Source organism: Ceratotherium simum, chromosome X, assembly GCF_057802395.1.
Source record: "Ceratotherium simum simum isolate JZ-2026a chromosome X, ASM5780239v1, whole genome shotgun sequence".
NCBI lineage: Eukaryota > Metazoa > Chordata > Mammalia > Perissodactyla > Rhinocerotidae > Ceratotherium > Ceratotherium simum.
This window is the reverse complement of record NC_141940.1, coordinates 126,026,455-126,098,543: the sequence shown is the minus strand read 5'-3', so window position 1 is coordinate 126,098,543 and position 72,089 is coordinate 126,026,455. Positions and strand designations below refer to the sequence as shown.

Below are 72,089 nucleotides of genomic sequence, written 5' to 3'. Positions count from 1 at the left end.
CAAATCTGTTGGGAAAAAAACATGGATAACCTACTCAAGCCAAGTCCCAACAGTTTCTAGTAAGAACACATGACACAAGACCTATCCTCTTGTCAAATTTTTAAGTGCGCCATACAGTATTTTTAACTATAAGCATAATGTCATACAGCGGATCTCTAGAGCATTACTGAAACTATATATCTGTTGAACAGCAACCCTCCATTTTTGTCTCCCCCGCCCAGTCCCTGGCAACCACCATTCCACTCATTGTTTCTGTTGAAACTAGGATCTCAAAGAGATCCCTGCACTCCCAGGTACATTGCAGGATTATTCACAATAGAGAGGATGTGCTAACAACATGAATGCCCAATGATGGATGAATAAAGAAAGTGGGCATATACATACAATGGAATACAGAAGGAAATTTCAATATATGTGACAACATGGATGAACATAGACACATTGACGCCAAGTGAAATAAGCCAGTCACAGAAAGATAAATACTGTACAATTCTACTTATATGAGGTATCTAAAATAGCCAGCAACTGCTTTGATCCACAACAAGACACCAGCCAGGTCAAGTATTGTGCTTTAGATCTAAGAATCCCGCTTAGAACCAGTTCTCCATACTACATCCTCTTTTAAACCACGATTACCACACATGTGGATAGACATCCTAGAAGTTCAATTCAACTGAGGGCTTATATTTCCCCAGAGCAACGCAAGGTATAAAGCTCTAGAATGGGTTTGCATAAGATCCTTATAGAGGCTGGGGATGTGAAAAATAGAGCTGTTTTCAGCTCTTACTGCTTGTTAGAAGGATTTCAGTGGAACAAAAGGAGGGACGGATTTAAAAGACAAAGTATAGTGGCTCATTCATTCCGGGCTTTTATTGTGTGACTGTAAGTAAGAGAGATGGATATTTAGTTAAGTTAGAAAAATATTTATCTGCTTCCCTGCAAGGAGGCAGGTAGATAGCACAGGGTTTTGAGAATGCAGATGAGAGTTCTTGTACCAGCTCTCACCATACCTAGATGTGGGGAATCAGGGAATTTGTTTAAATTTCTCCAATGTTAGCATTCTCACAAGCAAAGTAGGCTTAGTACCTATTACCTTATTTTTAAGTACTTATTTTAAGTACCTAGTATCTTATTTTTGTTAAGTTTAAGTACACTGCTTAGACTGTGTAGGGGGAAGAGGGAGAATCTCCCTCTGCCCTTTTCCTTAAGGTTCTTATGGCTGGCCAAATAATTAACAAGACAGGTTAGCAGGAGAAAATAATACCAAGTTTAATAACATGTATACATGGGAGAAAACAGGGACACTGCGTTTCTCAACACAATAGAGAAATTCTCGTCTTAAATACCATGTTCAGCCAATGACAAAGGAGGATTTTGGGGGTGGGGAGAGTCAGTTACAGGAGATTACCACTAAAGCACAGTAAACAAGAGTAAGGTTATTATGCAGATTTAAGGCCTCACCTTCCGCATTGATAAGCCTCTAGAAATGAGGCCATCCCCTTCTCTTCTCAAAACAGAGAGGGAGATACCTTTACAAATGGAGATTTCCCTTATAAATGTAAATGATTGTCTGGCAACTCCTCGCAGGGTCATCCAGAGAATGTGGCCCGAGAGACAGAACTTCTGATAAGAGGGGCTTGTTGGTGCCTTTCCTATTGTAATCTCCATCCTACATTATCTTTATAGCCATCATGATAGATCTGTTCCAGGAAGGAGCCACCATGCCAAATTCTTTAGGCAGTTAGTGGGGGAGGTCAAATGTCCCTAGAGAAAACAACCAAGGTAAAGAGATAGATTTTAGGGTGGCCAAATCTTGATCTCCCACAACTGTAATGAGAACAAAATGCAGTAACTATGTACATTGTCCAGAAGAATGCCTTGCCGCGAGTAGTACATTGTGTACTTGCATTTACTAAAGCAATATCCCATATGGTTCCAAAGTCTTTGTAATTCTGTTGTTTTTAATTAAAAAATGTAGAAAACATTGAAAACGCTATTAGATAAGATGACGTATAAACATAAGGCTCCTGACACTTAAAGAAACTTTTGAATAGAAAACTCCCCTGCTTTGTAGCTTTCATAATTGATTCCAAGACTTCCAGAAGCAAGATGAGAAGGAGAGAGGGAGGGAGGGAAGGTGGCAGAGAGACAAAGAGAGAGACTGAGACTGAGATGCAGAGATGGTTAATAACATGTTTAATATGAGAAAGTCAAAATGAAATAAATCCACTCAAGTGATAAATATTTTATTTCCTTCCTCTCAAAGATGCAGGCAAAGTTGATTTCAGCGTCATTCATTCAACAAAAGATTCCTATAATAATCCAGGAAATCATCATCTCATATCCACACAAATTACTCTTCTATTATATACCTTGCTCTGATAAATGTGGGGGTGTCACCTAATTGAATACGGGAGTGGAAAATTTCAACCAACAGAGCAAGTGGCCATCACACCAAGTGTTCTCAACCTAAGGGACACTTCTTCCCTCCATGTACCCACACAGGTCATGGGGAGACATGTTACAGCCTTTACAGTATAAGGTTAATAGTAGGAAGGAATGGGAATGGAGCTGGTCTTTGACAAAATACCATTGTGGGAGATCAAGATTTGGCCACCCTGAAAAATATCTCTTTACCTTGATTGTTTTCTGTGACAGACATTTGACCTCCGCCACTAACAGCCTAAAGAATTTGACATGGAAGATCTGTTCCAGGAAGGAGTTACTATCTGATGGCTGTAATATAATGTGAAATAGATGTTACAATAGGAAAGGTGCCAACAAGCCCATCTTATCAAAAATTCTGCCTCTCTGGCCACATTCTCTAGATGGCCCTGCAAGGAGTTGCCAGACAAACATTTACATTTATAAGGAAAATCTCCATTTGTATAGGTATCTCCCTCTCTGTATTGAGATTCTTCCTCTTCCCCCACACCATCAATCCTCATTATTCACAGATTCCGCATTTGCAAACTCAGTAAGTTTATTTGCATCTCCAAAATAGATACTCAGGGCACTTCAGTCATATATAGATGTATGCAGAACGGCAAAGCATTTGAGTTGCCCCACGTGCACGTTCCCAGCTGAGGTCAAACAAGACCATGCCCTGCCTTCTTGTTTCAGCTTCATACTGTACCTATTTGTGATCTATCTAGTGCCACGCTTTTCACATTTTTGTGCTTTTGGTTGATGATTTAACTTTAAAATGGACCCCAAGCATAGTGCTAAAGTGCTTTCTAGCATTCCCAAGTGCAAGAAAGTTGTGATGTGCTTAATAGAAAATACTTGTGTTAGATGAGCTTCCTTCAGGCATGAGTTCTTGTGTTGTTGTCCATGAGTTTGATGTTAATGAATCAAGAATACATATTAAATAAGATGTCTTTCAACGGAAACACATAACAGTTAGATATTGATCAGTTGATGAAAATGTTGTGACCAGAGGCTCCAAGGAACCTAGTCCTGTATTTCCATGTATTTCCCCCAGGGGCTAAGGTTCAGAACCTGCCAATTCACTGTCTGCAGGGACTTTATGGAGCATAGCTACTCTGAATAATGAGAATCAACTCTGCATAATGTTTCTCCCACCACCATGCATGGCAACACTCATATTACTGACAGAATATTCAACTCATCTTTTTGGGTTCCTTTGGATAGGCAACAAGATTGGAATACCAGGGCATGGTAGAAGGGAAAGGAGAAATTACAGTTTGGGATTATGACTGCTCAGCTTCTACCTTCATGGTGCCCCTGATGTGCCTTTGGAGCTTGTATTTGATGTGGGGAAACTCATGGTCACCGATTAAATTTGTCTTTAAATTCCTCAGCAGTGCAATTGACATCTGTGACATACAAAATGTTAGGATTCTGGCAAGTTATATCACCCTAACACCTGCTTTCCACACTCATTCAGCTCACTAGCTTATTCAGAATTTCTTATGGATTCTAATGGACATCGGAGATATTGTGATTTATAATAAGAAATGACATGATATGATATTATGGGATCTTCTAAATTTCTGGCCCAGAGCTCCTAAAACCCTTGGAATTTCCAATTGATAAAAGGGATAAAGGTGAAAGGAGCATCTTTTGTTATTCATAGCAAGCCCCTTTCAACCACATCGGAATTTATGTTAATGAGGTGAATTTGTAAAACCCCTAAGAATGGGGGCTGGTTGCCAGGGAAACCAATTAGAGGGTTGGAATTTTCAGTCCCACCACCCAGACCTCTGAAGAAGGGAGGGGGCAAAGGGGTTGGAGGTTGAATTCAATCACCAGTGGCTAGTGATTTAATTAATCGTGCCTAAGTAATGAAGCTTCCAAAAAACCCAAAAGGAGAGCTCCCAAGTTAGTGAGCCAGAACTCTTCGACAAGTTGGGAAGGTGGCACATCCCCAACTCCACAAGAACAGCAGCTCCTATGTTCGAGATCCTTCTGGACCTCGCCCTTTCTGTCTCTTCATCTGGCTGTTCACTCATATCGTTTAATATCCTTTGTAATAAACCAGTAAACAGTAAGTAAGCTGGTTTCCTGAGTTCTGTAAGCACTCTAGCAAATTAATTGAAACGGAGAAGGAGGTCTTGGGAACCTATGATTTATAGCCAGTCAGAGGCACACATGACAACCTGGACTTGTGATTGAACTCCTAAGTGGGGAGGTAGGGGTACTCTTTTAGGATTGAGTCCTTAACCTATGGGATCTGACAGTCTATCCAGTTGGATGGAGTCAGGATTGACTTAAATTTGAGAACACCAAGTCAGTGTGTGCTGAGAATGGAAGAATTGCTAGGCAGTGTTGGAAAGCACACACCAGAACAACCCTTCCTGACTTTCCTTGTATGATTTGCAGGCGGAGAAAAACACATCAGTGAGGACAACTGTGAGCAGTTTAGAGAATTGGCTGAGTAAACAGGCATCCCAGAAGAAAATGTTATAAAAGCCATTGATACAGGTAATACGATGACACATCTTTCCAGGAATATAAAATTTACATTTTACAGAAACACACTACAATGAAGAAAATTGGCACTTTGTTCAAATTTCCTGGTATTTTTCTGTCTTTGGTGAACAAGTGACATCAAAACCATCTTGAAAGATCTGTACTCAGCAGCAGAGACGTGTTGGTAAAGGTGGCTCAGTCTCAGACAGACAATTCAAAATGGCACATGTAAGCTAAGAGGCATCATATTGTTCTCCATCATGCTAGAACTTTCTGTTATATCCCTTCATTCTGCATAGCTCTTGACTTGGGTGGGAGGTCTAAGTCTCCTTACAGTAAAATTGGGCAATCAAAGATGGTGCAGCAGCTGAGACCTGGTATGGGACCCTACAGAGGGTCAACCTGGTGCTGGAAGACTACTTGCTTTGAGAGTCAAACGGAGGAGGTACAGTTGTACACTAAAGCACGAGGTCCAAAGAGCATATTTAGTTGCACTATGATTCAGAGAGCAGGAAGCTACCAGGTTTGTCAGTAGGGTTAAGAGTCTTTTTCTTTCAGAGGAACAGCACATGTTAATTAAGTCTCCATGGTGAGTAGCATATTTAGACTGGCATCAGAATGATCTGTACCATGGTAACAGAACTCTTTCAGTGGCACGGTTTAAAAAAAATAAAATCAAGAATCCATTTCCTGGACGGGGACAATAGCACATATAATTAAAACCTATTGCAACAAGATTTATGAACCAAAGCTGTCAATTTCTGATTATTGAGGCACTCGTCACTCAAAGGAGCTGTGGTTTCCTGTGTCAAACCCAGTGTACATCCATCATAAACAGAGTAAAAACAAGATTTAAAGGAACAAATGGAAATCTACTTATAGTACTTAAGTGAAGCCACTTAGAAGGCTTTGTTTGTTATGCAAAACCCTTGGTTTTCTCTTCAAGAAGGTAGTGTTTTGTAACTTGAGCTTGCAGCAAAAGAGACCTAAAGAAAAAAAAAATCTTATTCTAGTGATCCATGTAAAAATGCCTCACTTACGTACAAATAGATGGACACAAGTGGACCAGAACTGAGAGTGGGCCTGGAATTGAATGGTTGGGTTGATGGAGAGGGCAGAGAGAGTCAGTTGAGTAAATCGAAGAAAATCCCTTTGGAGGTGTTTAATATACAAGACTAAAATGAGACAAATAAAAATTTATCCAGAAGAAGTGATAAATGGAATGAAAATGTGAAAAGAAAGTAGAGAAAATGGTCAAGAATTGGACTTGATGTAATCTCGATCAGATCGGAAACAAATTGAGAAAACAAAGGAAGAATGCTCCATAAATATAGTCTTTGAAAGTTATGGGGCTCCTTTGTCTTAAATTGCATTAAGGGAGCATCATAATGTGGAGTTACAATTTTTCCATAAAATAACATGATTATGATGAGAGCCATCCCAGGCTGGGAGACTCAGGTAATGCCTGATGCTTTAAGGCTTCTGAGAGGAAAGAAGGCTCAAAATTGTGCATGAGTCATGAAGCATATATGGTGGCGATGACACCATTATACACAGAGTCATAGGCATTTCTGGTATTAAGAACTTAATCATGCAATTTATAGAATACTAATCAATGGATATAAAATATATGTCCTCAGAGCATCAAATCCTTGTCTCTGTCCATGAGTCATTTATAGGTTGTTGCTTATACATTTATTTCTTTGCTACACTGTATACACTTTGAGTTAAGGTTGATTGAAACACATCAATATCATAACACCAGCACTGAGAAAGATAATGCTTTTCCCCTCAAGAATTGTCCAACAATATTTACTTTCTTTTCATATAAACTCATTTTTTTTTCACTACTAACAGGTAAATTTATGCCAGCATATCTTAACATGGATTCCACAGAAAAAAAATCTTCAAGATGCTCTTCAGAGAAGCGGCCCTTTGTCAAACTCCTTTGGGAAATTCTGTATATCATATCCCTGGATTGGCAGTCATTCACATCTCTAGATCCCAACTCCATTCATAAAAAGAGTTATTACTACATTAGGAGCCAAAGTGTATTCCCACAGCAGCTGGAAGCTTTTATGTCCTGATGTAATTTTATAACGACATGAAATATAGTAGCCTTCAGTATTTCTACAGATCATTTTGTGACTCAAAAAACAGAGATTCACTGATGTCTTATGTTTGTCTAACTTCCTGTAGAATGAACTAAGGTGACAGTTGAAACACAAAGGCTCATGATTGTCTTTCCCTGTATTTTACGCCTCCTCCCCCAATATTCTGCACATTTGAAGTTTGCTCTTAGTTGCTGTGCTTGTTCTGTACAATATATCAAGTTTCTCTGATTTGCCTCATGAGTTCAAGATGTAAGAGCACATGCACTATTTAGAGGTCAACTTACAGATATGCCACTTCACATATTGCCATGACTCCGACGTAAAAAGTACACACAACAAAAGATTTAGCTGCTAAAGTGGCATAGATGGGAGAGGAAGTCACTTCCCCTTGGGAACCTAGAAATGATTCCTACAGGGAATGACAGTGGAGCTGGTCTTGAAGTATTGATGAGGTTGTTCAGATGAAGACACAGGTGAATGCTGAGGAAGAGGATGTGTAAAGCCACACAGATGAGAAAGAACACAACTGTCTGGCCGCATGCCCAGTTGGGTGAGCAATGTGAAAAAAGTTGTGGAGAAACCGAAGAAAAGACACAGAGATGGTGAACAAGACATATAGGTTTATTGGGAGTTACTTACAGGGAGATCCAGTGGCAGCTGGCTGGACAGCAATGTGCACCTGCAGCTGTAGGTGGGGAGGGGGTTGCTTATATAGGCAGGGGACACAAAGGCTATATGCTTGTCAAGGGGCAGTCCCTGGTATGACCAGCATTCTCAGGAACAGTAGCTCATGTGGAGGGGCTCTGTGTCCCTTTAAGATGTGATGTTCTTTAAGTGAGATAACGTAGGATCCGGGCTGGTCAGGTCCTAGATTGTTACAAACCCCAGCAGCTGGGCCTCCTCCCAGAAGGGAGCCAGAAGGACACACGGTTGCAGTTTGCTTGTGGGCTCTAGGTGAGCAAGCAAGGCCCAGGCCCTACAACAACATATTCCCGATGAAGTTGAGTTGTTCCACACGGCTGGTTGTTGCATATATGAACAGGAGATTCAGAAGATGCAGATGGGAAGAAACACCAGCACTGACAGAGAATAGACCTGTGCTGTCCTGTGATTCCACGGAAAGGAAACGTGCACCAGCACACAGAGGAAGACGTTAGATATAGTTTATTACACGAACACTTAGAAAGACTAGAATTGGCCATCAGATGATTCTCAGGAATTCCAGCACTTAGAAGATGCAAAAATAAGAAACAGCAAATGTACACACCCATCTGTCCGCAGTTCTAAACTATTTCCTTTGTTTTTACAGCCATTTTATTTATTTTTTATTTTTATAAATTATTTTCTCTTGGTGTACCTTTTCTATAAGTGGGATGAGTCCTCCTGGCTATTATTTCTGGCTAGACAATAGCTGGAATAAGCTAAAGCCAGACGGACAGCATGTACCAATTCATTTGAGAACTGAAATGACTCAGATCTTCCTGCCTGCCTTATATCTCAATTTCTGCCTCTAACAGTTTGGTGGTATCTCAGTTTCTCAGTTTCCCCATTCTATGAGCAGGGAAGGTTACCTCCCCTCCTATACACCCTTTTAATTCTTATCACACAGGGCTCTTAACAAAGGGAATGAAAACATGGATTATATACTCTGGTGTAGTGAAGAATACACAATTAATTATTGTTTAATTAATAATTTTAGCAATTTTCCGTTGCCTTTAAATTGTCTTTTCTTGAGGGGTTATATTGTGCTATAATTTCAACTAATCCTTGTGAATAGTTGTGTCAAAGCTAAAAATATTTTTAAACAATTTAATCTGTTGTTAACTGTAGCTTACTGTTTGCCATGCCTCCTCATAATGATTTTACACGTCTCAACTTATTTCATTCTTACAATAAATCCATAATAGTGTTATTACCTTTATTTAACCAAAAAAAGCAGATAGATAAATGGTAACTAACATGCTCCACATCAGAACAGTAAGTGGCTGAGCTCCTAAGCTATACTTTAAATTTGAGAACTAAAATGACTCAGATCTTCCTGCCTGCCTTATATTTCAATTTCTGCCTCTAACAATTTGGTGGTGTCTTGGCTTCTCCATAATTAAAGGTATAAAAACAGAGGATGTCAGCCATCCCTTACTATTTGATAGCATTGCCTTTGAATACGTGAGTTTAAAACAGATTTAAGCATGTTAATTTATTAGATTCTAGAGATACAGAAGAAAATGAAAGTTCCTCATATAGTAAGAGCGTTAACGATATTTGAAGGTGACTCTGAAGAGACCAGAGTTCAAGCTTTTATTTTAAACTAAATAAAGTCAAAATTATAAGCCATTTCTTCGTAAATCGTGTTCAAGATCTACATTTTATTACCATGAAATTTAAAAATAATTTTGATAAAAAATAAAATGTATTATTATACTGAAGAACAGAAATAGCAAAATGCTCTTATTACATAAAGTTTGATTGAAAGCAGTACAGTCATTAGCTCTTGCCTATGCACAATTTAAAACTCCCCTGAATGATGTCAAGCTTGGGCAGTTTGCACTGCAAAGCCTCGGCTTGTGCCCTTGGAGATTGCATCTTCCATTAGATAAAAACAATCATTTGCGTGCAATTCTCCCTCTTCTTGATACAATGGTGTCTGGAATTCAATAAATAAATGATGCTACTTGGGAGGGCCGTGAGTGACACCAACAGAACAATTGAAAGTCGTGCTGAGTGTGCCTTCTATGTCCGCATTTACTGATTGCATCTCCAGTTTTTAATTTGTGTCTTCCTTCATTGTTCACTTGACATCCTAGGGCCCCCATCTATTTTTATGTGTTCTGCAAGTTTACTTTTTCCTCTGCCTTGAACTCCATGTTTCTGGCACCTTCTCATTCATGTTTTCTAAGTCTCCCAACGGGCACACTCTCTGAGACAGAGTGGTAAGAAAGGAAAGAACAAAATACTTAAGAAGGAATAAAAAATCGACACTTAATAGTCCACTGTATGGATGCACCGCATTTTCTTTATCCATAAGAGTGGAATTGGTTGTCATGGGTCTGGAGGAAGGGGAAATGGAGAGTGCTTCATGGATGTGAATTTCCCTTTGGGAGGAGGAAATGTTTTGGAACTAGAGGAAGGTGATAGTTGTGCAACATTGTGAATGTGCTAAAGGCCTCCAAATTGTAATCTTTAAATTGAACAAAATGGTGAAAAAGAAGTGCTTAAACAAAGTGTTATTTCTAAATGCTAGTCATATAACTTAGACAAACCTCTTAATTTTGGTACGGGTTTAAGATCTCGTATAATACCTAAGCCAAGGATGATTTTAAAAAACACTGAAGGAAATATTAAGTATATTTTATATATTCCAAAATACCACAAGGTTTATGCTGCATATAGATGCTATATAACATCAAAAATATTTTATTTGCTGGACCAGTTTAACTAGACTGGTTTTTGAGAACAGTTCACCGCTAGAGGCATGTGAAAAGAATACAATGTTTCCCTTCCTCAGTTTTTCTCATTACGGAGTCTACTCGGTTCTTAAAATAAAGCATGTTTAACTGTCATGGCCTGCAGGTGCAGAGGTAAACCAGTTCAGCCACTTTGGGAAATTCTTTCCTGCTCTGGTGAAGGTAAATACATATGTCTATCTTATGACTTAGCAATTTCTCTCCTAGGTATTTATCCAAGATGATTCAAGTAATATGTCCACAAAGACACTTTTTCATAAATGCCCATTGCAGCTTCATTCACAACAGCCCCAAATTGGAAATACCCCAAATGCCCATCATCAGGAGAATGGACGCAAACATGATGGTATATTTGTATAATGGAGTTCTACAAAGAAATAAAATAGAACAACTTACCAAGTCAGGAAACTTCCTGGATCCCTCAGAAAGATATCATATTGAGCAAAAGATGTCACGCATTTCTATTAGAAACATTTAGTTGAGTCTTCCTTTTTAAATCAAAAATGACAATTTCTGCTTCTTTTTTTGTTTGTTTTTTGGTAAGGAAGATCGGCCCTGAGCTAACATCCATGCCAATCCTCCTCTTTTTGCTGAGGAAGACTGGCCCCTGGGCTAACAGCTGCACCCATCTTCCTCCACTTTATGTGGGATGTCGTCACAGCGTGGCCTGACAAGCAGTGCATTGGTGTGCGCCGAGGATCCGAACCCGGGCGGCCAGCAGCGGAGTGTGCGCACTTAACCACTACGCCGTGGGGCCGGCCCCTCTACTTCTAAATTGGAGTGTTTAGTCCATTTATATTTAATGCAGTTAACTACACGGGTGGGTGCAAGTCTGGCATTTGTCTCTCTGTTTTCTATTTGCCCATTGATTCTGTTCTTCTTCCCCAATGATTCCATTACTCCGTGGACACCTTCCTAACATGGCCTCAGGCCAATCAAGTAATGTTTAATTTTTCATTTTAATTTGTCTACTGGTTATTTACCTGTAGCTTTTTAATATTATTTCTGTAGCTGCATAAAAAGGTGTAACTTACCCACTGTGTCCCCTTATGTCAAGACTCAACGCCTGCCCAGATTTGGTGTGCTTTCAGTCATTCTTCAATCGCTTCTAAGCATCGTTTGTATTTACTTACAATTGTTATTGGTTGCATGAAATGTCTGATACAACTTAAACTATCACTGCCACTTGAAAGATTGATTTCCATTTAAAACAAAATCGATGTAATTCAATCATTAAAAAAACAGAAAGAGGGAAAATGAAGATATGGTCATTTCTATGAAATGAGAAAATAATGATAAAGTTCAACAGCCACTTATGATGTAAAAAATAACTCTTAGCAAAAAAGTGATGGAAAACACTTTCCTTATTCTAATAAAGACTGTCTGCAAAATATTGCATTCAGAGATTGCAACGAATGGTGAAATATATTTTTTTACATCACTAAAAAAGTACTGAGCCACTCTGTTCATCATCGTTTTAACTCCCTTATTAACAAAATAATACAAAAAAATGCTATCCAAATGCATTGGAAAGGAAGATATAAAAATTCCACTATTCAGATGACATAACTGGGTACAGAGAAATTGAAAAGAATCTATGGACAAACTATTGGAATTACTAAGTCATTCTGCAAGACTGTGAATAAGATTGTATTTCTATATCCCAGGGTTAAACGAAGGGAAATTTCAAAAAGATCCATTTACAATGGTATAAAAACGATCCCATGGCTGAAAATACATGTAAAAATTCTGAAATAGGTTAAATATGAATGTAAAGAAAGAATATGCTACAGTTTTTGGTTTGGAAGAATGAACATTTTAGAGATATCTTTACAGCATATGTCTTCTGAGCCACGAAGGTTCTTGATCAGGGAAACATAGAGGGTCTCTTACCCCTAGGTGAACCAGGAGGGTCAGTGTTTCCCAGACAGAAGATTCCTAGTTCTAATTTGCATCTTCCTCTTGGCGCAGATTTTGAAATTTGACACAGCAGCAGAGCTAGGAAGCTCAGGCCAGGAATGGCTCGGAGCCCAAACACTGTCTGTGTCAAACACACCATGTGCTCGCGCCACCTCCTGGCCACTGGAGGAGGAGGAGGCAGTTCTCTGAGGACTAGAGCTTCTCCAGAGAGGTCTGCAGATGCCCAGAGAATGAAGCAAGCAAGATCCCCAAGACACGATAACTAAGCTCACCAGAAGGCCAGGCCGTAGAGAGTCAGCTGAAAGAAACAAGATTTAGAGGCGGCACAGGATTCGGAATGAAAGGATTAAGGTAAGGACCCCATTCATTCTGGGTCTGGGTTAAATAAGTAGCAGAGGGTTGGGTGACAGGAAAAGTGGTGACCAGTTTAATTAAATCCAAAAATGTGTGCTCAGAAAAATCCATTAAGAGGTTCAAATAATGTGTTGCAAAAGGAGGCTTAAGAGACAAGAGTGAAAGTACAAGATCTCTTTAGATTTCAGAACAGAGAACCTATGTACTGACACGTAGGGCTTAAAAAATGGATGTTGTCGATTTCCTTTTGGAGAGATGGAAGGAAATCAAATCTGACCAGCACAGAATGAAGTTCATAAGCAATTTCACGACACTTCCCAGGTTTGCTCGTAAGCAGAAATACCCCTTCCATTTGCAAGAGGGTTTCCTTTAGATACTCTGTGATATTGCTAGTGAATGAATTCCTCAAAAACAGTAATTATATCTCTGTAGCTGCAACCAGGCTAAATAACAGGGGAGGTGGTTACTAAATATTAGTGGATTGGATTATGTTCACAGATACATCATTTCATGACCTCAGGGATTCATTTATGTAAATTTTCTTTAAAATGTCCAGCAGAACACTAACCTCTCTAGATACTCTGCAAGAAAATGTTTTCTCTATCAAATATATATACATGTATTTTTAGATATATTGTATAATGTATGCCCTACATGGGGATTTACCATGTTGCTTGAAATTCTGAAGTCCAGAGACGTTTGTAATAACAAACCTGAGATCATTGATCAACGTTTCACCAAAAATACTCACCCAAACATAGAACTCTACTAACATCCACTAATTCCCAAGATCCTTACCACTAATTTATTTACCACTAATAATATTAGTGTTGCTGGGACAGCTATTTAAGTCAAATAAGTCAAGAGCTACTTGTAGTTTTTAGGTGAAAAACAATTATATCTGTCATATATATGTATTCATATATATGTAAATATATGTAAAATATGTGTATTTCATATTTTCTTCATTGAAAATCAATTTCAAAATAACTAGTTATTACAGCATTTTATAGTGAAGTGTCAAATGCTTTTCAAGGTTTGATATTGCCTCTACATATGAATGGGTCAAAACTCCCTAATAAATTGTCTTTAGTTGACAGGACTATAATTCCTTGAGTTTCTGTGATGACAATAGTTTTGTATGCGTGTGCGTGCCGTTTTTATTGGTCCTGAATTGAAAACTATGAGGACAATTTTGTGGTTATTAAAGTGAAAATCATACACAGCAAACATACACGTGCCAATTTAAAGACATTTCGCTTAATTTGTGATATATGGAGGAGCAATTCTTTTCCACCACAAAAAGATTCAGAGTTTCTTTAACTCACTCACGAGACCAGCAGGAAGAGGTGGTGCTTTCAAGAGAGACGAGTTTTAGTAATCAGAGTCAGGGCGACACCCGCTGCTATTGAATTCTTCAGAAATAGTTATCATGCAGTAAAAATCTCATCATCGATAATGGCAATGACATATCTTTTGGCAACTACGGATTCTGGAAAACAGTAGCCATTTCTGTCATCAGTATTGTGCTACTGAGTTTTTCAAAGAAAATCCTTTTTACTATGTATGGTGTATTAATTATTTGAAATTCAAAATTGTTTTGAATTCTAAAACATATTTAAGGATTCACATAAGGGATGTTGGGCCCACTTTTCCTGACTTTGAAATTCTTCTTTGTGGATATGAAAATATAAATCGTGGAAAGACGTTGAAAAGTGTGTTGCATGTGCTGGCTAGAAGTTAGAGCAGGGGAGAGGACTTCTTATAGGGGTCAGAATGAAAAATACTAAGAGAGACAAATGGCCAGGCAGTGTATGTCTGCTGCTGTTTCCTGTCACCTGTCTTCCCTCATTAGGTTCTCACAATTATGCACACTTGTGCTCTTTCTTCTCTGGTCCTCCCACGTCTGATTCTTCCTAATGTCTTTACGATTAGTCCTCAATGTTGTGAGTCCATCCTGTCTGCTGCAATATCATGGGAACTTAAGTGGGCTACATGAAAAGGACTCATATCTTCCCATAGCGCCTTAGAATTCTCCCACCAAGACCATATTACATTAGGTAGCAACTGCCTGTGTTCTTGTAGGAGTAACCCATTACATTAGGGTTCTGGATATACAGTTTCTGATCGACCCCATTCACCATTCCTATTTGTCATAGCTGCTTACCTTGGGAACACACCTAGACATGTGTGTCTGTGTGTATTATCTGTGAATTGTATAACTATTGAGACCTATAGTCTCATATATTATATATAAATACATATATACTTATGTGATGCTATTTGTAAATAGTTAAAATTATGTTTATTCTTTTCATTAATAGATTTCATGTTTGACATAATTTTATCTTATATAATGTGTAACCAACATACATTATGATATTTGATATGGTACATATTATACCATATATTTTACATTGCACATATGTAAGATACTATAATAAATGTTAAAATATACCATATAACATAAATGTAATTTTATGGGTTCTTAAAATAATTATTTATAAATATTTAAAGTAATTCATATACAAATTATATTACATATTTATAAATAATATATCATTATAAATGGGTATATGGTTGCACATATGTTATCAATACATAATATAAAACAATATATAACTGTCCTTATATATACTAATGTTTAATTAATCATAATTACAAGCCACATATGATTAAATGCACTTGAATGAACAAATACACCTGTGCATGTTTATATAATTTATGCAATTTATAAATAAATATTTATATATATTTTCTGTTCATGTAACACATAGCTATATATATAATAGATGTAGTTATAGATAACACTATATATGAAATACAGTTTATAGTATATCATTGACTTATCCTGCCTTATCTTGTGTATAGAGTATTGTGCTATTTCTAGTGAGTCATAAAGAGAAGGTGAGAAGATAGTGAGACAGGTACATTGTGGTTGTCACTGTAGGAGTATGAATGCTAACAGATAACCAGGTCCCGGGACCATAAGGGCTACAGAAAGTACTTCCAGCATCAGCCAAAAGCACCAAAAGGAAGGCAGGAGGACACCAAATAAAAACAAGCCCCCCAAAAGGGAAAAAACTGCATCAGCCATATCCTTAACACCATATATCTCAGGCAATACCCCCAGGATCCCACTAGGCATGTGGTGTTAGTGTCCCCGACAGACAAACAGTGGCCAAAGTTTCAGAAAAGCTTAGTGTGTCAGGTTTTCACAGCAAGGAAGTGAGAGAGCCAGAAATGGAAACCAGAATCCTAGCGACTTCCTCATGCTATGTTTCCTCTCAAATGAAATGCCATGCCTTTGCCATATCTTATCAAAAGTAAATAGAGTCCTGCACCATATCTCGACCTTTTGATCCATGATGGACCACATATACCCATAAGATTAGTGCCATATAGGCTAGGTGAGTAGTAGGCTATACCATCTAGATTTGTGTAAGTACACTCTATGATGTTCACACAACGGCAAAATCACTCTATGATGTTCATACAATGACGACGTCACATAATGGCACATTTCTCAGACCCTGTCCCCATACCCCATAGTTGAGTGATGCATGACTGTATTGTAAGAAGAGAAGACGTCCACAATCACAGGTAAGCTTAGCAATACAGCACACATCATGCCTACAGCTGCTTTCCATCACAATTTACATGAGCAAACACTATCATATCATTTCCTGCTTAAATATTTTTAGCAATCCACAGGGAATAAAGAACAAAATTGTGTATGGTTCTTTTCCTTATAAAGATACTTTGATGCCAACCACACACCCACATTTCTGGCTGAGAACCGACTATCTATCCTTCCCTACTTAACCCAAATATTTTCTTCTGATTTACTTTTTGCCTGCTAGCAGTATGTTCATCCTTTGTATTAGGAATGCATTCTTTATTTCCTTTAAAATTTTTTATAATATAATTTTCTAGTTTCTTTCCTAAATAGACTATGCATTCCTTGAGGCGAGTGATGGTGTTGCAGAGTTCTTTGCTTCATAAAGTTTTTCTCAATGAGACAAAATATTTCAAAGCATGTATATTTCTATTCAAGGAAAACAAGAACATTTTAAGTCATTAATTGGAATAGAAGAGAATTTTCTACCATGTCACCGTGTATCCTTGTTGCTGTTGGTGCCTCCTTAGTTATTTGCGAGTCCTGGCCTGAATTCCCTTTTCTGAACAGATACCTATTGTCTCAACACCATTTGTTCAATTGGTCTGATCCTCTTAAAATGGAAATCCACAATAACACTTTGAAATTTCACATTACACATGGTTTAACTAGTGTTTGCTCCACATCACATTAAAACTACTTTTAAAAAAGAAAATTCAGAATTTCATTTTGGTGTCTATAGGCTGGCTGTTTTAGTCCCTAAATATATTTTGCTGGTAAAGCCCATGTAAGCACTTGTACCTCGCACTCCCATATCTCTGAGCTCTCACCCAATCAAAATGAAACCAAGAGCCTAATGATAGAATGCAACAGGGCACAGGAGAAATGCAGCAAAAACAACAGAACCTAACAACAAATAACGAAGCTTTGCTGATTTACTTAGATAGTGTTATGTGGACAGAGCCAGATTCATGTGTTACTTGTACACCCACTTTCAATTTGCCTGTAAGGGTGTTTCTTATTAAAATAACAAACGTTTTCATTTATTTTTTGACAAATCCATCTCCTGTCTGCTTCTTAACTTCTTGTTAATCTTTAAGAGTTCACCAACCGACATTGCTATAAACTGACTCCAGGTACAATAGATACCTCTTCTCTAGGATTAGATATATTGTCGACCCAAGAAATAATCTTTATTTATTTATTTTTTCCCCCAAAGCCCCAGTAGATAGTTGTATGTCATAGTTGCACATCTTTCTAGTTGCTGTAAGTGGGACGCGGCCTCAGCATGGCCGGAGAATCGGTGCGTCAGTGCACGCCCCGGATCGGAACCTGGTCTGCCAGCAGCGGAGCGCGTGCACTTAACTGCTAAGCCACGGGGCCGGCCCTAATTTTTAGAAGTAAGTTTTTTTAAATGGTTCAAAACCCCTGCCATTTTTAACCATATGGTGTCTGAGGTGGATTTGATTATTCAAACTGCAACTACTTCATTTAAAATCCTTAAAACTATTTTATTGGCCTGTCTCACTGGTAAACTTCTCATCACCGTTTATCTCATCGTTTTATTTAATACCAATTGTGTAAACTTCGCTTTCACTCAATAAGAGGTAAATTCACAGAGCAAATACTTTGAATGACATGTCTTCCCATCGTCTTTGGAATTTTCTTTCTTTCATCCATTCATCACAATTCAGAGGCCTTTACCCCAACCGTGTTTTAAAGTCCTGCCTATGTTTTAGTAGAATTAAAATTACTATTCAAGAGATTAAATTCAATTTTCTGTCCCATGCTCAGCAGGGTTTTTGTGTAGTTATTCAAGTCCTTGATTTAATCCTTCTACTCATATTTACATTTTTTTGACTCATAAATTACTGTGGCTGTCCCCTGAATATGTTAGCAATAATTGTACGACATTAGTTTAAAAAAAATCCAGACTTCTTTCTTTTTTCTTATTTCTCCTCCCAGCTTTATTGAGGTATAACTGACAGATAAAATTGTATACATTTAAGGTGTACAATGTGATGATTTGATAGACTTATACATTGTGAGACGATCACCACAATCAAGCCAAATAATACATCCATCACTTCACATAAGATCTACTTTTTCAGCAAATTACAGGTATGCATGCAGTACTGTTAATTATAGTCACCCTGCTGTACATTAGATCTTTCTTTCAATCATAGAAGCTTCTTCAGGTAATTATAATTGAAAAACAATGGGAACCGTTTTTATTTAAGTCGCGATAAGCCTTATTTTTGAAACTGAACATTTGCTTATCTTGAGTGGTCAGCAAGTCCCAGGCATTTATTCAACAGTTATTTACTAGAACCTTCCATGTTGCTCACTCAGTGTGTGTCTTAACTATATGGTAGCCTACCGAATGAATACTCATGCAAAGATGATTACAGTTAATACAATACTCTTATAGATACTCCGTAGAAGTTTCTATGTGATCTGCGGGTCTCTCAGAGCCTTGGAAAAAGGCTTCATAAGAGAATGACCTTGGGTGTGGGTGCAAAACTTAGCAAAAACAATGTCTTAGTGTTTCAGGCAGCCTCTTGGAAAAATCAGTATAAATATATAATACTGCAATTAACTACGTATAAATGTACAAGCAATACTGTTTTCACAAGTTTATGAAGTGTGAACAGGTTGTGTCTTTGCCACTAATTTGTTGAAGGCCAGTTTTAGCATGTGTCAGGAAATTCATATTTTCTCCTTAAACATTGGAATTAAATAAATATTTTATGGTGTAAGGCTAAGTGATCCATTCTGAGGTCAAGCTTCCAGAGACATTAGCTCTCTACTCCAACAAACCAAAGACATTTAATTACAAAATATCCCATTTAGACATGTTCCACTGTCTATTAGCAAATGTTTCCTTTCAGCGTCTCTTTTTTCCCAACCATTAACTGCTTGTCCGGTTCAAGAGCAAATGAGACTCTGTCAAAGTTCATTTGGCCATCTCCCACAATTTAGCTCTTTCTGTTAAGTGCTTTGCAAGTGGCCTACAGAGAAAGCAATTTGACAATGAAATTAATAAAAGCTCCCCAACTCTATAATCCTTTCAGCAGTAACACAGAATCAGAGCCCCTCAATGACCAGTATAAAAGAAAGTGACAGGCTCTTTTTCTTGGTAATTTATTATCTCCAGAGTGAACAATCTCTTTCCAGGGTCCTAATAAAGAGAAAATCAGTCAACCAACCAAAAAAAAGGACTAAAATGAGAAAACTAGATACTTGATATTTCAAATGTTAGCGTTCTTGTTTTACTTTTCCTGGAATCTAATTTTTAACATCTCTTAGTTTAGAAGTCATTTCAAAGATATAATTGTTTTTCAGGATTGGAAATAAAGAAGGGAAAAATACGTGTTGAAAAACTTCTACATTGAAACCTATAAAATTGGCTTTTTTTTTATAATTATTTTTTTTTTGTGAGGAAGATCAGCCCTGAGCTAACATCTGTGCCCATCTTCCTCCACTTTATGCGGGATGCCACCACAGCACGGCCAGACAAGTGGTGCATCGGTGCACGCCCAGGATCCGAACTCAGGCCGCCAGCAGCAGAGTGAGCGCACCCAACCGCTATGCCATGGGGCCTGCCCTAAAATTGGCTTTTATAGGTTCTCTCTTGCTCTCTTCTCTCTCACTGTCTCTAGTTCTCTTGGTGCTAAGTGAACTCTGTTTCTTGCATCAATTGTGAAAAATCAAAATTGTCTTTTTAATTTAGTATCAAATTTCCCTTCTATTTTGTTTTTATTCTGTAATAAATCTAGGAAAAAACATGAGAAAAATGAAGTTCATACAGAGTAAGTCAACTGCCATCTACGGATATCTAATAAGTATGTCTGCTAACTTTTCAACTGAATTTACCTATTTCCTAATAACAGGTAAAATAATAGGTCATAATTTCCAGGAAAACATCATGGTGTTAATAAATCTATCTTCCTGGAATGAAAAAGAAAGTGATACTAAGAAAGTTACTTTTGGATGAAGTTGGAGCAGTTTCTGCTTAAATGATTGAGTTAATACTTGTATTTAAATATTCTCCATTTTTCTGACTAAGTCAAATATTGAGAAAATTTTAGAATGACTGTCTCTAGCATTTCTGTAAGTGGTGAGCACACTGAAAAAAATTAAAAGGAACAGATTATATATGTTTGTGTGTGTATATATTTAAAAAATATAATACGTACATTCCTCTATATATACACACACACAGAGGAATGTACATATTATATATATATACTAACACATATGTATATATTATGTATATCAATGAATACTATATATTATATATGTACATGTTATATATATACACACACATAATGTGTGTATATATAGGAATGGATATATTATATGTTAATAATAAATCAATAATATTAATATTTATATTTTATTAATATATAGTCAATAATATTATATAGTATATATACACACAGGAATATATACATACATACAGGAATGTACATATCACATATATATATTCCTGTGTGTGTGTATATATATATAAATGAGTGCGTATATATATATGTATATATTATGTATACATAATATGGTGTATGTAGATATACATAATACATACTGTGTAATTTTTATCATTTTGGACAGGCATATACACACAGAAATATTGGACAGGAATATACACACAGAAATATACATATAATATATATCTATATATACACACATATATATACTCTACACATTTCTGTCCAAAATGTTAAAAATTACATTTTATGTATTATATTATTTTTCATAAGATTTATGTACTCATGAAAACAAGAACATTTACTATTTAAGATTCTTTTTCTTATAACCATTAATTAAACACTCACTGAAGTCTTCTTTATTTATTTCTCTTTTGCTCTGTCTTTCAAAAAACAAGTATTGATCAAATACTCTATAGAAATAAGCTGTTTTCAAGGAGAGTACCATAATCATGTGGTTTCTATGTAAATGTATGAGAGTCCTTCATACATTCCTGTAAGTTTAAATAACTTTTAAAGTCCTGAAATTCAAGAAAATTCAAAAAATTAAATAATGTCAACAGTTACTTAAATATATATTGCAAATCCAAATTAACATTTGATTACTAAACTGAGTTTATACTGGGAAATGTCCAGTTCTACGTTCACTTAAAAATACAGTGGCTTCCAATATGGTGCTGAAGAGACATGTTGGCTCAGGGTTATTGGAGACAAGGCAAAGCCTATGTGATAACTATTCTGCATCCTAATGAGTTTTCAGTGACACCAGCAGCTGGTTAAGATGCATAACAATATATAAGAATCTATTATAAGTTAGAGGAATCTGATAACATAGCTTAAGCTAGAATCCCGTCAACACAAATGATTTGCTTTCAAACTATATTTCCAAAGTTTTCACCAAGTTGAAATCATAGAGCATAACAGCCATTTTATTATGTTTTTCGTGAACTAAGAAATGCGCTAGTCATAGACTCTCATGCATTAAATGAGAGGTACAAGGGGCAGAAATAATAACGGACTAGAAATTAGGAGATGTCGTCAGTGGTTCATGCAACAGGATACAAGTTCAATTACACTCCTTATTTCTATTCACGTTTATGGATCACAAATGTAACCAAAAGGTAGCTAAAAGTGTTGATACTACTATAAATGTGTCGAGAGAGGAGGAAGAAGGGTCACTAAGGGAACAAAATTTTCATTAATCAGCAAGAAGGCAACAAATTGTCCTGATATTTCATTTTTAATGGTAGTAAAACTATATTAGTAACACTGAGGCAAAGAGAAGAAAAGCTATGGTGATTATGGAAACAATTACATTTAGTTAGCTAGGATATTGGTGAGGAACGGAGCTTTTCAAATAAATCTTTTATGTGACTACTTTTAGCAGCTCACATGTTTTTTTAAATCATCTTTACCAAAACTTAATTGAATTAAATTGAGTCAAGAGTCTTAGAAAAGAGAGAGAGAGAGAAAATCAAAGATAGAGTCAAATGGACTTCGTATGCAGTCCATTTATGCAGCTTCATAAGTAGTACTTTATACGAGTTTATGCAAAGGAAGTGACTATATAGGAAAAAATTGGGACATGAAAAATAGCAACAAAAGTCTGATATCAAAGACAAACCATGGCCCCATGAAACCAGTACCTCACAAGCTACACTTAGCTAAGCATGAATAATTAAATCACATACATCTAAAAATTACATACAAAAATTCTAAAAATTACATACGATAATGTAATAATTATGAATATGATTTTGAGTCATGTGCTATAATAAGAAAATGAAAGCAATTCAATTATATATACCATTGCCTAGCAGAGTAAAGTGGTATATGATTAGGTTTAAAAATTTTAGCTGTTTTGATTTATCTGTCCAGATACTTATATAAAAAAACACTGTCCTACATACTTTCTAGTTCATGAAAAAAAAAATGCTTTTGAATGTAAATATATTTTTCTTATTTCCTGGAAATAAAACCACAATATTATGTTATAAACTCCTACAAATATTACTCATTCATATGAAGTCATCATTCCTTACTCCAGACTCTTGATTTAAAGTCAAGAGATCTTATTTATAAAATGGCTGTAGACCATGTCTTATTTGTAGACCATTATAACAGAACGTATATTTCCTACGTTTTATGGATAATCACTACTATAGCATTAATATCACATTTTAAATGGATATTTTCCTTTCCTTTCTTATTTACAAAATAATATATACCTTTTTGACATAAACATAAAACTCAGGCAATTATAAAGAAAAAATAAAAGTCTTTCCCTACTCTAAGATTTTTAACCACCTATAAACAGTTTGGTTGTTTATCGTCTCACCTCAGATATAGATTAGATCAATATGGATAGACATAGATGCAAATATAGATGGAGAGAGTGATAGCTATCTAAATTAAGATTTCTACAGACAGAGATTTAATGATAACACTGTTACTCATGTAAACACACACAAATATACATTATGGTAAGAATTTTATCTACTGACGATTTTAAGAAAGCAGTGTGGTAAAGATCATATTTAAGAAACGTTTGAACGGCGGTTGCCATGACATTGAGAGCTAGGATAGATTTGAAAGTGGAAAAACTGAAATTTGAGAGTCTATCAGGGCCATTGATGAAAGAGAGGATAAATTAATGACATATTAATCAATAGAGGTCTTGAATAGATAATGAATTTATAAGCCATGAAATACATAAAGTTATGAAGTAACATTTGTTCAATAATCTTAACGTAAATAGATCATCTTAATATTGAAATATAAAAACTGTCATTCTCTAATTCAGCTTGAAATTGCCCTTGAGGAAACCATAGCTGTCCTGACAGTGGACTCTACCATTTGTGAAGACAAGTTTCTGCTTGTGCATTTATGTGCACATGTTAAATATGGGTTGAATAATTTCAGAAAATATCTTCATGTCATGTCCTTTAAAAATCTTCGGAGGTTGTTTCTTGAAAAGAACATGTAGCTTGTATCTCTGAGCACCTGGATTTATTGTTCGTGGCTTAAAAATTCTTGAAAACCAAGTTATCTCAGCAAACCAAAATTAGATATTTAGTAACATTCTAATATTATCTGTTTCTTGGTGACCAAGAAGTGGAAAGGACTTCAAGTTTGAGTATGAATGGTAAAACTGATGACAACAAAATTTGACTTAAGGAGCTAAATCCTTTTGCAATTTAATGGTATTCATCATTTAAAGAATAGTACACCACAAATTCATTAGGAGATTTTTATTACGCTTTTCTAACTGTGAAAATGCCAAGTTTTCTCCACTCCAACTACTTTAATCTTCCATTTGACACACAAGACATAGGACAAAAGTATAGATTGATTTTCCGATTTGAGTGTTCAAGAAAGTTTATAGATTTAAGACTAAAATGCGTTTAGAAATGTGGCTCCAAAAAGTGGTTACATGTTATGTCTATATTTTTCATTTTTAATTACCTACAATATTGTATTCCCTATTCTTTATGAATAACTATCTTTTTGTTGGGTAAACAAAATGTGTCAAATATGATAGGTGTAAAATGGAAGATATTCGCAATGAAAGAAAAAGAACTGTCCATTGACAGCTATACAGCAAGAAGTAGATATTTATGAAATTTATTTCTGAAAGATAAAACATCAAGTATACATTGTTAATATTTATAGGGACATAAACTCTTGCAGATTTCTCAGTTTGATTAACTTCATATCAGTATGCAGGCAGGGAGACAATTATGTTTGAAATTAGAAGATAAGGCATTTATATTTGCTATACCAAGATGATTTTTCTTTGATTAGACTAATTTCAGGTATAGAAGTTCAGATTAATCAGAGGAAGTATGCATGTTTAGCAGTCTTCCATAAAAATCTAAATTTATCCTCACAAAGCAAGTATAATGTAAGTGGTTTCCAGTAGATCAATTATGTACACTTATTCCAATTCTGGTCCTGATCAGTACAAATGAGATAATTTATGTTACACATATTTGATTTTTTTCTTAGTGTCATAATGCAAAATTGGTATGTATCATTGGTTCTCCTCTTGGCTAATTAAGGAACATTGACTATATTTTGCATCCCCCAAATAAGCTATTGACTCCTGAGAGTGAGATGGATTTCATTCTTCTTTGATGTCTTGTATTTCAGGAAACACAGCACACAGTCAATTCTCTGAACCTTGATTGACATGACAATCTAACTAGCTCAAGAGGTCAGGAAACATGGTTCCAGTACATACCACTAGGGCAAGTTGGCAGTTGGCGTGCACACAGTTAGGGAGGGGGCTCCCCTGGGAATGCGTGAAGCACAGTCATGGAAGGAGGATGTGCATAAGTTGAATAACCACTTACAGAAGAGTTCTGCTGGTGAGCTGAATGCCTTTGTCATTTTATCATTCTTGCAAGCCAGCATTTGGTGAGCTGGTACCATGCAATGCACAAAGAGAATCTACAGTACGAGACTTTCCAAAATGGACTCCACAGAACCTAGAAGGTACATCGGGGGGAAACAAAAGGTCTCATAGACAAATATGCTGAGAAAACACGACACTCCATATCCCATCCTTGAAGAGTCATAATGCATACGGGGCAATAAATCTGGAAGCTTGAGAGTAAATAAACATGTCTGCTGATAGTCACAGCTCGAATCAGTGTTTCCCAGACCTATTTAATTACAAAACATTTCTATTTTTTTCTGGTATCATCTATTAACATCTGAAAACATTTTGAGAAACAATTCTTTAATATATTAAATTTTCTAAAATTAGAGTCTAACTCAATTAGGTTCCAATGAGACTAAGTTTGGTGGATTTTCACCCTTCCCAATCCAATTTAAACAACATATGTTTGGAGTATTTCTGTCAAATGGCATTAAACTTAAAATTATTTTACAGCTTCTCAGCAGGGAGTAAGTGAATATATGAGTCCAGGAATTGGCAAAATGTTTATATATGGATGAATACCAATTTCAAAAACCTAGATATGTCATTAACATGATAAAAGGCACACATTCTTATTTAGTTTATGATGTACATTGATTTTATGCATATATGTGAAAATATATACAAATATATGCATATACACATACATACATATATAATATAGGAAATAATTGTCAGGAAATAATTCATAAGCTATATTTTCTCCTTATAGTCCTGCTTTGAAATCTCACAATTCCCTTTTCATGTCTTATGTGTTAATGACTGGGGACAATGTGTGAAAATATGAGCTGGAGTCCTTTCTCTGCTAGAATACAAAAGTGAAAATCAGTAAGATTTTTTCAGTCATTGTAGATAGTATGGGCTGAATCGTGTCCTGCCACAATTCAAATGTTGGAAGTCCTAACTCCTAGGACCTCAGAATGTAACTAGGTTTGAAGGTAGGGCCTTTAAAGAGGTAATTAAGGTTAAATGAGGTTATTAGGGTGGGTTCTAATCCAATGTGATTGGCGTCCTTAAGAGAAGAGGAGATGAGGACACACACAGAGGGAAGACCACGTGAGGACACAGGGAGAAGATGGCCATCTGCACACCAAGAGGAGAGGCTGCAGGAGAAACCCACCCTGCCCACACCTTGATCTTGGACATCCAGCCTCCAGGGCTGTGAGACAATAAATGTCTAATGTTTAAGGCAGCCAGTCTGTTGTCCTTTGCTATGGCAGCCCCAGCAGACTAATACAGTGGGTGTAAAGAACCACAAGGAAATGAGACAAATTTTTAGCTCAAGAAAGTATTAGAGGGCCGGCCCCGTGGCTTGGTGGTTAAGTGAGCGCGCTCCACTGCTGGCGACCCGGGTTCGGATCCCGGGCTCACACCGACGCACTGCTTCTCTGGCCATGCTGAGGCCGAGTCCCACATACAGCAACTAGAAGGATGTGCAGCTATGACACACAACTATCTACTGGGGCTTTGGGGGGAAAAATAAATAAATAAAATCTTTAAAAAAATAAAAAATAAAAAAAAAAAAAGAAAGTATTAGAATATGCTTGACTCAGGGTTCCCTGGGAAAGGGACTCTGAGGAAAAGGGTTAGTGGGAGAACATTCTTGAATAACCCATCAAGCAATTGAGGGATACAGACATGGGAAGGAGGAGCAGGAAGATGCACCCCAATGTATGTTCAACAGAGGCCCCAGCCAATATTATTAAAGCATCCGCTACAAGTCTTTACATCTGTAACCAATCCCCGAATCGATGATAAATCTCATTGTCACCAGTCTTCAGGGGTCCAAACAAGGGCCTAAAATGAGCGTCTTCTCATTATTCCAAGGCATTCTTTACAGCTTTAATTTTAATTTAAAAAGTCTGTGTTCATGACTGTCTCTAGATAACATCATTAGCATTCTAACATCTCACTTTATATCACAAAGCGATGGATTCATTTTTGCAACCTTGAGAGTAGACCCAATGTCTCCTTTCCATTCATCATTTTTATTTCAAAAAAAAGTTATATCCTCTTCCTTCCATGAAGGATTTTCTCCAACATGCATGCATCCAACGATTTTTAAATGCACGTCTGATTCCAAAATAGATATGTCCCACAGAGCTTTTAATAATAGATGCAAGTTTGTGTATTTCCCTCTCACTGATATTCGTACATAAATAAGACACCTACATTTTGTAGCTATTTGGATTCCGTTGCTACCTGTGTTTTTAACAGGCATTTTGATAAGAATTTGGAGGAGACATATCAAGCACAGCTATGTGGGAAATATTAATATTATTAATATCACCCATCTCATTATAAAAATGTGATCATGGTAATTAAATGGTATAACACAGGTGAGAGATTGAGGAAAAACTCACAGCACTTAGAAACTAAGGGTAGGGGCCGGCCCCGTGGCTTAGCGGTTAAGTGCTCGAGCTCCGCTGCTGGCGGCCCGGGTTCGGATCCCGGGTGCGCACCGACGCACTGCTTGTCTGGCCATGCTGAGGCGGCGTCCCACATACAGCAACTAGAAGGATGTTCAACTATGACATACAACTATCTACTGGGGCTTTGGGGAGAAAAAGGGGAAAAAAAAGGAGGGGGATTGGCAATAGATGTTAGCTCAGGGCAGGTCTTCCTCAGCAAAAAAGAGAAGGATTGGCACGGATGTTAGCTCAGGGCTGATCTTCCTCACAAAAAAAAAAAAAAAAGAAAAAGAAAGAAACTAAGGGTATTATTTACGTTATATGCACTGATCATCCAGACTGAGAAATTTTGGTTAATCTGTTTATACTCAGCCCTCTGAAACATCTTTTGGAAGGAGACAGAAAGTATGAAAAGCGTTAACACAATTTTCTGGCCTTTCCCTTCAAAGAGGCTCAGGTTGGTGCCATCTCCCAAATATTGTAGCATATAGTACACAGTTATTTCATGGCTATAATCCATTGATAGTATTTCTTCCTAACCTTCTACTCTTCACTCAACCAACTTTTTTTAATCAACAGAGGAAGAAACAGAGCTGGGTTTCAGCGAGAACATATTGCCCCTTACGTAAGCAGTGGGGACAGGAATGAGAAAAATAAATTCATTGAGAATAGTCACTCTGTGGGTTACAGTTTTCCATGAATTACTTTTAACAAATGGATACACATAGGCTCCTTTTTTTCCAAGTCATCATTGATTATTTGATCTCTCAATATTTGAAGACAACACGATGAGAGGAAGAGATAACCTGAATCACTACAACCCAATTGTGCTAAAGTCCACACGTATTACTAGGCACTGCTCTAGGTATTACTAGGTCTTATGCATGTGGATTCACAATGAAACTAAAGATGGAACTGTGGAATGTGGGCAGTGTCTGACTGGATAGAAAGTTGGAGATAATGGAATATAGTCCGTCTGTTAGTTGCCAAACCAGATGGTTTCCAAACGCTGACCTGGAGAGAGCAATTATAGTTCCAAGATAAAAGAAATGCATATGAAATTCATAAAATGTTTAAAACATAAAAAAATATATCCAAAGATGAACTGGAAATGCACTCCTGTTGAAATGACTTGCCAAAGTAAATAGAGAAAATAATGATTTTAGACGGCTTTGATTTATTAAAAGGAAAAAGGATGGACGTGGTAGAGAGAGAGAGAGGAAAAGGAGAGAGGAGAAAAAGAAAAGAAAGAAAGAGGAAAAGAAGAGGAAAGGAAGGAAAATAAAAAAAAAACCTGTTCCACTGCCCTCTCCTCCTTCCACTTCCGGCCTCCATTCTCTGCATGCTTTCAAGCCTTTGTGAAGAAACATCCCTGTTTGTCTTCATCCAACATGACCTAGCTCTCCTCACTGAAAAGGTGCTACCAGCAGCCACTTCACTTTTGTCATATGGCAACAAACTTGGTGGTTTGGTATAGTAGAAAGGGGCATCTCAGGGCTTCACTTACATGATGTGTATGCATCGGGATTTATAGAAATGCTATGAACACACAGTTCCAACAAAAATATATGGTGCTTATTATGTCCGATAGTGTCTATATACTTTACATACTATAATTTAGATAATGATACACTTTAATAATCATAGATAGGTAGTTAAGTCATTCTCGTTACAACTGAAGAGACTGAGACAATTATATTAAATAACTTGACAACATAAGTATACAAAATATACATATATTCAATTATTAAGATTGTGTTAATTTTTTTTATTTTTGACAACAATACTTTTCTATGAAAAATGAATACAGAACATCCATAATGGTTGGAAGAATTTATGTGTCTGAGATACCAGAAAGACTACTGATATTTTATCAGCCCGTTTCTAACTATGGGGAGATAAACGGAAAAAATCAGTATCATCAGACACAAGATCTGTGGAAAGTATTTTGGCATTACCACACCACTTCAAAAATTCCTTCACTTGATAATTAAGATGGAAATCTTTGAAGAGGAAGAGATAATTAAATTTTCTTACCATATTGTTAAAAGTAAAATACCAATAAAATGTGATTCTACAAGGCCTAAGAAAGTAAGTCGCTATTTTATCGTCACAGACAGCAGCCTCAAAATGACTTTTATCACTGTAGTCAAACCACTAGCTAGCCAGACTTTCTTGAGCACTGTTGCATTTAATCCAACAAATGCCTCAATGCAGGTGTTTTCTCACCATTGTCATCTGAATAAGACGCTGATATAACCTTAAGCATCTTACAGGTAAAGCCTTCTGTTTACAAGAGCCACTTGGCATTTCCAAACGATTACAAATTACACTGAACAAGCTAACCACTAACTTCATATTCCAGCAACCTGCCTCTTAGTGATTATATTGTGTCTGAAATAATTTTTAGGGGGTGGCTGAATGGTTCTGCATATTAGGTCCCTGTGGGTCACTGGCTTATTTTTGAGTCATTTACACTGGCAAGACATTGCAGCTACCAGAAGTTTATGCCAGCACAAGATAGAATCAATATCAGTTATCCTTCCTTAAGATCAACAATTTTTACTTTCTTATTAAGAAATGTAATCAGATTACAGTAACCACTGACAAGCAATTAGTTCCAAACATTGCATTTTTAACATGTTGGATGACCTTAAGCCAGGGATATTTTTAATATTTAATGCAGCATATTTTCACGGTTCTTCGGTTTGTAATGTTTAGTTAGACATTCACACGTGTAAATAGAACATTTGCATATTATCAAAAAACAAGTCTATGCAATTAGTGAAAAAGATTGGCCTGTTCACCAAAGTTCTTATACGGTTGTTTTAATCATTCATTTAAATTTGTGAATTTAATCGATTGATATAGCTCGTCTAGTGTCTACTTTATGCTAAGCATTAAGTAAAAATGAGCAAGCTATGGCCATCTGGACTTGGCACAGAGAAATATCAGAAACAGGGAGTTTACCCAATTTTACTGTAGGAATTTGAAGTTTCTCCCAAACTTTAAGCTCTGCAACTAGTGGATGACACTGGCAATGGCCTTTCTCCTTGTTTTTTCTTTTTGCATCTATTAGCTATTCATGTTGCATGACAGTAAAGAGAGATTGTCACTGGATTTGCAGTGTCTTCAGTTCTTTCTGTTCTCTATGATTTTTATTGTTATTGATGTTCCAACCTAGTTAGGATGAAAAACTTGAAGTGGAATGAAAAGAACAGAAAAGAAAATTGAATGAGCAGAATTACAGGGGAAAAAAAATAGAAGAGAAGCAAAGATACATATTTTCTCTTTGCTGAGGGTTTTAGCGAGTTTGTAGATTTTAACATTGTTTGCCAAAATGCTGTCTAAAATAGTAAATAGCATGTATTTTATTCTTTTATGACTCACTCTGTTCAGTGTGTTCATTCTTCAAGGTTGTTCTCCCACTGAAGTTTGCCACACACACAGGGAGACCACATTGCCATTACAGATGCTAGGATGTGAAGGGAAGCAGGAAGCTCTCCAAAATAAAGCCTCACCATAATGTCAGAGATGTCAGAGGCGTCCGTCATTCTTTTGACTTTAGAACTTGGAAGCTCTGATTTAGATGTGAATATATGTATTTCATGAAAGGCAAAAATTTTTTAAATGCAAGAAACAGGGATCTGGGTAGAGGGTAGCACAGGTTTATGTTCTGGACATCTACTTTTCCAGAGGAACTCAACAACTAGAGAGAGAGACAGTCGGTCTGTGGACGACAGCTTGATCCAGCCGTGAGTTCCAGCCTGTCTGTGATGTAATTTTCTATTTGTGACAAGCTGCCTATGGGCTTCAGATGTGCTGAGGTAGCTACCACAATTACCTAAGTCAATTGCTTGTAACTAAAAAATATATATATGAATATATGTATGTGTGTGAGTGTGTATATATATATATATCTACATATCTACATCTATATATATATATCTACTGGTTCTGATCATCTGCTTGAACCCTGACTGATACATCCACCAATCTGTATCTATATGTCTATATATCTATGCAGTATTTATCAATATATATTTGATCATTATATCTATGTACATAATATATATACATCTCTCTATGTAATAACATATACACAAAAATATTAATGTTAAAAATATTAATGAATTGTGTGCAATAATAGAATCAGTTAAATAACAAAATAATAAATGTATAATAATAAAATGTACCCATTCTGTAAATAAGCTTTTTCTAATCTAAAATCTTATGAATGTATTATTATCCCAAAACTCTCTCCATGCATTTACTCAAACACTGTTTCATCAAGAACTAATATATGCCGAGTGTATACAATACCTTCAGAGACATAATTGCATCAATAATGAAGAAAACATTCACAATGCCCTCAAACATCATAAATTCATTTATAAAGAGGGCTGTGATCAGAAAATTATGAAATAAGCTATAAGAACATTAGAAACAGAAATTTAATGAAGCATAATAAATTGATTCCCACTGAGGTCATTGAAAAGTAGGAGTATTTTACCTGGCAATCAAAATTGAAATATTTAGGGAGAGAAGTCATAAAGGATATTAAGAGAGAATATTATTAACTAACATTTGATCATTAAATACCAGGTACCACAATCTAATTTTAATGAATATTTCACTCTAATAAAAGCCACTTTATGATTCCCAATTTTCAGATGATGTCATACAGGCCAAGAGGCTCACTTAGCAGATAGCAGAGCTGATGGTCATTTACGCTGGGCATGAATTATTGCCCAAGCTCCTACATTCATTCATCCAGAAAGTATTTTTGGTTACCCACTTTTTGCATGATAATGTATTTGCCTGCTCCAAAAGTGGCCATCTGACTGCAGCCCCAAATGGTAGGGACTAGAGTGGTGAGGTTTTGCAGCTAGGTAGATTTTGGACAAATCATAGAGATCCCTGGACTTCACTGCCTATGTGGTTTCACTGAGGTTGATTCTCTCAGTGATGTCAAGCTGTCCAGACTTTATTTTTTATGTCCAGTGGGGTAATTGAAATCTCCCTGCTAAGTAAGCCTTTTCTACGGTTGAAGAGAATCATTCTGAATACACAACCACACCCCTTACCCTAGTGGTTGGTTTTCTAGAAAAGTAGCAATTATCAAGTTTGATTTGAGAAGAATTGGAATACTTAGCACAATAATTAACAGGGATAAAATGCAAAGATTTTCAAAGATGTAATCTTAGAAACAACAGCAGGCGAAGATGGATTTAATGGTGCATTCTACAAAACCATCAAGAAAGAGATCACTTCCATGTTATATAAAATAAATGCACCAGGACAGAGAGATATACTTGCAACTTGTCAATCAGTTCATGAGGCTTCTGTAAGCTGAAAAAGGACAGAGAGTGACTGACTAAATTTTGTTAGGGAGAGGATGAGGAGTAGAAACATGGAGATGGCAAACATAGATGGTTTTCTTAAAAACATTTTGTTTCCTCTAAAAAGATACAGAAAAATAAGGTGGTTGTGAGCATGACAAATGAGAGTTTAAAAAGTTCCTTGTGTTCTAATATGGGATATAAGAGAGCATATTTGTTTGCTCATGAGAAAAAAATATATAGAGAGATGGACTCATGAAGAAACAAGAATAAGAGATAATATTCATGGTGAAGGTGAGAGAAGGCTATCAGGGGAAGAAATCCACAACCAAATGGAGATGCAAGCCTTTGATAAAAGTGACACATTTGGTCCATTATAACAGGAAAGGGGAAAGTCTGAGTGAAGATAATCCTCTCAGAGTGATGGATTTGAAATGAGAGAGCCCCTTGTGATGAGTTTCATTTTCTGCATGAGGTATGAGGTAATAGCTTTAGGAAGAGCAAACAGGGTAGAAAAGGGTTTAAATAAAGGGAAAGAGGATTGAAATATTTATCTCAGAATGAGATTGTTCATTTATAAACATTCATGGACAGTGGGAACCCATTGGATATTTGCGTTCTTGCCTTTGAAGTGACATTGTTCTTCGTGGTTCTGTATTTTTCTCTATCGATGTTTAGATATTCTAGTACGGCCAACGACTGGTTGGATAACTGGTTGAACCAGAGATATGGTTTATTCAAAAAAGTCATATAGAAGAGGATAGGGGCAAGAGGAAAATCTTGCTCATGAGAGAGCAATTTTAATGAAGGACCTTGGATTCTAGACTGAGTGGGAAGGCAAACGAATGAGTTGAAAAAGAAAGAAACATCTATAACATCAAAGGATAGTTGTATTGGTAACCGAGTTGGAAACATTGCGTAGAGTGCAGGTGGACTGAGCATGAAAATTCAAGCGAAGAACTGAATGTTGACCATACTTGGAAGTTACAGAGTGACAGTTATCCTCAATTTGAGGTTTGCCTTGTCTTTAAAAATAGTTTTACATCTCTAGTTATTTACGGTTATTTTATGGGGATGGTCGAAGAACAGGAGAAAGTAAATATACATTTCAAATATGCCACTTTTAACTGTAAATCTTTTACTAATTCTTTCTACGTAAAGGTGAAGGGAAGATGCTTTCTATGGCACCACATTTGCAATGCTATTTTCTGATATATTTGATTTCAGATTTAAAAACAATTTAAGACATATAATCTCTGACAGGCTACATAAACGTTAATGTCTACAGTTTAGACTTTTTCAATAACTTTCAGATCAGGGTGCACCTCGATTATAAACAGTGGTGTGGACAAATTTCAAGAGTTGCAAAGGATAAATACAGGGCAAAAGGGGAGAGAATGTGCAAAGCCTCATTTAAAAAAATCATATTAAATGTAATTTTAAAAAATCAGAGAGATTAGATGGTGAGATATAGGGAGTGACACGGAAGACTGAGGGAATGACATGAAGATAAAAAAGGTCAAAAAGACATCAGCCAGGTAGATTCAAGAGAAGTGACTGAGGCTGAGAGTTATAGAGGAAGGGAGGGATATCTATGAGATAGTTTGGGGACCCTTCATTAAATTTATCTATTGAGACAGAAGAAAGGGGAAGTGGGTCCTAGAGCAATGGATGGCCCCCACCTTGACCCACGTTGATGGAGTAGAAGACTAAAAGGAAGAAGGAGTCCCTGTGTACCTGGGATATCCAGGGATAACTTCAGGAGCACGGGTGCCTCTTCATCCATGATGATGGGGATAGAAGGTACAGGGAGGTCATAACTTAATTGATAAATACTGTTTATTATTTTTTCTAATGGATAAGAGACTTTCCTCATTGGATTATATGAGATACACTAAAGCCTGCACATTTAATCATTTTTATAGGAAACCAAGAAGGAAGAGTAAAATTCTTCATTCTTTTAAGTATTTCTTCTTTAAGGAGTTTTTAGGGGAGCCATTCCAAAGAGCAGAGGGCTTCCAGTTTATTTTACATAGGGGACTGCTTCCATAGTCTTGGTATTTAAACAAACAACTATAAGCATCTCTTTTACTTCTTAAGCTCTTGTTTTTGCTACACGATTATAACATTCATTTGAATATTAAAAATGGTTTTCTACTCAAAATTAAGATGATTTTTAACACGAAGTTATGTGAATCTGTTATTGTGTATTTAAGATGTTCCCAGTGAAGCCAAGTACAGTTGAAACCACAATTTACAATTTGCATTTACTCTGAATTTTAAATGGTAATTAATGCTTAAAAAGGTGGGTCATTAAAACTCTCACAGGTTTCTGTATATATTGTGTACTAAATTGTGTGCTTAGTTTTGAAACAGACGGGGGTATGCATATTATCTCTACGTTTCTTTTTAGAGACTTTTTGTGAATTAATAATGAGCACAGTTTGAGGGAGTATTGTGATGTCCCATTCCTTCTGAGACTTATGTATTTAGTGCACACTTTCATGTAGTAGTCTCTGATAAGAGTAAAGGATGAGTATACATATTTTAACTTCCTTTACAAGAGAACAGCGGTCGTTAATAATCACTGTGACAATGGTTCTTTATCAACTAACTGTGATTCCCAATGTCTACAATGAGAATAATTCATCCATGAAATGGTTGAATGTAATGAGAATTAACGAACAGCACACTCACTCCGACATTAGCTTCCGTTCAATCTCCCCACTTCCCATTTCCTAAAATATTGAGCCACCTCCCAGTGGGAGTTGAATTCTTTTAATTCCCAGAGGACAGAGTCTATTAGCAACTTTCACTCCCTTTCTCTGTCTCTTTCTCTCCATCTCTATCTCTCTGTGCGTTTAATCTCTCACCTCGAGAAAGGAAATGATCTTTATGCTTTCTCTTTCATTTCAAAATATTATAAATGTCATTTAACTTGCTTTCATAACTCCTGCAGTTTGGAGGTTGACATAATCATATGTGAGATCCCATATTTAATCTGAAATATGAACACAGGACCTTACATGTTTCCTTCCCCAGACCCACATCAATTCATTCACAACCAACTTCATAAGGATTTTTTTTACAATTTCTTAGAAAACATAGAAATGGCCAAGTTCTAGGATAAACATTTGCAGACAAAACACAAACTTTTTAAAAGAAAATTTTCTAAATTATAAAAGAACGTCTGGTCCTTGACCCCGCTTATTAAATGAACCAACACGTGTGTTGCCCCACACCCGCCCCCAAAGATGATTGTTAGCTCTATTGAGTTTCGAGATAAGTTGATGTGGAATTTAGAAAGCTATCAGGCCAAACCCTTATCATAATTAATTTTAAATTAGAAAAGCACATCCATTTTTAAACCTCAGCTCATTTTCATGCAGATTATATGTATATATATATGCAGAATGTGTATTATTTCTTTCCACTTCAAATTCTGTTAATTTATAGTTGCATATTTCACTATGCTAGACTTTTTTCCTCAAAGATGACAATGATTCAATTAAAACATCAGTCTGGTCTGCTCCAGAATAAGCTCTTGGAAAGCACCCTGAAATTGTTCCTGCTTCCACTAGGAAGCTAATAAAATACGAAGCCAAAACACGCATACACACCTCAAATCTAACAAAGAAAAATGCTTTAGAAGAAATAAGTATTTTTATTACTTTTTTGATTAGACTTAATTTCTCCACTTAGAAGTAATAAAGATTATTCTTTTTATTCTTTTTCAAATTTATTTTGCTTTAGAAAGGCACAGACTTCTGTATTTTTATGCCAAAAGAAAAGATCCTTGGTGAGTTCAGATTGGCATCTGATACAAAATAATTATACTGTATTTGGAAAGAAAATGATATTTATATAAATATGATAATTTCCTACCCTGTAAATTCAGCACATTGAAGATATCATCCCAATAGCTTCACAGATGCAATTTTGATTTGGGGAACCTATTAAAGTAATTGTCGCTCATTTCAATGAAAACAAATTCTTTTGGTTGTTTCTACAATTTATTTTTATTTTTTTCTTATTTCTCCATGTTTGAACTTTCAACTTATACTTTATTCTTCTATTCTTAAGGACATTAGTGCTTTAAAAGTGCATTTTTTTCCAAAATAATATATGGCATAACATAGTGTGGGGATCAGAATGTGCCTCCTCAAAATGTGTCTCTGTGGCATGATTATTTTTAAGAACAAAAGACTCAGGAAGAAACTTAGACCTTCCTCCTAACTGCCTAAAAGAATTTAAGACAGAAGGTCTGTCCCAGGATGGTGCTATCACCATAGATAACTCTAAGTGTGGTAGACAGGAAGACACTAGAGCAAGGCCCATTTTATCAAAATTCTCTCTCAGGTCCCATTGTCTACAGATGGCCCAGCAAACATTTGCTTATCAAGCATTTGCTTTTTCATCTCTGTGTAAATTACCTGCCTCCTCTTTGAAGTCACAAACCACTACCCCCAACATCCTCCTTTGTCTTCAACTAAAGATGATACTTAAGGTGGTGGCTTCAGCCATTTTGGCGAGTTACTCAGTTTTCCTGGGTTTCTCCCATGTATACATGTTATTAAACTTTATTTTCTCCTGTTATTCTATCTCATGTCAATTTAATTGTTAGACCAGCCAGAAGGACCTAGAGGGTACAAGAATAGTTCTTCCTCTCATATAATACCATAGCATAACATAATTTAATATACGCACTATCCCTTATTTCTAGGACTTATTATTTGATTCATTTTCAAACGTTTTAGCAATTCCCCCAAATAAAATTCATGCCTAAATAAAAAAAAATCTAATCTGGTACAACATTGTCTTTTGAAGAAGTTTTATTTTCCACGTCAACAACTTTATAAAGAAAAGTATTTATCTGAGAAAAGTCAGAAGTACTAAATGATATAACACGACCATATAACATTAAATAATCCCCCTCAGAAACTCCTAAGCCTTTTTCATTGAGGACACTTACTCTTTAAGGTTATTTTTTGGTGGTGTGAGCATTTGCACCATCACAGCTATTTACTATCTAAACGTGAATATACACGATAATGTACCATTTTTACTTAATTGCATAACAACAATATGTATGCACATACAAAACAGCAACTTTCTATATCATACTTAAAATATTAAAAATTAAATTGCTACATTTTAAGTAATGCTGCTTAGTGTATGCTCAATGGAATGTGCCATGATTTATTTAACATGTTTTTTCTTAATAGACATTGATCTTGCTCTCAGGGTATTATGTTTGGTGCTGGTGGTTAGTTTTAGCAATACATTCCTTCCTGTTAATTGAAATCTGACATTTTCTTTCTTTAAATAGATGAAAAGAGGTAATTCACCTTCTTTGTTACCCATATGTTTTGGGTTTCCTTAAGTCATAGCACTGTCTTTTTCAATGTGTTTTTTTCTATCTAGTGCTACAGAACTTTTGTTTTACTAATTTGCTCAATAATTTTCCAATATACAACCATACACATCATACCCAAACACACACACACATACACACACACACCCATATGTAAATTTAGCATAATAGGAAAGACACTGAAGTAAGACATCTGTGGTTTAAATCACATATTCAACACGTAACTGTGTTGGTAACTTTTGACAAGCATTAAACTCTGTCTTCGAGGTTCTTTATTAGGATAATGGGGATAAATGTAGTGGCTATTTCACGAGGTTGTAAAACCAGTTAAACAAATAATCTTTTTAAGAGCTAAGTGCATTGCATAGCACATACTAATAACTCAAAAAGGTTAACTGTGACATTATTATTATTTTGCTAATCTTTCAATTGTGTACTTATGCTTCTATTTCTTGATTTATTTATGCTCTTTTAATTTGTTGCTATAAATATGTGGCCATTAACACTTCATTTTTCCAGCTCCCTTTAACATTTTCTTCTCATTAGTATTTTTGTATTTTGGGAAAGATATCACTTACAGTTAATACTTATGTATAATTATTTTAATCATATTCCTAACCCGATGACAATCTCTTGGTTTGTTTCACACAATATCTTCCTCATTGCTTAAACTCTTTCTTTTTCTCTCTCTCTCTCTGTATTGTTCAAAGTAGTCAATTCATTTTACAGTGAATCCAAGGTACTCTGGAACACACTGTTCTTTTAGATAACTGACACTGTATGTCATATATTTCTTTAGAAGCTGCATAAGCTGAAAACTCATGCCTGGAAATCTTACACCCGAATATAAATATGAGTTGCGCAAGAAGATCCACATGAAAGTCTGGAGGAAGATACAAAAAAAAAGGGTTCAGATGATTCTGTCCCATAGATTTTTCTAGCCAACATTTCACCAAAACCCCATGCACATTCACTAATCTGTGAAGTGCATATGAAGAGAAGCCACATGAAATTCTCCCTGTCCATAGTGGGTCTCCCAGTAAGGACCTTGATATTTGTGCAGGTGCACATTCTTCAGCTGTACAAGGACTTCCGCTGTCAGCCTGCTCAGGATGGTATCTACACCATTACAGATGAGCTGAGCTATGGTGAATCTTCTCTACCTACAGTTTTTTTTTATTTGGTTGCACTTTAATAGGTGGAAATTCACTTATATGTGTCTTCCTTGTGTATACCTCCTTCGTATGGAATTATGATTCAACCACCCAAGTCTATGATTGCATCATTATTTTCTCCTCAAAACATCCTATCCTCCAAACCTGTTCTGTTGCCTTCCCTCCCTTTTCTCCTGGGTACTTTTGCTTCTTTTAAAGGACATTGATTTCTGTTAAGGCAGTTCCCGGGATGTGGACTTTAGAAGGAGAGAGAAGTTTCCTTCTACTTTTGGATACTGCCTTTTCATACAAAAATATCTGCTCATTAGAATATAGTTAGGAAAATGAGGTGATTCACATTTATAACTTTGCTTAATTGTTGACTTTCAAAATATGTGTCTGTTCTATAAAACGTACAATGTTTTTATATGGCTTGGAGGTCCTTTATAGCAATGGATTGGTCATCCCATACATTCTCTCTCTCTCTCTCTCCCCTTTCCTATTCCTATCTCTGTCTTTCTCTCTCTCTCTCTCTCTCTCTCTCTCTCTCTCTCTCTCTCGGTATTTATCTCTATCTCTATCTTTCTCTGTCTCTGTCTGTCTCTTTCTATATATTTCTATTTCTCTCTCTCTATCTCTATCTTCTACCTCTATGTCTATCACTATCTATCTCTATCTTATCTCTATCTCTATCTCTATCTCTATCTATTTTCTCTCTATATATCATTCTATCTCTATCTCTATCTTTCTGTCTCCCACTCTCTCTTATTCCCAAGATAAAGATTTCACTATAGATTGTTCCTTTTCTTTCTTATTTTCCTTTATATTTTTTAAAGTTTCCCATTATTTTAAATATTAGCTAACATAATAGGCATAATATCCATCCAACAGACCCATAGGATTATGCTTCTCCTGTCAACCTGGTAAATATCATTGACTCAAGCATTTTCCAAAAGGAACCTTTCTTTTTGACCTAGCTGAATCACTGTCCAGATACGCAACATCTTTTGATGAGCATAGAAAACTTAACCTAGTTTTTTGTCCTATTTTCTAAGTGTAGTGATCCTTCCCCCACACTTTCCATTTCAGATTGTTTTCTTAATCACTTTTTTAGTGCTTGGCTACTTGGGAGCTGAAAGGCAAATTTCCTTGCTTCATTTCATTTGCCTTCTAGAGTGTCAATGTTAAAGATACTTAAACAGAGACGTAATCAGAGGTAGAGGGGGAAACAAACAATGAACAATTTATGATCCATTAGCTCCTATGATTTTCACCTTGCATCCTTCCTCTAAGCGTCAGCACGCTGCATTGTTTCAGATTTGCACACATGACCCTTCTTCTGTTAAAGCCAGTCTATTTATTCTCTTGCCATCACAGCGGTGGATAGCAGAGTGTGCCAGATTCATCTCAAGGAGCCCATCCTACACATCACTCAGGGTTTGTTTTGAAGGCAGGTCCACATTCCTTTCTTAGAAGGCCACAGTTTTTTGTTCGGAAATGTCACACAAACTCTCAGTTCAGCTATAGGAATGACTTCAATTCCCACAAAATGAAGAAGGGTCTTGGCCATTGCATGCCTTCCTGGTCTTCCTTCAGATCTCCTTTGATCCAGCTCTCTGTTTAACCCTGTGGGTATTCGAATCTGCAATATATCAACTCACTTTTTCTGGCTGGCTAGCTCAAACAGCAGTTATTGTGGTAATTCACCACTGAGGAAAAACATTCAATACTGAGGTTATGCTGCAGAAAATGCTGCCAGAACCAAACATCCTAAACTACACACTTTTATATGTCTCTTTCTCAAATACATTTTTCTCCTAAAAAAAAATTGTTCTCCTGCATGTTTTCTCACATACTTCCCTTTGAGCAGTACCACCCATTATATCTCCACTTCAAATTATTAAAAATATATGTTTATATTATGCCCAGTGGCATAGCAGTTAAGTGCACGTGCTCCGATGCGGCGGCCCGGGGTTCACAGGTTCGGATCCTGGGCACGCACCAATGCACTGCTTCTCAAGCCATGCTGTGGTGGCGTCCCATATAAAGTAGAGAAAGATGGGCACGGATGTTAGTCCAGGGCCAATCTTCCTCAGCAAAAAGAGGAGGATTTGTGATGGATGTTAGCTCAGGGCTGATCTTTCTCACTCACACACACACACACACAAAAATATATATACATATTTATATATTTTTCTCTCAAGTTACAGTCTAACATTTTCCCATTTTAGTACACTCTTTGTGATTACAACTTAGTACATGTGAAAAATCCAAAGCATTTCTTCCATGATTTGGGTACACGTCCTTCTATTTCACTTACAGCCCCACCAAAATATTTTGCAATCTAAGTAGTAATGTTATCCAGCAAACAATACTCAATGAATAATTTAAAGGGAGTTAATGTATTCACATGTATATTGTTAGCAAGCAAGACAATATTCATGGCTTCTACAATTCTAATTTACATAATTGTTCATACAAACATAGGTGTTGTTTCTTCCTTCTTCTGTCGTCTACCCCCTGTTGGCATTCCTCTTAGCTATCAGCTCATGGGATGGTCTGTCTTTGTCTGTTAGCATGAAATGGACTTCCTCCCTGGACTATCCGAATCATCAGTGATTTTGCCATAACTAAGAATCTGCATGCATGCTTTGTCAATGGATGATGATTTTTTTTCCCACTTGGAAGGAACAAACTTTTAGGAGTTTTTGGGAAGTGAACTGAGGATGATTCTTGATGACTGGGTCTAGAGGAAGACAATATTTGTACCAAAAGCCAACAGTGGAGAAGGCTCTTAAAATTAGATTAATATGGCAGCCCCATTCTGTAGGAGTCTCTATCCTCTTTCAACAGCCACCCAATGCTTGCTCAATGGGCTTATGAACAATAAGGCCATGGTTTCAAGATTGGGGGTTATCTTCATGATAAATAATTTCGACTTTTTCTCAACAGGACTGGACATGGCATTCTCCACTGTGTCTGCAGTAGTGACCCTTCTTGAGCCTCTAATTTAAGACCCAACACAGGGCAGACGAGATGATCATCTGGTGCAAAGTATAGTTCATTGGACTCCTTCCTTCAGAGAAGAAACGGGGGTTTTCTATCTCTGGAACAGACATTCATTCAGGACTTATATTTGCCGTTCCTTGCTACTGTTCTTATGATTGCAATCCATTTGTGCTCCTTTCTCATCTTGCTGTGCCATACAAAGTTCTTCTGATGAAGGAAAGCATTTTATAGTGAAATAAGTAAGATAACATCTTGACGCCCACGAAATTCACAGGTCTTCTCGTTAGCGTATCATCCAAAACTAGCTGGGATCATGGAACAATGGAATAGTCTCCTGAGAATTCCAAGATGGAGCCACTAGGGAAACAACATCTTTCCAGGTTGTGCTCCTTTTGCATAGAATTCTACGTAGGCTCCAGATGCTGTTCTCCCCACACAAAGCTCACAGGTTTATAAAGAGCGAGGAAATGAGAAGCTAGGTCCAACATTTATATCTTAAACCCACTGGCAGATTAGTCCTCTTGATTTTGTGTTTCTGGGTTCTATATTTTTAGAAATACCATCATCTATACTGGAAATGCTTTACTGTGCAGTGAAGGATGAAGTTCCATGAAGGAGAGCTCCAAGGGTGTGTGAGTTTCTAGGAACTGGAATAAAACAACGAAAATCTAACTCAGATGGGTGTGTCTAAAATCCCTTTATGTTTCACTTCCATAAACCAATAAGATTTAGCACTTTCATCTCAGCCCTACTATTTAATGTTAATTTTTGCTTTACAATTTTCTTTGACTAGTGCTAGCGTTCTTTCTTTTTAACAGGCATAGTTAGTGCATAAGTGTGAGTTCTCAGACGAACTTTTGAGTATACAAATAAATATTACATTTGTGATATGCCATCTTAAAACACATAGACCATTCAACAATGAATCATGATGAAATTAAAATTGAGCGAAATACCAACAGAAATGAGCATGTATGTTTACAAAAAGACATATACATAAATGGTCATTTCAGCATTATTCACAACAGCCCCAATGTCCGGAAATGTCCATCTACAAGAAAGTACAAGTAAATGTTTTATATATTCATGCAAATGAATACAAGCAACGAGAATGAGTGAGCATTAGAATGGGCTCAAAAACTACATATAAAGACATGGATGATTCTCAAAACAGGTAAAACACATCTAAGGTGGTAGACAGCAAAGTGAGGTTACAATGGGGCAGTTACTGGAAGAGGAATGAAAGGGCATTTCACAGCTGGTGATAATGTTTGTTTCTTGATTTGAGATCATTCTGTTTCATAGTTTGGGTACTTTTACTTTGTGAAAAATTCATTACATGATACACTCAGGGTTTGTAAACTTGTCTGTACTTGTGCTAGACTTCAATAAATAGTTTAAAAAAATCAGGCATGAAAAAGAAATGTAACAATTTGAAAGCACTCAGTAGCTTTCCTAGAGTAATTATCATAGACAGGTGTTTCTTGCAAGGTCTTGACTATTCTCTGAGACAACCAGGTCGTATTCCCACTGTAATTCCATAGCCTTGTAGACACCCTTGGCACATCGTGAAGTGGGGTGAGGCTCCTGTCACGGGGGGCTTGGTGGATGTGCCAGTCTCGTTCTCTGCACCCCCAGTTCTGGGCTTGGATGAGTTCTCAATTTTGCATCTGGGACTGTGAATGTGGCTGTATCCTAATTTCTGTGAAGCTCCATGCAAACCTAGCCCTAGATGATGGCAGGCACCTCTCTTTTCCCCTGCATCTGTCCTCTCTCTGACAGCGTCTTACCTCAAGTTCCATCCTTCTGTGGAGCATTCATAATCCCTTTACTGCAAAGGAACCAGCTTTGATTGTCTCTACCTGCTTCCAAACCAAATCTTGCTGTCGTAGGGCTTTATCCTCACCACTGTGTCTGCATTGCTGTGGTCCTCCAGCTCAGTGGATATGATATCTTTGTTTGGTTAGTGTCTCCATGACATGTTTGGGGGTCCCCTTCTAATGCTGCTTCTGTTACTCTGTTTCCATAAGGCTCCAGAGAGGAGGATCCAAGAGTGATATCACTGCGCCCTCGTGATGGAGTTTCATACGTAAGTACTGCTCAAGATTTTGTTCAAACACATTTTATTCCTCTTCACCTTACGCTATCCTCATTAATAGTACACCTAGTTATTTTATAAATTCCACTGGGCCCACGATCACGGTGTCTGATTTATTTCTTCCTTGTGGAAAGTGACAGTGTTGTGGCAAATCATGGCCAAGTGGTAGTTCATCGCTGAGACAGTCTTATATATTATTAATTAAATATAAAGAGGAATGTCAAACTAGCCCGTTATAAATGGTAAAATAAAGGAGAAAAAAGGGAAAAGAAAAACCTCTTACAGATGTATTCATAACATTTTTCCCATTCGGATATTTTATGATGTTTTATTCTTTTTTTAAAAAATAAAAAGTTTGGTCTTTTTATTCAACACATTATGATATTTAATATTTATTGGTTTGAGCAATTACCTAATTAGTTATTAATTGGTTGATCCATATGAACTCCTTTTATATATTTTATAAAAACATTGCTTTTAGTGATGAACTTGCTCCTAACAGACACGGTGACCATGATCTAAAGGACATTACTAATTCAGTACCAGCACATCCTGGATCTGTGTCTGGAAAGAAACATCACTAACCTCCATGACAGACAGAAAATGAAAGTCCTGAGCAAAGAAATTGAAATTCTCTACTACGTCTTATGTAGGAACTGTTCAGTGGGCTTCAATGTTATTCGTTTTTGTTGTCGCAAGTATATCAGAGCCATAGAGGTGACCTGAATAAGCAAAGCACCAAGTATCAGCATCCTATTATTAAGGAAGCATTCTCTTTAGTGTCTTTCAAATAAAATCTACATTTTAAAAAACAGTTGCTTTTGTAAAACGAAGATATTGGGTGACTTGTAACTCATTGCTGAAATTTTGAGTGGAATGAAGAAGACAATGTAACAGCTCCAAGGGAAGGATAAAGCTTACCATGAGAGTTTTTTATTCCTCTTTTAAAAGAGCATAATGTTTCCTTGGAAACATTAGTGTTCCTATTCAAATGTACTGGGGAGGCAAATCTTATTTTAAGTCTTACTGAGTTTTTTTGTTTTGTTTCCCTGAATGTGTCCTAATTCACTCAAGTCTTCCCAGAATGTAAAACTTTCTGATTCCCAAATTACCTCAGTTGCCAATATGAGGAGGCAGGTTTTACTCCCAGTTTTCACATCTCAGGGCATTACAAACAACAGCTCAGCACGATCGAGCAGGGCAAATCTGTGTCTTAAAAATTAAGCCTTTCCGTACTCAAATACATACAAAATGCAATTTTGGAAAAATATGGAAATAGCTTATCTAGAAGTCAATTTAATTCCAGCTTATTTAATGTACTTCAGATCATTTAGTTTAGTATTACTTTAAATTACTACTTCTCTCCGTGAGTTGTTTATTGCTCATCGTATTCAAGCACTTTTGGTTTTTTCTATCTTATTAACATTTTTACCCAAATTTTGAGCAAATGAGTAGGAGCCAGTGAAACCGAAGTGTCTGTTATGGATTTACATAATAGTGAATATATTGAGGTTGTGGTGGAAACACAATTACTCTAGGCTGTATAATTTTTATTGGATTCCTTTCTCTTTTACTAACTTGTTCACTCACTCAGTGGACAAATATCAAATTTGTCACCTACTCCCCACACTGTTCTAGGCACTTGGGTTACATCAGTGCACCAAACTGTCAAAGATACCTAACCCTGTGGGCCTCACATTCAAGGGGACATAGACGGGAAATAACGAATAAACAACATAAACCACGGAAAATGTGAAAAAAGTATAACTGGTATGGAAAAAAATAATCTGGTCTACCCTTGAATTCCATAGCAATGGGTTACCATACTTTTATTCATAATTTCATTTTTAACATAAGGATAATCTGTTAAGTCTGACATCTAATGATCAAAGATTACTAATCCTTCTTATTTTAAAACTCTAAAATGCTTCCTGATAAATTAGATAGTTAATTTTAGAACTATCAGACCCAATAGCTATTTTATTAAACATTTTATGAAAATGGAATTCACCTGAATGTTCAAAATAAACTAATTCATGATAAATTAGACTGCACAATTAGAATTAACCTAGAGTTGGGAAAAAAATCACACTATAGACTAAAGATTTGTATCCCACCAAAACTCATATGATAAATCCTAATGCCCAATGTGGTGGTATTAGGAGGTTGGGCCTTTGGGAGTCGATTAGGTCACGAGAGGGTGACCCATATGAATGGGGTTAGTGCCCTTGTAGAAGGGACCCCAGAGAGCTCCCTCACCCCTTCTGCCTTGTGAGGGCACAGGGGGAAGACAATCATCTGTGAACTAAATAGAGGTACCTCACCAAACACCGAATCTGTTGCTGCCTTGATCTTAGACTTCCAGCCTGCAGAACTGTGAGAAATAAATTTCTGTTATTTATGTCACCCAGTCTATGCTATTCTGTTATAGCAGCCTGAACGGACCAAGACAAACAGCATTGTTAAAATTGTATTTTCTACTTGTATTATTATAGAAAGCCAAAATGTAAAAGCTGGCTAAACAAATGCCAAAATTCTGAGAGGGTATGCTTCCAAACTTTAGTTATTACGTGAACTAAATTCTATTACAAATTCCCTCAGAAGCTCCTTAAAAAGACAGATTTTCAGGCCATATTCCAGATGTTCTATAGAGCTGGGATGTATCACATATAATCTGGAAGGGAAGAGAAAGTCAACAATGGATCTTTCAAATCCCACACTCGATATTTAATCTGTAAATCTCATGTGATAACGCTGTCTGCCAAGCATCCATACCTCACCTGTTCTCAAACAGAGACTTGAGTTTTAAGCAGACGCCACCCAAAACTTACACCCTGTGGTTTTTGTGGGACTTCCCCCACCCTCCAGTTCCCACTGTGTGCATTTGACTGAAGGCTGTCCATTCTGTACAGCTTATCTCTTTAATGCTTGATTCAGAATGAGTATGTGACCGGACTTGAGCCATCTATGTAAATTCCAGGAGATTTGTGGGAATTTCAGAATGTAGAGGCTTTCTTTGCACTGGAGTTGTTGAGCAGGAAGGATATGATGCTGGAGGTGACCATGACGCCACATGGACTCAGGAAGAGTCTGCTGAAAAATAAAGCCAATGTAGGCAGAAAATGCCAGGACACTGAGATGTAAGTAAGAGACGGCAATGTTCTAATGAGCATTTTGGGAGCCATTGGATGGAGCCACATATGAATCCAGTGAATTTACGCTTTTCAGTTTGGGGAAGATTCTCTGTCTTTTCTCTCTCTCCGTCTCTCTGTCTGTCTCTATCTCTACATCTCTGTGTCTCTCTCATTCTCTCTCTCAAGGTTGGGTTTAATTTTCTGTAACTTGCCTCCAAAATAATCTTGGCCAATGCCAATTCATCCATGCATTCTTTCCAAGCCATTCCTATCAAGCTGCTGGGAATAATTCAGTGACCATTTAAATACTTGATAAGAGACAGTCCCTGCCCACATAGTGTACGCAGAATGATGGTGTCACCTCTGCCTGTCCTCCATCGGAAGATGGAGCTAGCATGCAAATAAATCTCACACAGTGTGAGGAAATGGTGCTAATATGAAGAGAAACATGTTATGTTAGCAAGGAGGCAGGAGTGATCCACTCTGCTTCAAGAAATTGTAATTAATTGCATTTCTCTATTTCCATGACAACATTGAGCAATTATTTAGCCTGGGACACCAGATCCTTGAAATAATATTAATTCCTTCATAATATTATTTTGGAAAGGAAAGTAGAAGTTTTAGTAACTTTAAAGGTAAAGATCATAGAAAAATATTACAAGTTGATTACATATAATATATCCCATATACATGTATATATGTACACATATATCTTTATATACCTACACACGCACACATATGCATATATGTATTCTGTATTCCATATTTTTGGAGCATTCATTTTCCTTCAAGTGGTATACATGGACTTCATGAAACATGAGATGGAATGTCCCTAAAATAACTCAACATAAAATGAGATTTCTGCAGGGATTTAACTTTTTGCATTGCCGAACAAATATTCCATCTTCGACTCACAGTATGCAGAGACAGTTTCACTTAAATAGTACCACTTGCGAAGATAATAGAACAGCTATTTACAGATTTCCTTGTAGGTGTGTGGCACTGTGTTACAGAATGATAATTGCCTGCTTGCAGAAAAATAAGCTATTGCTACTGTCTGAGAGAATCCTTTGGTCTAATAAAGCATATCTTTCCTCCCCCACCCATTTCAGAATTTGGAATAGCTGCATACCACCTCAGAATCCAATGGACATGCACAATGTTAATTACCTGAAAATACGTCATCATGTTATTTCTCTTCAGACCCTCTTTGATGTCTCCAGCAAAAGCTTTGTAAAGATGGTTTCTAGACATCATTAGGATTCTTTTTCCCGATTTTAGTTGTTTTTCAAATGATGGATAAACCAAAATAACATGGATTCATTTGGTATAAAAATAATTTTTAAAATAGACATCTTTAGGACAGATTATATTACAGTATCATATCAATATATTATATAATATGTGTTAATATAATGTAATTATTATATATGGTATTCCTTTTTCTGACTTTAGTTTTTTCTGTGTTTTCTTTAGTTTTTCTTGTGTTTTTTTTTGTGAGGAAGATTGGCTGTGAGCTAACATCTGTTGCCAATCCTCCTCTTTTTGTTTGAGGAAGATTGTCACTGAACTAACATCTGTGCTCATCTTCTTCTACTTTATAGGTGGCACGCCACCACAGCATGGCTTGATGAGCGGTGCTTAGGTCCGCACCCGGGATCTGAACCTGCAAACCCTGGGTCACCGAAGTGGAGCTTGCAAAATTAACCACTATGCCACCAGGTCAGCCCCTGAATTTACTTGTTTTTAAATGATTGATAAAAGAAGATAACATGAATTTTTTATAAAATAATTTTTAAAATAATGAGTGTATCCTTATGACAGATTATATTATTAATTATATCAATATATTAACCTATTATATTAATATTAGGTATAATATACTATATAATATTAATTACTATAAATGTAATTATTCTACTATATATCGTTACTATATTATTATATTTTCGCACAGTTTTTTAATCTGTGACAAAGTGAAATGCCCTCTAAAGATCACGATGTTTGCCTTGGTATACAAACACATTCAACAACAGTATTTTTCAGTGTCTGTACACGTTAAAGAAGCAAAAGTTGCTACGTCTATGGAGGAAAAGTCCTTTCGGAGGATGGTTTGTGTAAAAGCCTTTCTCATATGAATCATGTTAACCAGCAGTGGTAAGAATACTACCAGTGCCAACAGTTTAAACCTGACTAGACAGCTTTGAGGTCTCTCTTAGGTTAGGTGCCACCTGCCCCCCTACTATTAGTGCGCAAACATGACCAGCATTGGCTGAGCTAAGTTCCTGCTAGCCCAATAAAGAAACACACAGGCATAGGCACATTGGCCCTCTCATAGCTCGGTACATAGGAGCTGCTCTGACAGTTACAGAGGCAGCGGCCAGCAATCCAGGGAGTTAGGAATCAAAATCCCAACTGTTAGTAACCACCGATCTGTGCTCTGTGTCTCTATATTTGTTTGTTTATCTTCCACATATGAGTGAAGTCATGCACTATTCGTCTCTCCATCTGACTTATTTAGCTTAGCATAATACCCTCAGGGTCCACCCACGTTGTCAAAAATGGCAAGACTTCATTTTTCATGGCTGAGTAACATTCTATTGTGCATACATATACACACCACATCTTTTTAATCCATTCATCCAACAATGGACACTTAGGTTGTTTCCGTGGGGAGAGGGCAAAAGGGATAAAGGGGTGCATGTACATGGTCATGGATGGCAATTAGACTATTGGTGGCGAATACAATGCAGTCTACACAGAAGTCAAAATATAATGATGTACACTTGAAATTTATATAATGTTATAAACATTATATGGTTTATATATATACCAATGTTTATTGGTAAACATTGGTTTAGCAATGCCACTTTGATAAAAAAAAATTTTTATCCAAACTTTAAAAAAAAATATTTTATCGAGATCACGTTGGTTTTTAATATTGTGTAAATTTCAAGTGTATGTTATTATATTTCGGCTTCTGTATAGACTGCATCATGTTCACCACCAAAAGTCTAGTTTCCTTCCATTACCATATATATGTGTCTCTTAACCCCTTCCACCCTCCCCCCACCCCCTTCTTCTCTGGTAACCTCTAAGAATAGGAACAAGCAAGGATGCCTATTCTCACCACTTCTATTGCACATAGTACTGGAAGTCCTGGCTAGAGCAATTAGGCAAGAAAAAGAAACAAAAGGGATACAAATTGGAAAGGAAGAAGTAAAACTCTCACTATTTGTGGATGACATGATTCTATATATAGAAAAGCCTAAAGAATCCACCAAAAACCTATTAGAAATAATTAATGAATATAGTAAAGTTTCAGAGAAATCAACATACAAAAATCAGTTGCATTTCTATACACTAACAATGAACTAGAGGAAAGAGAAATCAAGAAGACAATCCCATTTACAATCACAGCAAAAAGAATAAAGCACCTAGGAATAAATTTCACCAAGGAGGTAAAAGACAGTGTAGTTATACACTGGAAGCTATAAGACATTATTGAATGAAATTCAACACATAAAGAAATGGAAAGATATTCTGTGCTTGTGGATTGGAAGAATAAACATCGTTAAAATGTCCATACTATCTAAAGTAATCTACAGACTCAATGCAATCCCAAACCGAATCGCAATGACACTTTTAATGGAAATAGAAGAAATAATCCTAAAATTTATATGGAAGGAAAAAAGACCTCAAATAGCCAAAGCAAGCCTGAGAAAAAAGAACAAAGCTGGAGGTACTGTGCTCTCTAAATTCAAAATACACAACAAAGCAATAGTAATTAAACAGCATGGTACTGGCAGAAAAACAGAAAGATCAATGGAACAGAACTGGGAGCCCAGAAATAAAACATCTATGGACAGCTAATCTTCAACCGAGAAGCCAAGAACATCCAATGGAGAAATGGAAGTCTCTTCAATAAATGGTGTTGGGAAACTGGACAGCCACATGCAAAAGAATGAAAGTGGACCATTATCTTACACGATACACAAAAATTAACTCAAAATGGGTTAAAAAAATCCAAATTTTTAACTCTAAAGTCTGTGCTGTAACATTTACTGGAAACCGTTAAGAATATCTCCTTGCATGCCTTCTATTCATCAAGGATGGCATATTCCGTCTCCTTAGATGTGCCAGGAGCAGATAATATGGAATATTTTTTTCCCTCTCCTCTCCTATCCTGCTCTTGTGTTCTTTCCCTCCTGTCCCTTGCTCTTTCCTTCCTTCTTCTTTTCTCTCAGTCTCTTTCTCTTTCTTCCCTCCCTTCCTTCCTTCCCTTCTTTCTTTCCTCATTTCTGAAAACGAGCTCACTAAATTGAATTCTGTCTAGCAGCTACAACCAGAAAATATAAAATGACTATTATATTACATCCAAATGTGTGGATTAGAGAAGTGGAAATAGCTGGTCTGGGAGGGATATAGAGAATGAGACAAATATAGAAATTTTTGGTGTAACATTGTGACAAAATATTACAGTAAGAAGAAAACATGCTTTGTAGTGTATCTCCTTGCCCTGTTTTTGGTCTGCTACATTTTAATTTCATGTGCTGGTGAATTTTATTTTCTGGTATTAAAACAGATCTAGGATTTACTTTACCAGCATTTCATCATTCATGTGATACTAGTGAAAATTTTCATATATTATTCTGGTTGTTATAAATAGGTTAAATAATTTCATCCTTATAAAATTTTGATAGTATTATTAAAATAGTATTACACTTTTACAGAGAAGAGACGGGCCCAGAGATATTGAGTAATTTATACAAAATCATACCTTAGTGACAAAGCTGTGACGTAGAAACAAAAAAAGGAATCCAAAGCCCATGTTCTGTTCCACCATATATATTTCCTCCCATTATTACATTATAAATATAATTGCCAACACATAAGCTTTTATGCAGATTCTAAAGACAAATTTATGTATATCTACATATGTATATATGCAAATAGATAGATGATAGATACATGTTAGATAGCTAGAGATAATCAGTGGTTATGAATTTTTTAAAATATTTTAACTCAAAATTATTCATGACAAACCAAAAACCTTTTCTTTGTGTTAGGGTTATATCTCTTAATAGTTACCATATTAGAAATTAAAACTGAAGAATACATATTTCTTTCTGAACTCATTCAACAAGTCAAGTAAACAATTTGGTGTACACATTAGCAAGTCTAATTCTGAGCCCAGGGACATAAGAGCACTATCAATACATTCTAGATTTATCCCCTCAAAGTATGCATTTTGGATTTCTTCTCTTATTATTTGCCCATTCATTCTTTTGCCAGTAATTATTCTGGACACTGTATCTTCCTTATAAATTTGCAGGAATTTTGTATATATCTAGATATTATTTTCTTGGTTGTGAGATTAGACATTGTAAAAATGTTCTTTCAATTGATCGATTCTTTTACTTTTATCCATATTTACCCTATGTTTTGATGGTAAAAATATTCATCAGTTTTCTTCTTCTATACTCTGTATTTTTTTAAAAAGAAATGCTTCTACAACCCTAAACCACGTGGATGTTTTCCTATATTTTCTTCTACTAATTCATAACCTTTACTTTTCACACCTAGATTTATCTATCTAGAATTGAACTTTGTATATGGACAAGGAGAAAGATGCACTATTATTTCTTACACAGAGAGAGCTAGTTTTTCTAGTGCCGTACACTAAACAGTCAGTCTTTTTGCCTTGAACTATGACACCAAATGCACTGTTTATTAAGCTGCCATATAGTCATCCTTTTGCCAATCCCGTACTACTCTATTGGTCCATGTCCAATCCTTGGACCATTAACATTTGTGGCTTTGTAAAATATTTATCTGGTAAAACAGTCAGCTCTACTCATTCTTACTTTTTAGCATTGACTTAGCTATTCTATACTTTTTATTATCCATATAAACTTCAGGACATGTTAGCGGAGTTTCGAAAGAACCAATGGGAATTTTGATTGGCATTTCTTTGATAGCATGATTAAATTTGGAGCATAATTTATACTAAAATGTTAGTCATGCATTCCAAGATCCAGATAATCATCTTTATTAGTTTGTTTTCGTTTGTTGACCTTGTATGTTCTTAGATAAGTTAATTCCCAGATTTTTAATTCTTTTAAATTGATATTGCAATGAATATTATTTGCATTATACTTAGAAGTTCATTATTGTGGAATACAAAAACATTACTGAATTTTAAATTAAATCTTCTAAGTTTATATTTTAACTAGTAATCTTGCTGGGTTGCCTTATTAAATCTGAGTCATATTTTTTCTCTCTCTCATAGGTGATCACATCTTCTGCAACTAATGGCTGTTTTAACTCTTCCCTTCCAATCTTTATTCTGTTAGTTTATTTTTGTTTATACTATTCACCAGGATCAGCAATATTATAATATAGAGTAATGATTTTGTATATGTATACACACACACACACACACATATGTATATCATGAAATATAGATAAATATGATGAATTATATATATAAAATCTCCACGGGCAGAATGCCTTTAACATAAAAGCCATACCCGTGAATGTTTATGCCTACATATGAACAAAGCAAATAAGAATATATAATTAACAATAATATGTGTAATGTGTAGGTAATCATATTTGGATAGGCCTTGATAATCAAAAGAGAAATATCAGAAGCCATAAAGAAAAATAATTAATTTATGTAACTACATAAAAACTAATTTATCCCTGGCAAAAGATCCCAAATTAAATTCAAAACCAAATATGACACCCTAATAAGGGTTGGGTAGTTTTTTTGTAAAGGGCTAGATGTTAAATATTTTAGAATTTGTTGGACATATGGTTCCTGTAGCAATAAAATTCTGGCATTATAGCCTCAAAACTACCACGAATAATATGTAAAAGAAAGGGTAGAGTTGTGTTTCAATGAAACTTTATTTATAAAAAATGTGTCACAGTTGGTTGACCCCTCACTTAGAATAAAATGTTTGTCATAGATATAAAAGAAAATGGATAAATAATATTAACATTCAAGGAAATTTTTATAAACTAATCCAATAGAAAAATTGTTAGAGGATATGATTTAAGTATATATGCATTCTTTTTGTATATGAATGTTCTGTCCTTTAAATGCAGGTAGGAATTCACAAAACAAAATTTATTTTAGTTTCTCAGTGGAGTGAGTGTCAGGAAACATGGACCTAGAACACTTATGCCAAATCCTTATTTTTTTCTCTCTTTCCTATCATTTAATTTTGGTTACTTCTTGTTTTAATTAGCCTGATAAGATCTGCCTAGGTTACCAACACCTAAAATGTTTAGTCTTAGAGGGTATAATTTTAGCTTTGAAATCAGAAAACAGCCCCTCTCTCAAGGAGCGAGTTTCATCATTTATTTGGCGTCCATGTCCGAATCAGCGGGATAAATGTAATCCCCTCTTTTACAGAGACCAAGCTGAGGGAAGACTTCCACCAAATACTGGCTACAAATTACAAGTGAGGTGAAGGGCCCTGAGAATCAGCTGAGGTCCTCAGAAGGCAGCTTTTGCCTGGATCATCACAAGTCATGGATTTGGGGAAGTTTGGGTCTTTGGCATAGCATTTTTTTTTCTCCATTTTTCTTTCTTTGACCTAGAATTTTCTGACTTGCTGAATTTGCCATTTGGTTACTACATAAATAAATACTTGAAGTGGTACTTTTACATGATCTTGGAGAAAGCGTTTCATGATATCCCTTAAATAAACCTGAATTCTGAATCATTCAGCAGTCCGCTGATAGGCCAGATCATTTTCATGTGCTGGTTCTCTGTGTATAGTCAACTCCTGTTCCAAACAATTATGACAAATGAGAAACCAACACTTCATTGACAGATACCTTCAAACACCTTTTCCCTCCAGACTCTATTCTAGACCTTTAATATATATTTCAAAAGGCTGGTTGGAGTTTAATCATTTTTCTTTGTTCCCTTACAGAATAAAGTTAGGAATACAAATGAAGAGAAAAAGAAAAAAAAAAAGAAGAAGGTCTATCATCATTATTACGTGGTCAGGCACTGAAAAATATAGGCAGCCATATAATTTCTTTTTTAAAGCTGCAAGTATAGTAATTACTTCTAATCATTAATTAAATGGCATGATAGTGATTAGCATGATGTAAAAACTCAACCCATCCATTTAACACTTACTTACTTTACTGGTTTTAGCAATGTATTACTTAATTCTAATATGTTGCACTGTACTTATTATATAAAACAATGTTTACCCCAAACTGTTATTTTCTCAGAGATACAAATGTCAGTCCATTTAGCAAATTGATTTTAAATGAGAAAAATCTAAACAGACAGGACAGAGGGAGGAAGGGAAGGAAGGAAGGGAAGAAGGAAGGAAGGAAGAGAGGGAGGGAGGGAGGGATGGGAGAAGGGAGAAAGAGGGAGGGAAAAACACAAGGTTTGATTTGTTTTTGGAAGAAAACAAACAGAAAAAAACTTCATTAAGGAGATCAGCGAAGATCTAAGAAAGCAGAAATGTAAAAAGCAAATGGCTGAGTAGTATTCCATTGTGTATATATACCACATGGACAAATGGATAAAGAAGATGTGGTATATATACACAAAGGAATAGTACTCAGCCATAAGAAACGATCAAATCCGCCATTTGTGACAACATGGATGGACATTGAGGGTATTATGCAAAGCGAAATAGGTCAAAGGGGGAAGGTCAATTACCGTATGATCTCACTCATTAAGTAATAGATAATAACAACAACAAACAAACACATAGAGACAGAGATTGGATTGGTGGTTACCAGAGGGGACAGGGGGAGGGAGGAAGGTGAAAGGGATAATTCAGCACATGTGTGTGGTGATGGACTGTTAATTAGTATTTGGATGGTGAACATGAGAACATGATGTAATCCATGCAGAAATAGAAGTATAATGATGTACACCTGAAATTTATACAATGTTATAAACCAACGTTACCGCAATAAACAAACAAACAAAAAAAAGCAAATGGCATGCGACACTCAAGACTTCTCTTCTTCTACCTACCATATTAATTTTCCTGATATACATTCTACATTATAACCTAGGCTTGTGATTTGTGCATACTCTGACACATCTTTGTCAGAGTATTGAAGAAGTCATGTAGCGCTGTAGTTCTAACCTCACCTATAAAGAGGCACTTCTGCAGTTATGGACACACACACATCTCATAAAGACTATCTGGAGCTTGATCCCTAAAGACAGCTGTGAATGGTAGCAGGACGATTCACAGAGTCAGAAGTGGGGTAGTGGTCATTTATAGACATTACACCATTCTATTTTAAATGGATGCACATTTCTTACTTCTTTCTGGTCTTTAGAGATTTGTTTCTGCTACACCATTTAACCATTTACTGACAATCTGCAATTTTACAAAGATGAATTACTTTCCATCTAGTAAAAACGAATGTTTGGGATAACTTTAATCCACTGTGTATTTTTAAATCCTAATCTTATGATCTTTGAAGTTATTTTTTAATTTTTATTTCAATTTTGACAAAATAATTTAGTATTCTTAAATTTTATGTCTATATAGATGCCTAATAAATAGTTTGGGAATTCAAAGCTACAAGGTGGTTAGTTGACATAAAACTGATTAATTTATTTAAAGGACACAATTTCCAAATCCATGTTATTACTGAGCTATTTGTTTTCATTAATATGTGATAGATATTTTCACTCAATGAGATTAAAATGACATTTTCATTTAAGGAAAATGTCTTGGATCTGGGATCCCATTCTTGTTAATTTCATATTTTTGCAACACTCATATTTAAACTATTCATTATTTATTCTATGTCTACTACACCAAATTGAGTGAAATCTGCTCAGTTGTCTCCCTTGATATTTTCATGGCATGTATATATATTGTTACGTGGAAAAAGTAATAAGTGCTCCCTCAGAGAATTGTGTGTGTGACTATCAAATGAGTTACTATGTATAGAGGGCCTGGCGTGTAGTAAGCTCTATGTAAGTGTTGCTATTATTGTTATTATCCTAATGAATTGGCCATAGGAAATCTCGCTACAGTACAATGACTAAACAAATATAAGCAACACTCTCTCCATAAAACTCACATGATATGACTCACATACTTTCACATAATATGACTGAGCCTCCTTTTTGCCCTTCTCAGGCGTCATTTCCTCATCAGTGATGTGGCTTTCATGATCATTTCTCTTACAAGATATGAATAGAAAGGTTACAAAGCACTCTTCCCGTGTGATGAACTGGATCTTCAGTTAACGTGTGAACTGGTTCCCTTGGAAACTTGACAAATGTAGAATGACAACTGTATGAATCAGCTACCTCCTCTTTGTAAAAAAGACACCTGATTGGAACGCTGCCTTGGCTTGGAAGAAGAAGAAGTACCCCAGAGGCAGCCATGTGTTTTGTGTTCTCTTGAGTGTCTGACTCCAATACTGGGTGGGTTTCCTGCTGGGACCCCGTGGTCCACACCCGTAGGATTGTTACAGGGAGCGATGGTTCCTGTGGAGTAGGAGGTACCTTCTAAGCCGGGAGGGAGATGCTGTGATGATGCCCATGGGTGAGCTGTGGCCCCATCTTGTTTATCTGAGCAAAGTGATGACATGTATAGTCTGTATTAACCAGGACTTTTATTCTCTGATGCTTTGACATCTTGGGGTCTTTGCTGACCCTAGAGGAACTGGCCCTTCCGGGGTTAGCCAATTCCTAGAGATGGTAAACAACTCACCCAAGAGTATACTTCTCAAATGCAGACCAACCAATCCAAAGCCTACACCCCAACCACCTCCTTTATCAGAGTCTCATGCTTGGGGCCACTATCTGCCTGCCCTAATCTCTCCTAATCCTAGACCCCACAGGAGTTTTCAAACTCCCCCATCATAAGCCTGGTTACCTGCCTCACCCATTCCTTCCTGCAGAAACCACAATAAAAGCTCTTGTCCACAGATACTCCCCTCCTTTTGCCTCCTCACCAGCTCTGGTGCTTCTGCAGGTGGCCCTGCATGGCGTGATGAGCCCCCTCCTGTTGGGAACTGTGAGGAACAAACTCTCTTTTCAATAGCAGTTGTCTCCTGATGTGTTTTCCTTATTGTACCTCAAATTTTCTATTAATACACTATATTTCAAAACATAGCCTGGTGTTATGAATTGGAATGATTGTTGGACCCAAGGAGACTCTCTGATGAGCATTGCATGGGGTGACTGTTTAGTTTTAATGAGACATATAGATATAAAATTGCACCTGGCATAAGTCCTTCTTGAGGGCAGTTTTCCAAAATAGATATTGAATCCACTGTCCAAAAAGTAAGTTGAGTGCCCAATGCTCAGGCTTGCTAACATCCAACCTTGCTTCAGCAAAGTTGCTCTGAGCGTCATCACACAGAGTTTGAAATTGCCTTCTTTTCTTTGGAGCATAATTAGAATAAAGCCCCAGGTTGTGGATCATAGGGAATACTTCTGCAACTCATTCACTTCAAGCTGGCAGATTTCTGGGATTAGACAATTTTTGCTTGCCTCTCCTGATTCTGGTCATATTGAGAGCAGCTATAAATACCTAGGTTTTTAAAATGTAAATGCATGCCTCGGTGTTTAAAGCTCCCTTCTCTGCTAGTAGAATATTTAAAGCAGAGAGTTTATTTGATCATCTTTGGAATTTATGATTCCATCTTACTAATGGCCCTATTTTGATGTAGCTAATAAAACTGATGAATAAAATATTGCTTAATATCCGAGAGTTGCAAATAACTTCCTTTAGGACTAGCAAAGAGACAATTGAACTTTGAAAACTGACATCAAACTGGGTTTAAATATGAGAGCTGAGAAATAAACACCAGGAAGTTGGTATTGCCTGACCTCTTCAGGAGGGGGATCTAAGATGCAGAGATGAGGTCAGAGGCTCATCAAGGAGATTGCTATATTACAGATTAAGGTGTCTCAGGGTGTCTCTGCCTTCAGCTTTACTGGGAGGTGGTGTCCTACAGCCTCACGGACAATGAGAAGTACTAGGTCCACTAGCATAGGAAGATGTGATAGATGTATGGTACCAGCCTTCTGGACAAAATGACATCTGTAGGTTCTCTTATCAGACGACATTTAACTTTGTGGTTTAATGACCAACGTGCTTTTCCAGCTGTGAGGATAAGCTGGGGTCTCTAAAAGTGAAAACATAGCCAAATGACCCAGGGCACTTCTAATGGATATGTGAAACTAAAGAGAAATATTTTATATCGCTTCACAGGACCCTAATTCTCTGTACAACTATCTTTTTGGAGAGCAGTCTTCAGAACCTTATATCATGTTTAGGGTTAGTTAGGAAAGTTACAGGGACTTGACAGAGCTAGGAGTGAAGATTTTCTCTTTGAGGAAAAATTTTTTAAAAGGGGGCATATCACTAAATACACACCACAGCATCTGAAAGTCCAGTGTAAACTCTGATATGGTCCCTCGACATGCATGCTCACACCTCAGGTGGAGCAGAGAGATTGGTCCACAGCTTCTGCGGGTAGAGACTCTATTTATATCCCTTGGCAGTGAAATCCTGGGAGTTCCTCTACTCACCATGCAGCCAGGCAATATCTTGGCTGTTTCTCAGATTTTCCTTGTTTTTCATGACCTCTACAGTTGAGGAGTAGTGATCAGATATTTGGCGGCATGTCCCTCAGTTGGGCTTTGTCTGTTGTTATTCTCATGATTATACTGGAGCTATCGCTTTGGGGAGGAGGACCACATAGGTGAGTTGCCACGCTCATCACATCATCAATATGACTTATCGTTGCTGACGTTAACCTTGAATACCAGGCTGAGGTCGTGTTTTCCAGTTGTTCCACTGTAAAGATACTCTGTTACCCCCTTAACATACAGTTCTCTTTGGAAAGAAGTTACGATGCACAAACTACTCTTAGGATCGAGGAGTTGTGCTCCATCTGCTTGAAGGCAGAGTATTGACATAAATTATTTGTAATTTTTCTGCATGGGAGAGTTCTCCATTCACACCTCATTCTTTTATGAATTAATCCTGGATGATATAATACTCTATATATCCATCCAGAATAATAAAAGGAGTATCTAGTGAATCTCCCTCCTCTTAGTTAAGACAATCTAAAAGGGATAATACAAATTCAGCAATATGTTTTGTTACCAAAAACACGTAGTTACTTTTCAACACTAAAGGGAATTCCAATATACCCAACTCTTAGTTACTTGTTTTTCAAATGCAATATAAATGCAGCTTTGAGTTGGGACTCCAGATAGGTCAACAAACAGCAAATTTACAAGCCTGCACACCCTCACGCTACTAATTAACTACACCAAAGCAAACATGTGCCTATAGACAACATCATGAGTGGATGTGTTTACCTCAGGGTGAAGGCTTGGATTCACGTTTTGTCTGCACGTATTATTATTCAGGATGTAACCAGCAAAATTGTTGCTCTTTCCTGGGTCTCAGTGTCTTCTTATGGAAAAGAACAGCGTGTCCCTTCTGTAGCCACTGTGAAGATTGGAAGAAGTCATGTATGTGTGGTGCTTTTCATAATACCTGTTATTTAATGTACTTCTTTATTAGTTTTTCATCGTAATATATGTCTTGATGTACAGTTATTTATTTACCTGCTATTTTAATAATATGAGAAGCTTTAGATTTGTTCATGAAGATGATTAGAAGGCCTAACCCCTATGTGTACCCTGACTCGTAGAAGGAAGGAATGATGCTGAAATGCAGGCAACATTGGAAATATGGGGGATATTTCCAAAGTTCTCTGACAAATAGAATGCAGAAATTTGCATCGTAATACAACCACATATTGCTTAATGATGGGGATAAATCCTGAGAAGTGCATTGTTGGGCAATTTCATCATTGTGTGAACATCAGAGTGTACTTACACAAACATAGATGGTACAGCCTACTACACACCTAGGCTATATGGTACTAATCTTATGAGACAACCATCATATACGCAATCCATCATTGACTGAAACGTCATTATGAAGCACATGACTGTGTAAAGATCACCTGATTTCAGGTTTTGTATTCTGATGTTCCATTAAAGCTATTTGTCATTTTTTAATGCTGCAAATAATGAGTGAATATCAGATTAAAAATATGTAAGTAGATCATTAATGACATTTATCAAATATGAGAATTCAATTTGGATAAAGCAAAAATAAATGATTGATCTAGAAATATTTTTACTTCTAGATGAAGAGATATAACAAACTTTCCACACTGATTTTCTATCAAAGTAGTAAAGGTTTTAGGGAAATATAAAATTACAATTTGTACTTTTTTTTATATGATATGAGATGAAGAAGAATATTAGCAAGACTTAAAAATTATCAAAATTTGACTGAAAGAATTTCCTAGTTTGAAGTCTATCAGATAAAAAAACTGGTTCCTAATCATTCTAAAAAAAAATCTTTCAGGCAAAATTTATTTTTTCTGAAAGGGTTTGATGCAGTAGAAGATAAGGCAGGTAAAATACATTTGTGGATAGAATTGTCTAAAATATTTTCCTGTTTTTTTTTCTTAATATCGTCTAACTATTTGGCATAATAAATCTATTAAGATTACATTCATTTATGTGAACTATATTTTTCTCCTTTATAAAACAGAGATTAAGAGGAACTGGTAAGTACATCATATAACCATATAAATATAATGGGATTACTTTCTCCCTTAAGAAGAATCATTGCTGCTTGGAGTAATTTTTCCCAAAGAAAGCCTGTCCACTAGATTGATGATCATTACTTCATAGTTTAAAAAAAATAATATTGTACACTGCATTCCACCATCAGAGTTGGACCCCTGAAAAAATATATAATGGATATCTAGTATGTCTAATAATTTGTGCAGAAATCTTTCATAGAGAGGTTTTTGTAAACTGTGAAAGAAGCTGCATGATTTTCAGAGATAGAAAATGCATGTGTTAATTTTTCCTAATAAGAATATCTCTAATTCGCTGATACTAAAGTCGCTGTTAAATAGAAATACCCTGCTGGTCTCCTCTGCAGGGGAAGAATTCACATGGGCTGGGAGTATTTAAAGCAAATGGCAAAGAATTAACCAGCACATACTTTGTTCTAGCCGTGCATGCAAGAATGGGTAGGAAGGATGACAGAAGATGCCAAATGCCTTCAAAACCAATGACAGGGAGATTCTGGATCTTCTCTGCCTCCAATCATCTTTTATCTTCTGGAGTAAACAAAGACTAGGGCTTCCATCCGTCTCTTCTGCCCATCACCTCTTTAGACCCCATTGCTAAATGCTATCAAGAGCCAAAGACACATCTTGTAAAGTAGAAGACATTGGTCAGGGCTTGGAAAGGATGGAATGTTTGGTTTTCTTTTGATGGAGTGTGTGTGTGTATGTGTGTGTGTGTCTGTGTGTATATGTTCATGAGTATTTGGGTACCATCTCTTGCTTAGTGGGCAAAACCACAAAATGGCTAAGAATGGATGCAGGTAATAGACGATCTGCTGAAGGAAGCCATTGGGGTTGTTTACATCGTAGCTCACTGCTCACACCTGATCCAATACATACCCCAGGGTAGGAAAGTTCATAGAAATTTGGTAATGAATTGTCGATTTTCCAAAAGGTCTTCAGTGCCCACTGATACACAGTTGTGATACTATCAAATCACAGCTGATTGAATATTTTATTTTGTAAAATTATCAACTCTAATTTTTCTAAAATATAACTAAAAATAATCTAAGTTGTTCCAAAGATGGCAAGAATGAGGCCAGCCCTGTGGCTTAGTGGTTAAATTCAGCGCACTCTGCTTCAGCGGCCTGGAGTCGGTTCCCAGGCATGGACCTACACTACTGGTTGGTGGCCATGCTCTGGCAGCAACCGATATAAAAAATAGAGGAAGATTTGTGTGGATGTTAGCTCATGGTGAATCTTCCTCAGGAAAAAAAAAAAAGATAGCAAGGGTGACAACACAAACCTGTTCAATTTTCTCTTTCGTCTTTTAAGGGTCAGTATATAATGGCCATCTACTACCTAATTTTTGTCACCCTGAACAAAAATCCGACGGAAACTGGCTTTGCTGATTGAGTCAAGAATAAGTTTCCCTATTTTGTTTAGTAACTTCTATGGGTATTAAGCACTTATTGAGCACTTTTGTCAACTAAAAAATTAAATGCATATGGCACTGGCTTTATAAAATGGATTTCTGTTTATATTGAATTAATTCAGACATTCAAATGCTTGACAAAAGGTATTAGTTTGTTAGATAAGTTAAAGCCAGACCAAATTAAATAGGCCATACAGTGGACATCTATATATATTTATGGAAAAAAATAAGTAATAATCTCAAAAACATAATTTGTTTTAAAACTTTATTTCCTAAAGTAGAAACTTATCTAATATCAATCAGCAAATAATTTTCCATATATTTAAATCACAGCATAGCAAATAAAATTGATTAAGTACAGTTTTATTTGTCACCTGCTTACTAATTTAAAATGTATATTCTACAAAGATATTCTATAAAAAGTAAGTTTTAAAATGAAAAATCAGAGGTTTTAAGCATTATTAAAAGAAGTAATTTCAAGTTACATTGGTTCTTTTAATGTCTTTCATATTTTTCTCAACAATTGCACAAATCCCGTTATTATAATTACTTAATTGGACTTATTTTGTTCAAGCAAGATATAAAAATTTTTGGCCTGTTTGTTCAGCCTCAAATATGTCAGTCATGATCTAACAAAAACTCTTTACTCTTTATGAATCAACATTATTTTCCTCCAACCATAAAATGAAGGTGGTGAATGAAATGATCTCTAAAGTACCTTGAATTACCAAAATTCCTTAATATGTCAAGACAGATGCATTCATATGTTTTAGGAAATAGCACTCTCTCACACTGAGGTAACCTTGACTTCGATACTAAAATACAACAAAAATAGTCATCAACACATTTGTTGTGTGTGAAATGTGAATTGAAAGTACTTAACTGATCTAAAATAAACAACCTTAATGAATTAGAATGAAATAATTAAGTCAGAGTTCTTTCCATCAATAAGGAATATTCATCCCAACGAAACACACTGTTACATTTGTTCTTTTTCGTCTACTGCTCAGCATTCATCCTTCCATCCACTGTAGCACTTCTGCACGACATCAGTTACCATCCCCACTCATTAGGTCTTTGCCGAGTAAACAGAAGCTGCTCTAGGTACTCCAAGGAAGAAGGATTTTCCTGCAGAAAAACAGAAGCTTACGTCACTCAGAAGAGAAGAGACAAGCTCATTTAGAAGGTAAGACAGATTTGGGAAACCTCAGTGGAAGCTTCTGGCAACACCTTGTTTTCCACCATCAAATCCTCTCACCTGGAACTTTACCTGGCGAAGGCAGTCCTTACTATTGTCTATGTGATGAGGAAACACTATATGGAAAGAGGGATACTGGGTTGACAGTAGAAAATCCAGCACCAAGACTCTCAGGCTATTTGACTAATATTATGGAAAAGTCTGTCGATTTCCCAACAATGCATCTTTGGGCATTTGAACTTTCCACGGCAAGGATTTTCTACCAACTTTGGATACCAGTGTGTCATAGACACCTTGAGTGTCACCTTAAGCAATTGAGGAGGGCTTTTGTGTCCTGAAGAGCACTACAGCAAGTACCAACAGATAAAATTCATCATATCAGAACTAAACAGAAAACCACGGAGATGAAGATGAAAAAGAAGCCGTCAATCAACACAGGAGAGATAAAGACCAACACTTTGCCTGCCTCTCATGGCCACCACTTTTAAACAATATGGTATGATCCACATCTATCTTCCCAGCTCTGGTATCTGCAGTCAAAATTCCACATTACCCATAGTCGCTGCTCACTGAACATCAAAGCCACAAACTCTGCATTTCAGGAGACACTGAGAAGATCATGCTGATGCAGAGATGCAACTAGGGATTTTTTTAAACTTAATAAATGCATAATTACCTTAAAAAGAATTATTAACTTCAAAAATCAACTCTGTAATAAAGAAGTTCAGCTTCCAGAGAACTCTTTAACACTGCTAACTTAATATACATTTTCATTACTTTTTAACCTAATTTTTTAAGTTTTAAACATTCATAAACCACATTTTTATATTTTACATGAAATATTCCACATTTTTTTCTGATTGAAAAGTATTACATATCCATGATAGAAATGTTGGACAATGTGGAATAGCTTAATTAAGAAGGTAAAATATAACCAAAATCTTTATTCAGACGTAGGGTCAGTACATTTTAGTGTATTAAAGTGTCTGTTTTCTCCACATAACAATATTTATGGAGTCGTTTACCTGATCACTATTCCAAGTGTTAACAAACAAGCAAAATTTAAATGGCAATCTATATTCTATCATAGGTAGATTCCATAATTGACATTCTTATTATATTTTAAAATCACTCTTTTCCTTTATGGTTTGTAAAAGTTTTATCTTGTTAATGTAAGTCTTTCTTTTCATAGATCATATGCATATTATTCATAAATTCTTGAAAATATCTTAATTTTGTTCATCATGTTTATGCTAGTAGCCCATTGACATTTATTGTAACATATACAGTATCAATCAGTCTCATCTAATAGAACTTGACTCAATGATGGAACTATCCTCTATGTGGTCTTTCCAATTTGGTAGCCACGTATGTCTATTGGGTATTTGAAAGGTGGCTAATGTGACTAATATACTGAATTTTAAAAATGTATTTACTTTCAATTAATTTAAATTTAAGTGAAAATAGCCACATGTGACTAGTGGCTACCGTATTGGTCAGAGCCTACCTAACATTCTGACTAAAAGGCAAACATTGTAAGATTTGATTTAAAAGAAAAAGATCCACTTGCATGCTACTTGTAAGAACTGCATTTCAAATATAAAAATTCAGGCTAAAATAAAAGGATAAAAAAACATACCACATACACACCAATCAAAAGAAAGCCGGAATTTTCATATTAATATGAGACAGAGCCAATTCAAGTAAAGTCAAGAAATATTAACAGAGATAATATGGCACATTTAAAAATGTTAAATTGATCCACATGTCAAGAAAATATAATATTTATGCACCTAATAACAGAACAGTAAAATATATAAAGCAAACATTGAAGAAACTAGGAAGAAAAAGACAAATCCACAATTGTTATACATTTTCCCGGTAATTAGAAACAGCATTTTTAATAATAGCTGAAAAAATTTGAACAAACATTATCAACCAACTGGACTTAAATGATACATTCAGAAGATACTGCAGAATTCACACGGTTCATTGAACAAGCAGTCAGATAGCTGACTACCTGGTGTTGACTCATCAGGATTATGGCATTTGTGACCACTTTCCTGATAGAACCACAAAGAAGCTACCCTGATTATAGAATTCTGGGTTATATGTCTCCTAAATTTCCCCATCTTCAGCCCAGTTTACTGGATCCCCATTTTTCTACCATGTCCAAAGCTTGAACTGAAAAGGAAAATTTCTATGTTTGCATATTCTAGGATCATGACCCTGAAGGTACTTTCATTTTTTACATTTAAAACCTCAATCTATTTATATTTTGGATATGTCAGCATGACTTAAGTGTTGAAACAGAAGACTTATTTTTCCCAAAGTACTCAATTTCCTTAGATCTATACTAAAATAATAAATTAAAGCAACCCTTTGCATCGGTCTGTTACATTTTCTTGATCAGATATTAAGTGCTTTCAATTTTTTTTAAATCAATCTCTTTAATATTTTTGAACCATGACCAAAGATATACAAATTCTAACGGATGCATTTCAATAGTTTCTGAACGTTTATTTGAGAGGTCTGTACTTGGACAGTCACTTTGACAATGGTCATCCTCTGCCTGTGGGCTGTAACTCAGCTCATGATTAAATGTGTGATCTGCTTTAAATATTGAGAATCAATATTTAAATGATGTCAATGAGCCAGTTCGTCCTTGATATCAATAATGTCCATTGACAAGCAAAAGCTTATACTTTTTTTAACTTGAGGCTTCCTCTTATAATTGCTTGACATATTTTAGGGACTTGATTATTGACCCAGAGTCAATGATTTTACAGAATGACAGTCAGTTCTGGGAAAAGCAGAGAGCTCTGCTTTAGGTAATAAATAGTTTTTCCCTCACAATAGAACAGCAATTGTTACTCAGTGCAATTAATTTGCTAATAGCTCTTCTCTCTCTCTCTAGATGAACTCAAGTTTTTTGTAAGACACGGCATTTTAATTTAAAAATCTTTTTTTGCAAGAGCGATTTCTTTACTCAATATTTTTGAAGAAAAAAAATGACGATCAGTGTCTGACACCATATACTATCATGTCTTAAAACATTAGAATTTTACTTCTCTTTTAATTTTCTCTTTTAATTGTTTTCTATATCTGTTGAAAAAAAAATGAAGCTACATTAAAATATGTTTTTACAAAAATATCTTCGTGTGCAGAGATATATGTATTATTTTTCTGTTCATGAGTATCATATTTCTAGTAAACGAATGGAAGCTGCCCATACCTTTGGTCACAAGGGGGGTTTCGACTCAATATGAAAACAGTTGAAATTGGAAACACTATTGATTGCTTCCTAGCATGGAAAATGTGTCTTTCAGAAATGTCCCAGTGATTAAACTCTTGATGAATAAAAACATGTAGGAAAACTAAAAATGATTTCAAAGTGAAACATTCTGAGAATCTGGGCACAATCGATCCGGAAGGCATTATGATGAGAAAGCTGTATCTATCAGGGAGGGTGATATTGTTGAAAATCCCAAGTTGTGGCTGGTCAGCTGTCACGTGAGTTATCCACAGTGTGACTCTGAGATATAATCACATGATTATAAATCACTGCTATTTCAAATTGGATGGATGGGTAAACTAAGAAATAGTAATAGTAGATCTATCACATTTAATTGAAAAACAGGATGAAATTTAAACATGGAGTTTTGGAAGTTTCAGTAAGAAGTTTGATTCTAAACCCACGGGGGTATGAAAATGACTATAAATTACTATTTTTTAAAACATGTTCTGTTCCTCAGTCACATCGCTTGTGAAATAATATTAACATTTCTGAATAGAATAGCTAATTTTAACAAATTGATTTTTTTTAAGAGAGCATGTGTTCTCATCAGGATCAAATCTGTTTAAGAAATCTGGGTGAGAAAAGCTATGAATGGAGTCATGCAACAGAAACAAAAGCGAGATGTTCTAACACCAATTTCCCTCAGCAATGTAACTCCGCATAAAGAAATAATGGGGACAGTGGGAGTCTGAGCTAGGTTGAATCTCTGAGTGAAGTGGACTCCAAATGTGGAAAGGTCACCTGAGGGGCTCGAAAAGATGTCATAAATGTTTCCTTTGGAACCATAGTGGCACACTTCAAAAACAGGCAGCTCCTTCACCATGGTGATAAATACATCCGGGCACTGACTGCCATGCCAGAAGAGCAAAGACGGTGATTTTATAACTTTCACTAACTTTGCTGTACCCTAACGTAATCACTTTTCCTCTACATTTCTTCAAAAATTCTTGGAGCCAACTCAGAATTCCAGTTTACTTCGGGAAAACAGATTCTTATTTATAGAGCTGCAAAGATATGAGGGCTGTAAAAATGAATGCGTTCTTTAAGGTTCAGGGCCAAAATTGCTGACAAAACTCCCTCTGTCTTCTGGCGTTCAAAAGAGCACATCTTTCCTTGCACCCAGGAGATGATAAACATTGCAAGCTGAGTACTGACAGTCATTGTCTTCTCTGGCATATGGCACCAATAATGAGCAGGGAAATGCTCTGACAACTGGCTTGCAGGGTGCTGGGATCCAGGAAGACTTTTCTTCCAAGACGAGCAGAATGATTCTTCCCTGCAAAGTGAGAACTGGCACGAATCTCTCTACTTTCAGGAAGCTTTCCTTGAGCAGGTCTGGGAGAAACTGGGCAAAGTTACAAGGTTTGCTTTCTTCACGGTCTGTCACCTCATAGGCAAAAGGTTTCCCTCAGAACAGAGACGGTTTTCAGTGTGGGCTGCGTTCTTGCTTGTGATTCCACTGCCGTGGGAACGTGCGTGCACTAGCGATAAAACTCCATCCTGACTACTCGAGGAAATTCACACATCACGGTTAATAAAAATGAAATACTGTAGATGTTCTCAGGAGAGTGACTTAATCTGCTCTTTACACAGCTATCTCGGAGGTGCTCTGTGTGAGCGAGGTGGGAACAAGGATGGCTAGAACGCCAATTTTTTCCCAAAGGCAAGTGAACGAGAGTCAGTAGCAAGCATTGAATTTGTAGTGCTACAAGCTGAACAGAGATGTGTTGCAGCCACAATTCATTTTTAGTGAAATACAGTAGTCCTCACATTAAAATTTCTCTGCATGGATGACACAGGAAATCAAGCCTCCCTACAGTGAGTCCCATTTCATTGACTCGATTCAGGAGGGAGGATGAGCCCTGCTCTGACATGGTTATAAAGCGTTCCTAATATAGTTTTATAAATGGGTATATTTGATTCATGTATTTGTCACATGGCCAGAAAAAGCAATGCGATATCCTCCTTCACCCAAAAAAACAAAACAGAACACACCCTTTGTTATAAAGCTTTGGACATGTGGCCTTTTCCATGTAAAAACCATCATATGCATTTCATTTTAAACCTGAATGGAGAGACAGTCATATCTTAAAAATATCATGGTAGGGGCTGGCTGGGTGGCGTAGTGGTTAAGTTCGTGCATTCTGTTTTGGTAGCTGAGGGTACGCTGCAGGTTGGGATCCTGGGTGAGGACCTACGCACCCCTCATCAAGTGGTGCTGAGGTGGCGTCCCACATAGAAGAGCTGCAACTCTACAATTATGATATACACCTATGTGCTGGGGCTTTGGGGAGAAAAAAGAAAAAGAGGCAGATTGGCAACGGATGTTAGTGCAGAGCCAATCAATCTTCCACAATAAAATAACAACAAAAAAGAAACCATGGTAAAAATACCCAAGGGTAAAGGAAAAACACTTCTGTGTTTCTCAACTTGACTACTCAGGCAGAACACTTCACTTCTGACACTTCTGGTCACCAAATGTGTGAGAGTTTTCCCCCCACCAAGCAATTTTCTGGGATACCGGCCAGAAGTCCTGTAATTCAGTTCAATTCTGACATTAACTGAAGTTAATGCAGACCTCACAAGTTAAGGGCTCAGCCCCACAAGACCACCCAATCCCACTTCAGCTGCTAGTGACAAGTCCCAGGTTGTCACCGGTACTTCTGGCCAACCAGCTATAAAATTTAGGTTCCCATGATCCCCTCCTTGGGTTTGATCATTTGTTAGAACAGCTCACAGAACTCAAAGAAACAGTTTCTTACATTTACTGGTTTATTATATAATAAAAGATATGACAAAAGGTGCAGATGAACAGGCAGATGAAGAGATACATATGGTGAGGTCTGGGAGGGTCTGGAGTGCAGGACCTCTGTCCCTGTGGAGTTAGGGTGCACCATCCTCATGACCTCTGGATGCATTCACCAATCCGGAAGCTCCCTGAACCCCAGACCATTGGGATTTTTATAGAGGCTTCATCACAGGCGCGATCGACCACTAACTCCATTTCCAGCCCCTCTCCCTTGTCTGGAGGATAGAGGATGGGACTGAAAGTTGCAAGCTTTTAATCACAGCTTGGTCTTCCTGGTGACCAGCCCTCACCCAGGAGCCCAACCAGAGTTGCCTCATTAGAACCAAAGATGCTCCTATCACCCAGGAAATTCCAAGGATTTAGGAGGTGGGTGTCGGGAACGAGGTCAAAGACAAAATATTAGAACCAAAGGTGCTCTTAGCGCTCTTATCACTTAGGAAATTACAAAGGAGTTTAGGAGCTTTGTGCCAGGAACTGGGGGCAGACACCTATACATATATATATATATTTTTTTTTTCTATTATCTCATATCAGGTATCTAGAGTTTTCTAAACTCTTTTTATACTCATTTAAGATTTTAAAATCCAGATGGAATGGGGATATCTTCAGCACTTTCTTAAATATATCATTCCATTCTCAGGTTAAAAGGTAGCATTACTGATACCTGGTTTCAAAGTCATGAGGAGCTCACATATTCTTATTTATCATAGCACACAGAAGGTTTCGCTCTCCTAGATTGTCATTTCATTCATCACGGAATCATTCTTGAGGGAAAATACGAAGGCCGCAGTTAAAGTATTCCAAAGCAATTTGTGAGAAGTTACTAGTCAGGGAAGCATTC

The 72,089-nt window shown here is 36.3% G+C and overlaps 1 long non-coding RNA gene across 4 annotated transcripts; it reads left to right on the top strand.

The window, feature by feature from the left end:
- Window positions 1–12,616: 12,616 nt before the first annotated feature.
- LOC147912030 (uncharacterized) lies at window positions 12,617–62,444 on the top strand. 4 transcript variants are annotated; one of them, XR_015550403.1, is made up of 5 exons: window positions 12,617–12,784; window positions 43,185–43,258; window positions 44,661–44,719; window positions 49,467–49,584; window positions 55,289–55,548. It is a non-coding gene; the product is annotated as an uncharacterized LOC147912030 (long non-coding RNA). The 4 variants fall into 4 exon arrangements; XR_015550401.1 differs by having other exon boundaries at window positions 43,185–43,311; XR_015550402.1 differs by lacking the exons at window positions 43,185–43,258; window positions 55,289–55,548 and adding an exon at window positions 58,020–62,444.
- The last annotated feature ends 9,645 nt before the right edge of the window (window positions 62,445–72,089 follow it).